This window comes from Rutilus rutilus (genome assembly GCF_951802725.1).
Source record: "Rutilus rutilus genome assembly, chromosome: 15".
Taxonomy (NCBI): domain Eukaryota; kingdom Metazoa; phylum Chordata; class Actinopteri; order Cypriniformes; family Leuciscidae; genus Rutilus; species Rutilus rutilus.
The window spans coordinates 21,508,052-21,580,140 of NC_140220.1; the positions used below are offsets into that span (position 1 = coordinate 21,508,052).

The following is a 72,089-nucleotide window of genomic DNA, read 5'->3' on the forward strand; positions in this document are numbered from 1 at the left end:
GGACTGACATGACTGGTACTGACTGGTTCATCTGACAAAACATCAAACACCTCCAACACCATCTTGCTCCTCCAACAACTGTCTAAAGAATGAGAAATATGTAACCAATTGAAATTATACTTAGATGAAACCGTAACATCAAATTAAAGATACACAATTATACACTTGGATTAGGCCTAATGTTTAGTCAACACAACGGAGATATGCAGATGATATTTAAAAGACCATTTATTTAGTCTAACACCATCTTAAATACAATACTGTAATCAAACAACACACACACACACACCGTTGGCGGTGCGCTCAAAGTCATCTGTCAGTTGTGCAGTTACACAAAATCTCCTGAATGAAGTTAAAACCCATCATGTCACTGATATGTGTTTTTTAAATCACGTGATCAAAGTGCTCGTTGCCGCTGCGATCAGTGGCGCGGATACAGTGTTTTCTCGTGTGGCTCGCGCACACGCCGCACTGTCTTCACTCGGACGCGCGCTTCAGTCCGTTGCGGACACTCTCTATTCGTTCTGGTGAAATCACAAAACATAATGCACACAAACGTGTCCCTGCTTGATATACAACTACTGATGAACATAATCGGTTTTGATGAGAAAAAAAAAAAACTATACGAGAAAAAAATAAATAAAACTATACTAGTGCGGATTAGAACGGTTGGCGAAAGTTCTACCACTGGACCATTAAGATGTACGTTGTTCAAATAGGCGAAACGAGTCACACGAAAATTCTTAGCACTGACAACATATATTAGGCTACATCTCATTAAAGGACAAGTTCGGTATTTTACACTTAAAGCCCTGTTTACAGATCGTTTCTGATGAAATAGAACGGTTAAGATTAAAATTTGGACACATGCTGCTGTCCTGAGAATTTTAGCTTTATTTCGCTTTCCCCCCCACCTACAGAATGGGTGTATAGGTGCACTCGAACATATCCTTCCTAAAACGCATTAAACTTTAGTTTACAAAGAGATGAAACTCACCGAGTGGTCAGGGGTGTTCACTGATATGCTCATACAAAAATCGCTGCAAAAGATGCTTTCCAACAGGTGTTTTACCATTCGTTGTAAAACTGTGGATCTATTTTTCCAAACGTCTCACACCCGTAGATTCTTCCGTTGAGAGCTTGAATAACAGACAGTCCAGCCCAGTTGGTGGCGATAATGCACCTTTGCCAATTGCAAGCAAACCACTGGCATTTCATTGAAAACACAGAAGAAGCAGAAGAAGAAGCGGCGGAGTAATACCGTACCTCACACTGCTCTTTCAATACAAGTCAATGGAGTTGGACAAAAACTACGATAAAACCTGTTGGAAAGCATATTTTGCAGCGATTTTTGTATGAGCATATCAGTGAACACCCCTGACCACTCGGTGAGTTTCACGTCTTTGTAAACGAAAGTTTAATGCGTTTTAGGAAGGATTGTTCCAGTGCACCTATACACCCATTCTGGAGGTTTTGGGGAAAGCGAAATAAACCTAAAATTCTCGGGACAGCAGCATGTGTCAAAATTTTAATCTTAACCGTTCTATTTCATCAGAAACGATCTGTAAACAGGGCTTTAAGTGTAAAATACCGAACTTGTCCTTTAAACGGCGAGACCTAGACAAGACCGAGAGGTCCGAGACCAAGACAAGACCAAGACCAAAGACCGTCAAGGCCGTGACAAGACCGAGACCACGTAAAAGTGGTCTCGAGACATAAATCACTAGTGCCTAGCACGCTGTTTCGTCACTGTTTGCCTGTTACTCTAAGAGAGTTACTAACAAAGAGTTTGTTTTATCTAATCAATATTCACTTTAATTTTGAACACTGATCGTCTTCATCTTCAGTGGACTTTAAATACTGTTACAACTAGTTGAACTTATACTAGCATAGTACTACATCTAACCATCTAAAGTAAGCATAACCTAGTGTACACGTCAAATCACTGGGTTTATCAGCAGCTTGACTGGTTTCAAAACATTGTAGCTTTGAGTTACTTTCTCTAAAAAGTAGCATGGAGCTTAAAAACAAAACAAAAAGTTGGTCATTGGATGCTCATATTGTGCTCTGCAGAAGATGTCATATGGGTTTGGGACAAAGTGGAACATTTACTAATACAGGAAACATCAACTCATATTGCCCATATTGGGAAGTTGGTTCATTTTAGTGAAATGGATCATTTAGACAGTTGATTTAAAGGTACAATATGTAAGATTTTTGCATTAAAATATCCCAAAATCACAAGGCCAGTGTTATATATTTTGTTAAGTTGATTACTTACAATATCCCAAATGTTTCCAACTATTTTTAAATCGTGAGAAAATTGCGATTTTAACCAAGGAAACGGGGCGTGTGAGCAGGGGTGATCTGGGTGTCGCCAGTCAATGGCGTCATATCCGCATTACCCTCGGTTTCCGCTCGTACTGCGTGGAGTCCTGGACAAATGCGGAAGTTGTAGTTGTGGTGTCTATCAAGCAACAAAAGTTAGCTTGTTTCGTGCAGTCGTTATGGAACACAATTATTCTTTACCGATTGCAGCTGGTTCTGTCGACAAAGACAAGTCCCATAAACGTAAACGTCAACGTACGGGTATTATTGCTTTAGGTTTGTGTTTAGTTTATTGACATTGTTTATCACGTCTGGTGTTTATGTAAATAAATATAGTGTGGTGAGCAGGGCGAGGCCGAGGGCCGTGAGAGAGCGGCACGAGGCCGGTGGCGTGATTACTGATTAGTGATGGGAAGTCCGGTTCTTTTCCGCGAACCGGTTCTTTCGGACAGTTCGTTTCAATGAACCGGTTCAAAAAACCGGTTCACCAGTTCTTTTACGTCATCACGTAATGACGTCAATTCTATCATCCCGGCGTATAAATATACATTCAAATAAAGGCATTTGTAATCATAACTTCAGTTAAATAATGTACTCATCGTCATAATCATTTTGGATAGGTTTCTTACATTTACGTTTTGAAAATGAACCCTGTAGTAGGCCTAAGGCAATGCGCAAACGCGCATGTTTTACATGTCTTAAAGTGAATAAACTGGTCTTCATCATTTTTATTTTATTTGCAATTAAATAAACTTACATTTCGCCGAATTCGGCCCCTCATTCAAGTCATTGGTTCACCCGTGCTCATGTAACAGCACAGCACATAGACAGTATATAAACACAGCATCAGTTGGCCAAAAGAAAGTTCGGTTCAGAGACGGTGCGGTTCTCGGTTCTGTGCTGGTGATCCGAGAACTGCTGCAACAACCAGTTCTTGACTCGAGAACCGTAGCATGCCTGTGTGTGAGCTGAAAACTACTGAAACCTTACTAGGCTAAATCAGTCGACAAAACTAAAAACTCGATGCATGTCTCCAGTATGTTTAATACGTTATGTTTTGATTAACACATTATAAACATTTGCACCCTTTAAAACCTTGGAAAGAGTTTAGGCTACGTCAAAAACGTATATCACCTTACTTAGAAATTAAATTATCTGTTCCTGAAAATAATGTTTTAGTATAATAATAAATGTTTAGTTTTATAATCCATTCATTGTTTCCAATCTTAAAAATAACACAGTAAAAAGGCAGTAGCCTATGTGATAAACATGTTTCTAACATGTTTTATTTTGTTACACTTATTGATGTTCAGTAAAATACTTAAGAAACATGCATTTCGTCCCTCTGAAAAAATTGCACGCATGCTCAGCTCATCAGCTCATCGGTTCTCCGTATCGAACGCGTCCGAAAGAAACAGTTCTGTACTGGTGATCCGAGAACCGCTGTACCTGTACGTTCGGCAGTGCGCGCATGCTCAGTATCAACTGCTCGTGCTCATCACTTCTCTCAGCACAACATGTCTCAGTTCAGTGAACTGTTGGATTTACTGGAGTAACATATATGCCTACTCCGGGATATTGGTTTATTTTGAGTCGAAGGGACTGTCAGGACTCAGGCATGTCCGAAAGTGAGTAACTTAACTTGTGGATCAGCGCTGACGCAAGACGCGAACTGTTTCGAACGATTCAGTCCGATTTAGTGTACTGGTTCGACCAGTTCACTAAAAAGAACCGGTTCAAAAGAACGATTCGTTCACGAACCGGCCATCACTATTACTGATGAGCGACACCTGCGCGACGCACCGGTCTCGTATCTCTCACGGAGGAGCGGAAGCATAAAGGGGGAGCGACGACAGTGAAGAGCGAGAGAGGACAGGCCTGAACTTGCGTTGTGTTTTGTTTTATTGTGACAGCAGTCGTCCGTGAGGGGTTGCTGTCTTTTACTTTCGTTTTGTATTTGTTTTATTTTTATCATTAAAATGTGTCATGAATGTTCGCCGGTTCCCACCTCCTTCTTCCCATAACATCTGAACTTCGTTACATATAGCATGTGTTATACATAAAGATGAATCAGTATTTTGGCAAATGATGTGGGTATGTTCAAATGTACTTTTACAACTATTGTTTAGAACACGTAAAACTGCACAGCGTTATCACAACAATGAATTCGACAAATACAGTAACATCTATGAAAACCAATTTAGTATTAAACCTTACTTTTCTTGCGGTTAATTCATTTTAATGAAATAAAAGCATGTCATTAAACGCAACATTTATAAAAACAGAACTTTACCTCATCCATGAACCTGATTTTTCCATTACCGTCTGACTGATTTACATCCACGGTGGAGTTGAAAACGACAGTTCCCATCATTCCACGCTCCTTCACATCGTCATCAAGCTACGCCGTTGTTGTTGTTTGGAATGTAGCGCCCTCTAGCGGCAGAACATCTTGTATATTGTACCTTTAAATAAACTGATTCACGTATTAAAATGTTCTGAATTCTTCATATTTTATTGTCTAGTGAGTTTTAGATGCTTGCTATTAAGGTTACTTTAAGAAGAGTGAAGTCTTTTGCGTCAGTTGAGTTTTATTTAGCATTAAAACCAATGACATTTGTGTTGTAAAATGGGTTGTATTTTGCATTAAAGCACATCATTGATTTGAATGCTTTTTGGTTCACTCATGGTTTGAATAGACCTTTCATCTGCAAATTTATTTACTTTTGTGTTTCATTCTAGATCAGACCAGGTGCACTGCATACTATATTATTTTTGTTATGATTTTCACTGTATCCTGCTAAAATTGTTGATATTAGCTTTTCCATATATGATATACAACATAAATTTTGATTTTAGATTGAAAGAAAATTGCACATTGTAAGCCAGGCTTGAGGTGAGCCTCTCGAGCATGTTAAGAGGGGTACTATTCATTTTTAAAAGAAGTTGCTGTCTATGAAGGGCATCTCAGTTCAGTCACTTATGAGTTTTCATTTCAGTTTGGAGGTTATGTAGATGGCGAAGTTTCAGACAGACCCTTTGTGTTTATTTTGCTTGTGTGATCTCAGGGGATGTGGCGGTAAAATGAGTCACCACTGGAGCCCCTCCATGTCTCGCTGGGTGAGTCTGATCTGTTCGCCAGGCTCAAGTGCTGTCAGATGCTTCTATCAAGAGCTCTAGTGGTGGTCACAGCATATGCTTGATAGGCCGTTTGAGCCTCTGCTGTGTTTTTCACATTCCAAGTCATTAACATGTAATTTGGGCTTGACTTTTGGAAACTATGAACATATGTAACCTGGCTTGCGGTTCACCTGGAAACAGAGGCAAGTTTTTGTTTATCAATTTATTTACTGCAAGAAAACTGTAAATGACCACTTCTCTTACTACGTTACTAAAATGACTACTTTATACTACCATCATTAGTACTATTATGACTACTACTATGCCAATGGCGACTACTGTGTACTATTACAAATATGCCTACTGCTTCCTACGATACGACTACTACTTCTATAATGACTATTACTACTACTACTACTACTACACAACTACTATTGTACTTAAAAGACTGCTGCTAGTAGTCCTTGTAGTAAACATATGACAACTAGTCCTACTGCTTTTATTATTACTGCTAGTACAATGCCTATTTGCAATCATAATAATACACCTTACTTCTAGTAGTAATAGTATTAAAAGTAGTACCACTAATAGTGTCACATGGCTATAATGAGTGCACAATGAAAGAATATCACTAATAAAATGTTTCATTATAAATTAAAACTGGAACGCACAGGAGATAACAGGAACAATAATCATTCAAACATAACCATGCTAAAGGAATAGTTCACTTAAAATTGAAAATTCTGTCATCATTTACTCACCCTCAAGTTATTTCAAACTGGTGAACACAAAGGAAGATATTTTGAAGAATGTCACTAACCAGACAGTTGATGTACCCCATTGACTTCCATAGTAGGAAAACATACTATGGAAGTCAATGGGGTCCATCAACTGCTTATACTACTATAGTTGTCATAGTAAACGACATGACTATTATTACTGCTACTATTAGCAGAAAAGTCAAAACAATAATAATGAGAGGGAGAAAAAGAAGGAAAGTCTCCAACTGAACAAATATAGGGACATTAAATCCAGTAAGCAATGCCATCTTGTTACAGTGTTTCCAGCTGCACTCTGCATATTAGGATGGAAACTAGATTCAATTTGATTCAAATTTGTAATCCTACTTTAGTTTGAAATGTTCTGTCTAACCCTTCTGCACAGTATTGGCGAGCTTACATAGAAAATCACTGCTAAATACAATGTCATTACCTAACTGTTTCCATCTGAGTTACATTTTTTTAGAAATCCCAATGTCATTCAAATATCAGTAGGCATAGTTAAAGTCCCTGCCAAACATTTGTGAATGAATCCACAGACCATTTCTTTTTGCTTTTAAACAAGAACAAATCTCTTACAATTATCTCTCTTTCTTCATCTGCTGGTACATTATAAAGTCGGCCAAACCTCATGATGTGACAGGTAATGCAAAATACAGTATAAAATATATCTTGGTGCCACTATGTCCACCATTCCTTGGAACAGAATAAACGACACTGATTTCAGAGTACTTGAGACAAAGCAGGATAAAAATATATGTATAAGGGAATTGAACCTGTTCAACTGTTAATATATTCAGATAGAGGGTGCAGTCTGATGTCCTTTACATGCAATCTGCAAGTAATCACATGCACATTTCAGAGTTTGCTGTAGGCTAGTTCTGCAGTGCATATAACTCAGAGTTCCTCTGAAATCTTCCACTTCCCCCAGCTCCACCTGCCTGTTAGGGGATTTATATTTAGCAGCATATCTTACATGCTCATAGCAGAGTGTCTGGACTGCTCAAAACTGATCTCAAGCTGATTTCCAACCAACATCAAATCACTTTAAATTACCCTTTGTTTTAGGGTATGTTTACACGACAACGATGTACGGAAACGTTTTTTTTTCTTAGCTTTTTCCCGTATAGATGACAATGTTGTCAAAACGATCCCCGTTCACATGGATCTGCCAAAACAACTAAAAATGCGGTAACACTTTACTTGAAGGGGTGTGCATAAGACTGACATGACACCGTCATAGTCATGACATGACACATGTCATGAATATGAAGGAGGTTTTATGCATGTTTATGACAACTGTCATTAAGTGTCATTCGCTCAATTATGACATTTTTAATGCAAATATGACATTGTGTGAGATGTCTTTATGGCAACTTGACATTACTAAGACAACACAATCTGTCATAAATATGTCATAAACATGACATAACGGATTAATTATCAGACTTAAGAAACCACTTAGCTTTATGGGTTAACATTTCATTAAACTGTCATGTGGTTGGTTTTGACATTGGCTGTCATGAAGCCATTATAACATTTTAATGACAAATTAAATTTGTACCACTGTAGTTGAGGTCAAGAAAAACATTCATGACACAGTTACAATGGCCTCATGACAGCCAATGTCAAAAGCAACCACCTGACAGTTTAATGAAATGTTAACCCATAAAGCTAAGTGGTTTCTTAAGTTTGATAATTAATCTGCTATGTCATGTTTATAACATATTTATGACAATTTATGTTGTCTTGGTAATGTCAAGTTGTCATGACAAAGACACTGACAGGTTATGATGTATTGGTTTATGTCAAGTTGTCATAACAAAGACATCTCAAACAATGTCATATTTGCATTAAAAATGTCATAATTGAGCGAATGACACTTAATGACAGTTGTCATAAACATGCATAAGACCTCCTTCATATTTATGACATCATGATTATGAAGGTGTCATGTCAGTCTTATGCACACCCCTTCAAGTAAAGTGTTACCAAAAATGCTGTATTATCAAGCCAGGCCAGTAGTTAGCGATGTTACTTTGTAAAGTAACACTACATGCCTATAGACTGAACATGTAATACGTATGTGCATGACGTCACTGTTTGTACAAATTTGTGTTTTTGTAGTTTACACGGAGATGATAACGGGTATTGTTTTTTTTTTTTTTTTTTTTTTTACGTGCACTTCAAAGCCCTTTTTTAAAAGCTTTCGTTTTCAGGCCCCAAAACGCCATTGCCGTGTAAATAAACGGCCAAAATGCATAGAAATGTCGTGTAAATGTGCTGATGCTGTGTGGAACTGAACTATGTGTTGGCTGACTGTACAGACTCTCCACTTGAGCATTAAAACAAATGTTTCTTCCTGACCCTGACTGCTGTAACTTATCATCATGCATTTCTCATGGGACCATGTTTTCAGCCAAAGCTGGTTCTTGTCTTGCTTGCTTATGTTTATGTTTCTGAACACATCCTTAGCAGCTCACATCCTAGATCTCTGTTTCTGTGTTTCTTTCCTTTTAAATTTTTTTTTTTTTTTTGTCTGATTTTAAAACTACTTGTATTCTTTGTGGTCTAATCTAGTAAAACAATATTCACATTTTCATGTAAATTGTTTTGGTAATAAATCATCTTCCTAGAACATAAATGCAAAATGTTTTTTCTTAGGACTTGCAAACTGTTGTGATTTTTTTAAGGTCCATTTGAACAAGTCAAACAGAGTTCTGTGAAAAGCAAAGAGAAAATGACCAAGCTCTGCTTTAACACGTGTTTCATCTTTAGCTCTTTCTGAATGGAAATTGTTTGTCAGAGTAAATGTAAGAGCACTTTCCTGTGATTTTTCTTCTTCATTATTACATGAGGATACTGAAGCAGGCACCAGCTTGCCTTTGAATGTAGCTGTGGTTTCTTCGGCTAGAGCGCAAGGAACTTTAACCTCCTCTTTTCATCAGAGTTCTGGTGTATCATGGGTCTTGCTCACATTGAGTGATTTGTTGAAGGTTACATCTGGCATGTTCCACCTGAGCAGCGGCACCCCGAACCCTTTTGCAACGCACACATATGGAGGTCTGCAGTTTCCAGACTGTATTGTTGCTGAGGCAAAAAGTTACATTTGTATTGCCGTGTGCCAATGGGCCCTGACAGCTGGTGTGTTAATGATTTAAATGTTTTGTCACATCACATTAAACTGGCAATGACTTTTTCATTAGAGCAAATTGAAGTGAGACAACAAAACTATAAATGTGTAATTGTTCTCTATTAACTTCATAATTCCTCACACATTATTGCCTGAATGACAGAATAGCTTTGCATTTTCTTAAAACTGTGCCATATAGATGAGACTGAGGGCAATTATTACAATTATAACAAAGTTTGATCACAAACAAGATGGAGTACTGGACAGACACTTATTTAATCAAAGTACCAAAAGACTGTTCTAGCTAAAAAAAAGAAAAGAAAATCCCCGTTTAGATATAATGCAATACATACAAGCTCAAAAGTTTGGAATGATTTAAAATGTGTTTTTTTTGTGTGTGTGTGTGTGTGTGTGTGTGTGTGTGTGTGTGTGTGTGTGTGTGTGTGTGTGTGTGTGTGTGTGTGTGTGTGTGTTTTAAAGGGGTCCTTGATTATGATTTAACTTTTTTTTAACTTGCTGTTTGAGCATAAACATCTGCAAAGTTGCGACCCTAAAAGTTCAAAGCAAGGGAGATATTTTCTTTGACAGAAATAGCTTTTTAAGAACTACAACAAATGGCTGGCAGGGACTACAATGAGCTTCTTCCTGGGTTGGTAACATCACAATACCTAAAATTTACATAAACCCTGCCCCCTGGGAAACTCCATGTTGGGCTCTTTTAGAGAATAGGTAGAGTGGTTGTTGCTGTTTTTTACACCCCATTTTGTCCTAAGGCTGACAAACTTAGAGAGGTTACAATTTATTTTCAACACTGTTCCTGAAGATATAACCTCAACATAACCTCAACCTCCGACATTTTGCGGAGAACAGCTTCCAGAAGAGAGTAAAATGAAGGCTATATGCACAAAAGCTTCTGCTGAAAGACTTAGCCATTCCCGTTTTGTTGGGACAATCTGTTGTTTATAGATCACAAATTGTAAGTATGTCTTATCATTTGTAGTTTTGTTTTCTATTAACAGTTCCAATTATAAGCTTTATGTAGTTGCTATGATAGCTATGACATAAACGAATGGCAAAGTTTTGCCTCTGCTAGCCTTCTAACTAACATTACAGTATACCACAAGGCTCAGTACCATGACCGTTGCTGTTCACTCTGTACATGCTACCCTTGGGAGATATCATTAGGAAGCATTGCATTAGTTTTCACTGTTATGCTGATGATATGCAGCTCTATATTTCTTCACACCTTGACGAAATTTACCAATTCACAAAATTAACGGAATGCATAGCTGTTATATATATAAAAAAAAAAAAAAAAAAAAAAAAAAAAAAACTGTATGACTAGCAACTTCCTACTACTTAATTCAAAAAAAAAAAAAAAAAGGACAAAAAAATTCCTCATGTAATAACCTAGAACAGCCTTTCTCAAAGTGGGTGCCGCGGCACACTGGGGTGCCCCCTGACTGTGTCAGGGGTGCCGCCAAAAAATTTCGTAGGTTAAAAAATAAAAATAAAAAATTCGGACATTTCATATATAAATATATTTGAATTTACATAAATACATTCTTCTTCTTTTTAACCCTTTCGCACGTACGACCACACCGGTGTGATCAGTCTAGGCTGGTCCCTGGAGCACAGGTGTGATTAGAACGGTCAGTGCATGACATGATCAACTGCTAAATTCAAATGTGCTCTCGCGCGTTGGCTGGCGCTGAGCCAGAGACAGGCGCGCTCAGCTGTCATATATCACAACTTTTCAGTGTTTTCATCCACATCATGTTTGTTTTAGGTTTCAGACATAAGTACTAAAAAACAATACATTTAGAGTTTGTAAAATACACACTGATGTCAAAGGAAGAGGCAATAATAATCCTTTCCATTATAATTAGTTTTATTCATATCAGATACACATTGTGTAAGTAACTTTAAAGTTTACTCTGTTCTTCTCCCAGTTCACCTGCCACTTACTTTTATGTATTTCGGGAGAAGTGGATGAATTCACTTGTTGTAAATCCAACAGATCCGATTCTCTGAACTGCATCTGCGGCACAAACTAACATGGCGGCGGCCATCGCGCATACAGCTCAACTAACGCGATCGTTATAAAGGTGTTCAAAAAACAAAACACTTCCACTTGCATATATTTGACAATCGGAATATCAGATATTTCATGCCATATCTAACAAATTTGTGAATATTTTGAATAAAAAAGGAAAAATGACATAAAAGCAGATCATCATTCATTCAGCTCTGTTGTTGCTGCGGTGTGTCACTTGACAGGCATTGACGCGTCACCATGGAAACCATAAAGTGACACATTCTGAATAACGGTCACCTTGAAAAACTCACGCTGGGGGGTCAGCCAGAATATTTTAAATTTACGTGTGAAAGGGTTAAACATATGAACGGATTAATAAAATTGTAAATTCATTTTATATATATATATATATAATTTGCATTACATTTGGGTTATGCAGTGTTTTTAAATTATATTTTACACTGGGGTGCCTTGAGATTTTATGCACTTTTGAAAGGTGCCCTGACGGAAAAAAGTTTGAGAAAGGCTGACCTAGAATACTGTCTAACACTTGATGGCTGCTCTGTCAAGTCTTCGTCGTCGGTTAGGAACCTGGGTGTACTCTTTGATACCAATCTTTCATTTGAAAGTCACATGTCTAGTATCTGTATTTTGTATCTGTATCTGTATGTCTAGTATCAGTAAATTTTTTAATCTTAAAAATATAGCTAAATTATGTCATAATATGCTCTCAATGAAAAATGCAGAACAATTAGTTCATGCATTCATGACATCAAGGCTAGATTACTGTAAAGCTATTATGGGTGGTTGCACTGCACGCTTAATAAACAAACTTGGCTGGTCCAAAATGCAGCAGCTCGAGTTCTTACCAGAACCAGAAAGTATGACCATATTAGCCCCGTTCTGTCAACACTGCATTGGCTCCCTATTAAACATCGTATACATTTTTAAATATTGCTGATCACTTACAAAGCACTAAATGGTTTAGCTCCCCAGTACTTGAGCGAGCTTTTAACGCATTATAGTCCTTCATGTCTATTGCGATCTCAAAATTCCGGCCAGTTGATAATACCTAGAATATCAAAATCAACTGCTGGCGGTAGATCCTTTTCCTATTTAGCACCAAAATTTTTAAACAATCTTCCTAACATTGTCCGTGAAGCAGACACACTCTGTCAGTTCAATTCTAGACTAAAAACACATCTCTTTGGCCTAGCATACACATAACACATTATAGATTCTATAATTCAATGTTAGGCTGCATAGTTTAGGTCAGCCGGAACCGTGAACATTTCCCATAAATCCTGATGTACTCGTTACATCATAAGAAGAATGGTGTCTACGCTAATATTAGTCTCTCTGTTTATCCGAGGTTTACCGCAGTCCGCCGGATCCAGGCCATATCCAGATCTGATGAAGGACCTGCGCCTGGACACGATGACAACGCAGTCCTGAAGTGTCAACCAGTCCATCCCCTGTGAAGGCCTCCCTCCCTTCTCTTTACCTCAGTACAGATGAAATGTTGTCGGGATAATTCCGGTTTGCGTGGCTACGCAGACGCGACAAAACATTTCTGTATTACACATTTTTAAGGCCAGACAAGTAGTTTATTGAGGGTTGATTTGTAAAGAGGAATACACGCCTGTGTACATATATATTCAAACGCGTATACCTTTGGACTGAACACGTAATGCGCATGTGCGCGACGTCTGCATTTTCGCAGGTTTGCGTTTTTGAGGTTTGTGCAGAGATAACAGATAATCATTGCACCTTCGAACCTATTTCAGGGAGTGCATTCTCGAGACACCAGGCACTGTTTTGTGCGGATGGGCAGCCGGAGCGCATTAAGAACGGTGTTAGAACGTTTCCTGTTAGAACGGTGTTGTGTTAGCGGCCCCTAAGTTTATAACTAATGATCTTCACAACGGAAGTGAATCAATCAATCAAAACTAACTTTAGCTGGACAATAACTTTATCCTAGAGCTGTTGTAAAGCCTAAACAATCTGTTATGGTAATTTCCTATTATCTCCGTAAAGCTGCATCCATATTGTTAAAAGCGCTATATAAATGAAGGTGACTTGACTTGACTTGACTATTGATGTAGTGTTTACTTTAGCTTTTGTAAGCTCTCGCTTTTGGAAGACTGTTCACCGCCCCTTAGGAAAAAGTTATCTATGATTTTGTGATGGATTACTGTTTGTATTACCATAGATTTCAGACAAATACGATTAAATGGTTGATAACAAAAATTTCAACAACAACAAAAAAAATCTGTAAAACCTGTAAAATCTGTGCTTGCATATTCTGTGCTATTCTGTTATTCTTTTGAATTTTCTATTCATCAAACAATCTTGAAAATAAAGTATCACAGTTTCCACAAAAATGTTAAGCTGCAAAATTAACTGTTTTCAACATTGACAATAATAATAATAAAAAAAATAAAATCATCATATTGGAAAGATTCTTGAAGGATCGTGTGACACTGAAGACTGGAGTAATGATGCTGAAAATTCAGCTTTACAATTACATCACTTTACCATTTATATTTTACAATATTACTGTTTGTATCAAACTAATGCAGCTTTAGTGAGATGTAAACATTAACAAAAAAAACAAAACAAAAAAAACACAGGAACATGGTTTTGCATCTAAAAGATGACAAGAAATCATTATGAAAAAGTTACAAATGCCCTCCTCCGCCTCCCCTGTTTCAAGTTTGCAGTTACCTAACAGACATGTATCACCTTTCCTAGTTTAACCAGCATTAGATATTTTAAGTGCAGCACCCGTAGACCCACACCATGTTGAGAGTGTTAGTTATTTCCTGTTTAATCAGTATGGCAAAGAGAGTCGACTAGCAAATCTAGTTAGCAGCTCATTAGAGGTGAAACGGAATATTCTACAGGGTGAAATTAAATCATTTGAAATGATCCGTGCTGCGTTAATTGTCCATGATGATTCTTGATTAAAGTCCTTATGCATGTACCATTAGGACAATGAGAGGGGATTAACCTTTCTTGCTTAATTTACTATCAGCAACAAAACGAAGGTAATAAAACTGCTTTGAATAAGTAGCAAGATTCATCTTTGTTTATATATATTCAAATGCTATCATTGGAGTGTGATATATTGTCATTTTTCATAAATTTAGAAATATTTCTTAAAGAGCTAGATTGCCCAATGAAATGAAAATTCTGTCATTAATTACTCACCCTCATGCCATTCCAAACCCATAAGACTGTCATTGAACTTCCAAACACAAATTAAGATATTTTTAATTAAATGGAGAGCTTTCAGTCCCTCCATTGACAGCTTATGTAACTACCACTTTCAAGCCTCAGAAAGGTAGTGAAGACATCATAAAATCCATGTGACTCAAGTTGATTAACCTCAACCTTTGTGCTTTGTTTGCACATTAAAAATACCCTGGTAATCCAGAGTTCTCGCGAGGGCACAAGTTGAATTTGCTCAGCGAGTTACTCTGGTGTCGAGTAATGATGCTCATTAAATATACCCCTCGATCTGAGCTGCACCAATCACATCGGGTTATCTGATATAGCCGGGCCAGAGGCGAGCTAAACGGATGACGACAGCGCTGTGACGTCGAAGTCATTAGTAAACATTGCAAGATGGCTATGGATGAACACCAGTTGTTTGAAACGGCTTTGGCTGCTACAGTGAACGAGTTAAACTTGGCTTTTTATCTAAAACAGGAACAGAAGACGCCGCTCGAATCGTTCCTTTGCAAGAAGGACGTTTTTGCTGTTTTGCCGACCGGATACGGTAAGAGTATAATCTACCAGTTAGCTCCGCTGGTAGCTAAGCGTATGGGGGTTTATTGTTGTGATTGGTCGTAGTGTTATCCAATTGCGTGCAGTGAGATTTTCAAATGCATGCTTGGTGCCGCCCCTCGAGCTGGGCGATTTTCATTAGTCGACGCCAGACCATTAATCTTTTAGATTTAGGTCTGGATTTCCAGGCTACATTAAAAACTCATTATTAACCAAATATTAATATCCAATGCGCGTTCACGAGAGCACCACGACACATGCATGTTGTGTTGGTGTGAGAGCAGATGTTGTTGCGTGAATGTGCATTGGAAAATAAAGTTGTAGGCCTACTTTTTTTCTGTAAACAAAGCACTTGCGTCACTTCATAAAATTAAAACCACTGGTGTTATATGGATAGCCTTAATGTCTTTACTACCCTTCTGGGGCTTGGAAGTGGTAGTTGCATAGGATGTCAATAGAGGGACAGAAACCTCTCAGATTTCATTAAAAAGATCTTAATTTGTGTTCCGAAGATGAACTAAAGAATTACGGGTTTGTAACAACATAAGGGTGAGTAATTAATGACATAATTTTCATTTTGGGGTAAACTAACCATTTAATAGAAAATGAAAATCCAACTATTGTCAGATTTGTTGGTTTGTCATAGCAGCATAACACAGTGTGACTAGTTTGGTGACTGGTCATAGGAAAGAAATATTGTGAAGTATTTCTAAATGCCTCACATTTCTTTTCTCTGAAGCCACTATTTAGTACACTAAAGCAACAATAAAGGACATTTGTTTACATAAACCATAATTCATAAATGTGAATGTTTTTGGCACCCCACTTTTTATTTTACCTTGAGTATTTCATGTTTTTTTTTTCTCTCTGATTCTGTTAAGGCATATTCAACTAGTTTTCACAGCTCTGATGTGAGACACAGAATAACAAATATCTAAGCTCGACAATTGGTTAAAAACTTTGTCATTGTGAAATTCTGGGTGAGCATTTTTTTAGACAGTCCTGCTAAAAATGGCTTGTCATACCATTGTGGAAATGACAGATGTCTCAGTTCATAGAAGAAAAAAAAAAAAAACATCCATTTTGTTGGATGAAAAGAAAATATGTTTATGCAAGAGAGAAACTTGCTCAAAGATTGTTTATCGGGCTGTACGGAATAAAACTGCGTATCAGCATCAGCTTGTTGTGCTACTAGAATACACTGTCACAAAAATGTAAAAACAGACACAAACACTGCAGTGTATTTAGAAGTTAAAAAGACGACAGAACAGGCATGCCTAGAAGTAAAACTATGGTTTTGCATTTTAATGTGCAACACAACCCAGATATTTGTCAAGAAACTTCAAACTCCAGACGGTTCGAACAAAACTTATTTGGGATTTGAGGTTGCTCAGCTGGGTTTGATTCCACTTATTTCCAGCCTGCAAATAAGCTTATGTTGATTGATTGACATATTTAAAAATATGGTCTCATTCTTCATGTACCGATAAAATTGCATCTAAACCATCCTAGGAAGGCTTCAACAGGATAATCACGCACGATCAATAGTGGCTTTTGCTCTGCGTACTAATTGCGAACCTGATCAATAAAGTCAACCAGACAAAGGACCACTAACCTGGCAGATTAGCCCAGAGATCAGGAAGACTCGTTTTAGCCTTCAGCTCTGAATAAGGAGAGACTCAGGGGTACCAGCATCAATTCAGAGAAAATACACCACCTCACAATTCCTTTCAAATAGCATATTACCCATTTCTGAATTCTCTTGGTATGAAAAGCAAAAGAGATGACTATAGTTTTGCCGAAACATCACTTTCCCCTTTTTTTTTTTTCTTTTTTTTTTTTTTGCTTCAAGGAAAATATGGAACTGAGAAGTATCTTTTGTAACCAGTAGAGTCAGATAGTTGTCTGCTGACTTTGCTGCTATTGGACTCCAAGGAAATGGTTTTAAATAGTTTTAAAATGAAACTAAGTGTAGGTGTGAGACTTTTTCTTCCCCTTTCAGTAGGAACATCTTTTAAGGGAAGTGTTGTACCAAGGCCACTTGGTACAAATCATCAAAAGAGTAAACTTTATATTTTATGATGCCCTGGTATTCAGGACGACAATCCGCACCTTTACGACTAAAGGCTGTGAAAAGTTCTCACAATCATAGTGGAAAAGAGAAGCACAGCTAATCTCTGGCTCTCGAGACAATGGATTAACCATAACCTTGAAGCTGAGCGTTTCATTGTAAATAAACCAGGTGTAAGAGCAAATTTGTGCACTGCAAATATCAAAACAATCTTAAATCAAGATGCATTTACTTGGGAAGAAATTAAGTCTTGTTTTCTGAAAAATAAAGTGTGTTTATGCTTAAAAACAAAAAACATTACCTCCTGATGGGTTAAGGGAAAAAATCGCAGACAAAAAAATGCAAAGTAAAAACAAGATTATTTGTTTTTCTTTACCTCACTGGCAGATATATTTTATTGTTTTAAGCATAAACTAGCTTAATTTTGATCTTTTATTTAGTATACAAGACTTAATATCTTCAGTAGTTTTGCTTCTTAAGGATATCGTGGCCACAAATTAAGAATTTGTTCTCTCATTTTAGTAAATCATGACAACGATTTACTTATTCGTTCACTTGTTTTACTTAAATGTTTAGTTAAATGTTAGTTAAATAGCCACAAATTAAGAATAACTTAATTCCCTTGTTTTAGTAAATCATGTCCACATTGAACTAATTTGTTCCCTTGTTTTGATTTAACAAAAACAAGGGAACAAATTATAATGTATACTATATAACGTCATCACAATTTAGTAAAAACGAGGAACAAAAATATATTGGTCGTACAGTGTACTGAAAATAAGGGAACAAATTAGTAAAACATGCTGATGTATTTGTAAGTCGTAGGAACGAATTGTTAATTTGCGGCCACAATATATATATATATATATTTTTTTTTTTCATATGTCACAGGTGGGGATTTGTAGCTTCCCAAGTAAATGTATCTTGATTTAAAAATGTTTAGATAGTGTATTTTAGGGGGACACACATGAGATGCAAGATTTATCAAAGCAGTTGAAGTGCCATTTAAAAGGTTTGTAAACACATGTTTGTACAATATGTTTTGGAGAGTCATTTCAAAAGATGTGCAAAACCTCATACAGTATTGCACAGTATGTGTTGTCTCAACAACTAGTCGACTAACCGGTCTTAATGAAGCTCTACTGTTTATAAATAGGCTGGTTTTGGCTTCCCCAAACCTTGATCAGATATAATTCCAAAGAGGCATTTATGTAAAAACTCCAGTGGGCAACCAGTCTCTGGCTACAGAGTAATAAGGATGCATTCTAGAGAGGGTTTTATAAAAAATGTCTATAGTTTGCATTGCTGCTAACTTGTCAACCTGCACGCATCAAATAGTCAATTGCTCCTTTTGTCCTTTTATGCAATATGGCCTCTGAACTAGGAATAGAATGCTTATGTTTATTAACATTTTATGGTGCAAACAAAATTTAATTAAATGTGATGGCATTAAACATTTAATTAATTAAAAACAATAAATCAACCTATTTTTCTTGAATTTAATATTCTTTGAATCAGATTTGTCTTGTAAAAAAATGTTTTGTTTGTTTGTTGGCTGTCAGTACTTTAACGCATGTTTCAGTATATGTGCAAACGTAACATAAATGTAATTTGCTCAGGTACCTCATCCTTTGAGAAATTTAACCTACTTGAGTTCACTAGCCAATAGTGCTGGACATCTATGGGTGCAATGTGTTAATTACTGGATCACGCATCATGAAACAAAAATGAAAAAAAGTGAGATTTGGCTATAATGGACAAAATCAGTGGTCAATTCTGATGGCTCCTTTATTTTCCAAAAAAAGCTTGGGTTCTCTATTTACAACTTGTGCAAAACATTTAAAGGTTTCAAGGACTTTACATTGTAAGTTCAATTCAAGGCACATACATGGGACAACAACAACAGTTTAGTAGTGGAAACAAACAAAAGAAATTAAATGCACGTATAGCAATCAAAAGTTACTTTGGTTCCCAATGGATTCTACTTGCAAAACCCAGCTTAAAGACCAAACAAATCACCATATCTTTAAAACGAGACTTTCAAAAATCGTAGAACCACTCCCCATCCTCATTATGAAGAAAAAAATGTTGTAGCACATGACATTTTGTGGTTGTTGTTCAGCTAGTCTTGGCTGTTCGAATGAACTGCCACTTGGTAATCAATTCATTCAAATATCAGATAGATTTAGCTTTATCCTAATGTAAAACCACTATATCCACCAATGTGCTGAAGTCTGTATTAAATAAGTTTTAATAGTGTATAACTACCAAACTGCACAGGCGAGAAAACTTTCAAAACATAATAAAAAATATATTCTGTCAAAAAAATAATGAAAGGGACACAAAAAGATTAAAGATGCATACAGCCACATGTGTGGTAGTGCTTTGCTCAGACTGACCTCACAGTCATTTAGAGTAATTATTCCAAACCAAATCAATGTGCTTTTTCAAGAGACGGATTGAATGTTGGTTAGAATTGTGGATGCAAGGCATTGCTCACAGTCCTTTTTGTGTAATACATCCATTTGACTACAGGGACACTACTGTGATTTTCAGCTCATCCATAGAAAATAAAGAACAATGTTCTCCACACGAGTGAGGCAATGATTCACTCTGAATCATAACACACCATTCTTGTCTGGAGGATAGACCTTGGCTTGTTAGCAATGTCATCTATTGATGTCTGTCAGGATGTAGTTTGCAATTGCCCTTCAAAATGTGTGCTTTCCATTCAGTCCTTGCCTTCAAAATGTGTAGCTCTCACTGTAATCCACGGATCTCTGCATAAATGATGTAAAATCCCTCACATTAACCACATTAAGACATACTGCTGGGTTACAGTAAGGCAATAGATAAAACTCTTTCGTGTTTAGTATGACACATTTCTGGTTTTGGTAACGACCCAGCAAAAACCCTCCACGCTAGGCCTGAGGTCTTCAGTAGAGGGAATGATGTACTGGATAGTGGCACAAATAAGTTCCTCTGCTTAGCCTGCCTTTACTTTTCTCTCCGTGAAAATAAGTCTTGATAGGCTTGAGACCGATTTATCTCACTAACGGGTTAACTTTGCAGCGATTCATTTGGGTCTGTGCCACTGCAACCGCCTCCTCTCAGGGAACCTGAGCCTGACAACCGCACCGGACTTGTGTGGAGGAAGTCTGTTAAAAAGAGTTACGGGTGGCCACATGATTTGAAATGAATTGTTAATGGTGTACACATCAGTTAAAAGCCTTCAGATGAGAAATGGAGCCCTAGGATGTTCCAAATTTCAAGGAAAGTAGGGACGGGGTGGTCGGAGCAGCCTGCTGGGATGCTAATGAGAAACAATTTCAAGACCACAGAAGTGCAGTAGCCCTTTTTTTCCCTTTTAGAGAGCATTTTGTTTGTGACACGCACTGAGGCAAACCTTGTGTGTTGTTGGTAGTTAATCAGTGCAAGCACCAACTGTTAGTCACAGAAATCAAACATCTGTTAGATTTCGAGTAATTCCAAAAGCAGTTTGGATGTAAACAAGTATCCCACGATCTAGTCTTACACTTAATGGCAAGTTAGAGGGCAATGAATGGTTAACTCCAACAATTAGGTACCCCAGCCCAACTTCAAGCCCCCTCCCCAATCCAGAATCCTCCTGCCAAGCGAAAATAACCTCAGATTTTTTTCTTTCCCCCCTCCCTTTCTTAGACCAGGGATTATGCAGTGGGGGTTTGAACCTGGCCCACAAAATAAAATCTTGTCAAAGCAAGTAAAGTCTATGAGTAACAGCGCATGATAAATACTTCTCCACAGTAAGCCTGCATTCCAAACTCGGCTCTCTGTCCTGGAAAACTGGTGCGCCATTAAAAAAATAGTCCTAATTGCACTCATGCAGGGATCAGAAACTCTTTCAAAGACAGAATCTGGCATGTGCCAGTTCTTCTCCATGAAAAGAAGGCTTTTGTTTAAACGTTCATTCATCATCCCACCTGATGTGATGCATGATTAAAAAGGGTTTTGGTCAGTAAAGGAAAAAGTTAGACAATGATGGGGATGTCGCTGTAGAATGTTCCTGATCACTTTCATGAGAGAGAACAGAAATAGATAGAGAGGTGGAGCTCTGTGTAATGCCCTGGCCTAATTTGTAAATCACAGAACATGTTCAGAAAGGACATTTTAAGTTTATAAAAGGGAAATACAGACTTGGTTGAAGTTTTTCATTGTTTCTTATGTTTTACAATTTATAATTTAAGAAAACATGAAGCAGATTACAGAGCTCCCTCAGGATATTCATAGTTTACCTAAGGGGCTTAGCTATTATATTACCTAATTTTATGTTTGGGCTGCTAATTACTTGAAAATTAGACTCCAGCACAAAAGCTATCCACATAAAAGCTATCAGAAATATGGCATGCTAGAGTGTTCGTGGTCTATTTGAGATAATATTCTCTGAATGTACTGAAACAAGCTGCCCCCTGGTGGGTAAAATTAAACATAAACATGCCCTGGAAAATGCTTGCACAGGAACCCTTAGGCCCATCTCTCTACCGCGATCACTGATGTCAGCCTCTCCTTCTGAGAACTGCAGGGTGTTGAAGAGTGGTCCTTTTCCCTTCAAATGTGATTTCCACAAAAGCTCATTTCCTGAATGACTGCCCATGCTCTCTGCTGCATTTTGAAAGTGCACTTCAATTCCAAAAAAAGGAAATAAAAACTCAGCTCCTTTTTTTCTACTGCAGCTTAATCAGCTGTGTTTTGGTTTCCTGACCACTGTTATCTTAACTACTGTTGTGTGAAGGGGTAGCTGTATTTCAGCACAAAGGGCATATTTTGGTTGTGTGGTTAGCAATGATTTCAAGATCTTAAAGTGGTTGAGAGGCAAAACCTGTGGACTGCACTTGCAGCAGGTAGCCAACGTCTACGGCGTCAACATATATGCAGCGTCTTTGAGTGAAACGACTTTGAGCCTCACAAATTACAAAACCATTTCATATTTACTAAGAATAGAAAATATAGCAGAATTCCACATAGTTGTCCACAGTATAAATTACCATGTTGACTGCACCTGGAAATATATATATATGTATATGTATGCGTATATTGTACAGTATATTGAACTACATTTTCTTTGAACAAATGGTTGTAGCATCCATTGAAAAGCATCATGTGTGGGAGAAGTCCACACTGGGAACGTTACTGCTCTTGCAATAAGCTATGCTATTGTTACTAAGGTGACAGTCTCGGAGGCCAATTCCTCCATTAGGTGTGTAGATGGGCTGAATTCTGAAGTCCCCTTTTAAAAGCTGCTCATTGTTTAGCGACACTATCTGAAAGCTTGTTTCAGTCATTTCCAGGATGGAGTTATCCTTTTTGGTGCCGGCCTCGCAGTAGTCATCTTTTCTCCTGCCGCGATTGTATTTCCATTTGGACGACGATGACCTGCTTTTCTTGTGCATGTGCCAGCAAAACACGCTTAGAAGTGTCACAAGGACCACCAACACTGCCCCACCAATCACTCCAGCTAATAGGAGTGTGGAGGTGTTGTCTTGTTGGGCAGCCTGCTCGGATTCAGAGTTCGTGGATGTGGATTTGGTCTTAGCCTCAGAACAGATAGTATCCTCACCTGGTCTGTAAGTGTTAAGAGTATCCAGAACGTACACGCAGATGCGATAGATAGACCTGGGCTCCAAATTTGACAGGCTAAGTCTTCGTTGGTATCCTGGGACTGTTCTTTCTCGATGGATGTCGCTCATCAAACTCTGCCCCATTTTGACCCAAGTCACCTTGTAAGCAGTCACAGTGAAGTAAGACTCCCAGCTCACATCAATGCAGGTAGAATTAACAACATGAAAGGAGATTTTTAAGGGGTCTTCATAAGGAGGTAGGGGACCAGGAGGGAAATGTGGAACTGGGGGAGTGGGGTTGGCTGAGGCGGGGTTAAAAGCAGTGGGTGAAATGGTGGTGAAGTGGGTGGTTCTAGAGGTGGTCGTAGTGATGGTGGTGGTTCTGCGGGCTGGCAGTGTAGATGGATATGAATGGGTTGGCCAGGGATGCAACACAGTGCCTGCAGGGCAGTCAATGGCATCTAAGGTGAGCTCTCGAATTACCATACCACGCACCCTTTCTGGACTCTGACACGCAAACCCGCGGACATTTATCGCAGACGGCAGAGACCTGAGCCATGCAATGACCCACTTAATGCTGCAATCACAACGCCAGTGGTTGCTTCTTGCATTAAGGTGCCTCAGGTTTCTCAAGCCGTCAAAGACACCCGATGGAAGAAATTGTAGCTGGTTGTTAGAGATATCTAACTTCTCCAGTTTACTAAGCCCAGCGAAGGATGCCACTTTAATGATGTCCATCTGGTTTTCCTGCAGGTTGAGCTTGGTCAGGGATGCACTAGGGAGCAACGGTGGTGGAGTGGTGAGGGAGTTGCGTGCTAGGGACAGTTCTTTGAGGTTGACAAGATCCTGGAAGGTTCCCGGAGCAATGGCCTCATCCTCAAGCAAGTTCCCATCCAGCAACAGTCGCTGCAGTGTAGTGACATTCTGGAAGGCATCCTCGTCAATGTCTGCAATGCGATTCTCATCCAAACGCAGCTCCTTGAGATCTGCTGGTAATCCGATAGGAATGCTGCTTAGGTGGTTTTTGGTGAGGAAAAGAAGCTTGAGGCTGACAGCCTCTCTGAAAGCCCCTTCCTCTACCCCTACAGTTGAGATGGAGTTGTCATCCAAGTGGAGTTCCTCCAGCATGGGAAGCTGGGCAAGTGCTGCCCTTGATATAGTCTGGATGTTGTTTTCCTGAAGGTGCAGCACTCGAACGTTCTTGGGAAGGTTGAGGGGAAATTCATCCAGCTGATTTCCATATAGGTAAACGGTATCTACAGAGGCAACATTGTGTAGCTCCAACGGAAAGCCGGCATTGTTGATCTGATTGTTGTGGAGGAAGAGGGTCTTATATCCCTCTTGCACCCCCAGAGGCACAGACGTCAGGCTTCTCTCATTACAGTAAACAAATGTTATATCGCAGCGGCACTCCTCGGGACAGGAGGAGACAGGGTTGAACTGCACATGCAAGCTCAACAACACTGTCAACCAAAAGCGAAGAAATGAAGTCCAATCGTTATTCCAAAATCCAGCTTGAAACTCCATAATGAAAAAGAAAGGGAGGGAACGGAAATGGCAAGACAAAATCAGTGGTTGGAGGGAGTAAAAAGGAAATGTAACAAATCCAGCAAAATGAAGTCCTTTAAAAGATTACTCTAATGTGCAGTTTGCAGATAACCAGGAATTTGAGGAGTAATCCCTTGATAATTTCTAGTCCTTGTCTGGAGATGGTCTCATTAGAGTGCATGGGTTCTCTCACTTAAGCCATCCATGCTGAGGAATCAGATCATTGCAGAACTGCTCTAACTCAATGTAGGGCCCATGCAGGGTGTGACTGAGAGAGTGCTGAAGCACTGTGCCACACCGTCCACCTCCCAGCCTGCTGTCAAGTGCTGATGGGCCCCAGCCCCGGCTGTTTCCGGAAGATGTGACATTTGTGTCCAGAGACCTGTTTCAAAAGAAGGAGAAATTAGAATACAAAAAGTTAACAACAAAAGCTATAATAATTTAGAAAACTTACAATTAATGCCTTGTAAGTGATTAAATCTCAAGACAATGGTATTAAACTGCATAAATGGGATTTATTTCACAAATTTCAATAAAGAAATCAATAAACAAACATCAATCAATAAATACAATACAGTAAAATGGAAAATAACTTAACAAAACATGAAGCAAGGATTATGTGGTTGCACATAACTTTTGTGTTTATTAAAGGTATTTCCAAGTACATGGCTACTGCTTATGCAATGTTCTCTGTTTACTATGGTGTCTTCGTTGTGCATCATAGAATATGCACGTCCTGCTTTAGCATAGCTCAAAGGGGGGAAATATGAGTTGAGGGAGAGGGTGTGTCCTACACAGCTCAGAGTGACAAATGCTGCCTGTCAAATTAAATGGGATCGGGGTATAATTTAGCCTCTCTACCTGCAATAAATGATCAGGTTTTTTTTTTTTGTTTTTTTTTTTTTTCAGCAAAGAGGTTTTATGTTAGCTCAAGATCTCAGAATCACTACTCACACTGAATCTACCATTCAAACTGTATTGTTCTCATTTCTGAGTGATTTGAATAAAACATTCAAAATAAAAGTAAGCTGATTGTGCACTGTTTTTCATCATAATAAAAATATTTATAATTGTCCAAGGCAGCTGCTGCCCTTTAATCAACATTGTGGAAAGGTTTTTTTTTTTTTTTTTTTTTTTTTTTTTTTTTGTATAACCTGGGGTAGATATATATATATATATATATATATATATTTTTTTTTTTTTTTTTCTCATAACATAGAAAGCAGGCTTTTTGGCTCGCATTTACATTTCATGAAATATGACAGCAGTATACTCTTTTGTACTTGACAATATCAAAAACAGTATTTATTTATACACATATGCAACTTAAAACTTTTCTGTCAATCCTTTTTGATGTTACTGTAAAATAACATACTTCTTGGTATCTTGAGCCTTCAGCAAACATCTTTGCATTGGACTGCTCCTTTTGTGACCTGACCATCTGCTTTGTTAACAGAGTTAAGACAATCGATGCCTGGCAAGAGATCACTTATCTTTACTAAGAAGCAAGCTGTGACAGATGTGATTTAAATAAGATACATTACCGGAAAACAAAACCAAAATTATATGTTTGACTTTGCATTAAAATGCATATTGTGAGTATAAAGACGTTTACAGCAAACTATAACCTAGACTGTAAAAAAAAAAAAAAAAAATCATAATTTTAAAAATGTGTGACCGTAAAAACCTGCTAATTGGTTACCTGTAAGTTCCCTTACTATACACAGTAAAATTATATTTATTTTAACAGATAATACCTGTAGTTGTACTGTAAAATACTATGGAATGTATGATTTTTTCAAGTAAAAAAAATAAAATAATTCAAGACAATATACTTGTACAGTAAAATATTATTCAAATATTTTTCTAAGTATGAATCAAAGTATAAATATTAAAGTATGATTGACCAAGTAAAGCAGTAAAAAAGATACCCAGAAATGATGCATCACATTTAATTATATTGTATTTAATAATTTAGTATTTGCATTTATTCTTACTATTATAATAATTTATGTTACTCATTTTATGTTACAGTTCACTGAATTATTCATGTCATAGGTTACCCGATGGTGTTATGCGTTTGTGTGCTACATATGCACATTCTATATTGTGTGTTTATTGACTATTATGGAAAGGCCATTTTTTTCTAAACGTAGGTTCATCGTGTGGTCTTCCATTTTACCACCTTTATTAATACGGTGCTCAAATTGAACAAATTAGACTATATTGTAGTTGTTCAATTGGTTGCTATACTATCAGTTAAGAAAATATACAGTTTAGAAAATATATGTTAAGAACTGCAAACTATGCAGACAACAAAATACCATCCATAATTGCTGAAACGTCACATTTTTAGGGCGAATTTCTGACAACAGCTAAATGTAGGCTAACTGTATATTGACAAAACAGCATGTCCTCAAAAAGAAAGAAAAAAAAAGAACAAATACAAAACAACACTAAAAGTTTGTATCGCAGAAAACATTTCGAGGCAGATCAGGTGAACTGTTGATGTGAATGAATAATTAGATGGTTCTGAGCGCCGAGCGCAAGTAAAGAAACGGTGCTATGATGCGCATTGATGTTTGACCAGAAAAACCGCTTTAGTTATCCACTATTTACCCTAAATATATTATCTGAGATGTTGAAATGTTGCCAACCCATGAACGTAGCAGTTTGCGGAAAAGTAAAAGCCATGGTTAAGCAGAATAGTTTCGGACGAAATGCCTGGAAACTACGGCAATGCAACTTACAAGTAGTCATTCATGTCCAAAACCAACACTTTTAACTTAACATGTGGATGTCTACTATAACCTATTCCTGGATTTAGACGGGTAAATGGACGGAATCCACCACAATAAATGCAATTGTCTCCATTAAAATCAGCCTACCTTATAAAGCATGATTTTATCCGTATATTTCAAGCACATAGAACACTTGTCCCCCTATCCTTGTTCATGCGCTCGGTGAAATTGCTGGGACGTAAAGATCCAGCGCCATTCCCACAACATGCTGCTCTACCGAATCGGTTCCATGCTCCTCTCCGCCCGCGGCTCCTCCGGACAGCATACTGACTCCCGTGTGGAGAGCTTAGTGCGCGCGCTCACTACTTTTTGTCGAAGTGATTCCCTCTGTTCCCCTTTCCACAGCTGAACCCACGTTTAAACCTTTAATTTACATCAAATTCACATTTACAAAATCCACTTTCTCCAGGGGTCGGAAAACTCGCCGAAAAATCCCAAAAATACATCCACGTCACCGCGTATCATATCATCATATACTTCGAGAAAGCCAAACACAAGAGTTCGTCGATTTATCTCCGAGAGATGTTTACAGAGCAAAACTGCGCTGGTAATGATCTGTTCTCTGCACACCTCCGTCCTCTCTCTCTCTCTCTCTCTCTCTCTCTCTCTCTCTCTCTCTCTCTCTCTCTCTCTCTCTCTCGTTCGGTCGATCCTCCCACACTGTCCTGAGTAAAGAGATTACAGGCTGGGGTGGAATGACACACATTTTAAGTTCCCCAACTCTGTTTAAGGATACGAGCTTGCTTTCCTTGTTGATATGTTTACATTTGACCATTTAACGTCAATGATAATCTAAATGAAATTATTCTACAATACATTTTATTTTATTTTATTTTTATGCATCTCCTTATTTATTCCCCTTTGTGTCGTTCCTATATCTTGCATTACTCTTTTTGCTCGTGAGAAAATGTAACTAGCTTATTTGATGAGGTGACAATTTCTTAAGAATTCGTAATGTGATTTGTACGAAAAGGTACGACTTTTAGAAAATAATAATAATAAAAAATAATAAAAAATAAATAAATTAAAGCATGAAAATTAACCTTAACCCCACCCCCTGAACCATAAAGAGTACGAATTAGCCACCAATTTGCCAAAACGTAAAATAGTAACGTGTTGCAAGTGTTGGTGGAGCACAAAAGTTTTTTTTTTTTTATGCAAATACAATATGTCCAGTCTCTATATTCAAAATCATCATCAATCATTCAAAAGTATTATAAAAGTGGTTTATACTTGTTTCTTCTGAAGTTATAAGATTTAAGTCGTTTTTCAGTGAAAGTGTTGACTTCCTAGTTCAGAGCACTCATAAAAGATGCAATGAATAATTTGAGTCAGATCTTTTGAATGAACTCAAAACTGAGGTAGTCCACAAACACACCCAGATTAATAGTTTTACCTTACCGTTACTTTCCCACTCTTAGAAAAAAAGAAAAAAAAAGTTTAACAACACTTTATTTTACATTATCCTTGTTACATAGGTTACATGTACTTACCATAGTAATAACAGTAAATTATGCATAATTGCATGCATCTGACCCTCAAACCAAACCCTAACCCTATAGTATAGTACATGTAGTTGCTTAATATTACTCAGTACGTAACTGTATAATTACACTGTAACAATGGCACCTTAAAATAAAGTGTAACCTAAAGTTCTATAGGGTTCTGTACAGATTATATACAATTTTAAAGACATATTTTTGCCAAGAATGTTATATAGCCTATTCATGTCTAAAATGATTAATTTTCATGTTTATTTAATGTATTCTCTAGTGATAAAGTATGAGCTGTTTAATTAATACAAATTAATTAATAAAATAAAATATATAGTAAAATAAAACCAAATTAAAAATAAATCTATAAAATTATTTATTCTAAGAATTCAGCTCTTTTTTGCAGTCTCTTTCAGACTAAGTCATAAATATTACATCCATATGTATACTATTGTTTTTAGGTGGCTGAGGCAAACTTAAGGGAATCTCTCTTTCTTTCTCTGTTTGAAAACCAAAGACAGCTGTCTTGCTGCCTGGTTAGTCATTGAAATGACAAGCAGCGTCTTTGTATGAAAGCACCTTCTAAGATAACTGCTTTCAGACAGTCTTCCAATAACGTCATGTCTAATAATGTACAACAAATTCAAGTAAGCTAAGAGATTTAAGCACATATACACACTTATGTCTTGCTTTCCTCCTACTACCGTACTGACAGTGAAAGCGTTTTTCAGCCACGTTTTTCGGACACAGCTTCTCTCTCCCTCTCTCCAAGCGTAGCATTCATTACCTATTCGCTCACGGGTGTGCAAGACGCACAGAATGTGCCGAGACTGCACTCTGTCAGACTATACATTTTAATTAGGGCCACATTACTGTAAACGCGACATGATATTTAAATAGTGGCCGACTAACAGTGAGGGGACAGCTTGACGTAGGCCTGTATCCAGTGGGAGGGAAAACTCCACACACTTATTAGGACCCGAATGATTTGGCAATCAATTTGCGATGGTTAGATGAAATGACAAGGAAGGGCAGAGAATTATAATCGTTGAACATTGAGAAATGAGAGTGTCTCCCGCCGTATTGAAAATAAATTGATCCTAGTATCCGAGTTCCATTGTATCATGTTGCGAAGAGCCCTTTTAGTGACTTTCCAGATGTCTTTTATATTTATTTTTATCTTCTAAATGTCAGTGATTGACTGCATCGTCCTTCCCGGTCCACAAAATTTAATTTCAACATAAATCCTGCCTGCCATACAGACAATGAATTATATACTGAACCCCAAAAAAATATGCATAAGTAAAATGACAGGCTGCTATATTTTATATGGAATCACATTTACTTAAAAACACTGTCTTGGAGTGTCTCAATCGGCTCCCTAGTTTTATAGTAAGTAACAAGGATATCAGCCTCTCAAAATTCCTGAGTGTCTATTTACACTAAGTGCAAATAGCCCGCCTTGTTGGTAGAGGTTATTTACACTAACTCCGCCCACTGACATCTGGTTGGGCCAGACAAAATTATGGAAGACGCTGCATTATTACAAGTGTCCATATATTTTTACATAGTGTAAATATTATCTATCGCTATTTGCCAATAGTGTCAACAGCTGTTGCCTAAAAATTCCCATATGAGCACTATATTGATTCATGTATCACAAATTGTGTCATGTATTCTTAAAGGGTCCAAACAAAAATGAGGGTTTGTAATTGATGACAGTTTTCATGTTCTTGTGTAGAACACGAAAGAAGATCTTCTGAAAAAGTCTGTTTTTATGTCCAAACACACACACACACACACACACACACACACACACACACACACACACACACACACACACACACACACATTACACACACACACACACACACACACACAAATAGTGTACAAACAATTTTAACTCAAAGTAAATGTCACAAATTACAAATATCAAAACACCTTAGATTAAAAGTAATTTTGAAGTAGAAAATCTGAAATAGTATTTTCTTGTAAAACATACCTTGAACATTCTTCAAAATGTCTTCTTTTGAGTTGGAATTACATGAGGGTGCAGATTTTTTTTTTTTTTTTTTTTTTTTTTTTTTTTGGGGCCAGTCGTGGCCTAATGGTTAGAGAGTCAGACTTGCAACCCGAAGGTTGTGGTTTCGATTCTCAGTACCGGCAGGAAAATGTAGGAGGAAATAAACAGTGCTCGCTTCCACCCTCAATAACCAACTGAGTTGCCCTTGAATAAAGCACCTAACCCCCAATCACTCTCCGGGCGCCGCAGCTGTTCAGGGAGTGTAGCCATGGCCTATAGAGAATGTGTGTGTTAACTACTCACTGCTCCTATTGTGCATTTACTAACTTTAATGCAGTTAAATGCAGAGGACAAATTCCGAGTATGGGTTACCATACTTGGCCTTCTCTGCATTTTCCCTCTTTTTTCCCTCTTTGAAGTACCCAATGATAAATGTAACTATAAAGTTTTAATAATTGGTTGAATTATTTGAGAACAGGGACATCCACAACACACCAATTAATGATAAAGACGTGGGAAAACGATATTGTTTGGAATCAAAACATCGAACCAGCTGACAAACAATAAAAAACATTGACAGCTAATCAGAATCCACGTGACTTCAAATAACTTAAGCATTTAAAGCAGCAGACAACATGACTGCAGTGTGCGCTTATAATAAACAAAACGATTTGCATTGGCGTGGATGACAATATAGTTATCGTTATTGTTATTGGTGTGGACGGGCCTTAAAGGGATAGTTCACTTTGAAATAAAATGTTGGTATGTTTTAGCTTACCTCAAGGGTTTCCGCAGTAGTTTCAATTTTTATATGTTTAGGTCAAACCGTTCTTGTCTGTCAGTCATATAATGCAGGTCTATGGTCACCACCTCAAAGAGCATGCACAGAGAAGTCCAAATTAAACAGTTCACCATCGTAAGTACACATTGATGGCCTAAGACATGAAACGAGTGGTTGTGTAGAGGTAAAAACAATATAAATACTGTTCGTTTTCTCACACAAACCTCTCGTTTCGTGTCTTAGGCCATCAATGTGTACTTATGATGGGGAATTGTTTAATTTGGACTTCTCTGTGCATGCTCTTTGAGGTGGTGACCATAGACCTGCATTATATGACTGACAGACAAGAACGGTTTGACCTAAAAATATCAAAATTGAAACTACTGCGGAAACAAAGACACCTACATCTTGGATGCCCTTGAGGTAAGCTAAAACATACCAAAATTTAATTTCAAAGTGAACCATCCCTTTAAATCTCTTAAAGGAATAGTTCACTTCAAATTGAAAATAAAATTCTGTCAACATTTACTCACCCTCAAGTTGTTTCAAACCTGGATTTCTTTCTTTTCCTGAACACAAAAGAAGATATTTTGAAGAATGTCAGTAACCAGACAGTTAATGGACCCCATTGACTTCCATAGTAGGAAAACATACTATGGAAGTCAGTGGGATCAACTGTTTGGTCATAGCGACATTCTTCAAAATATCTTCTTTTGTGTTCAGCAGAAGACATAAATTCATGTAACAATCAGGACACAATCATGTCACATGTAGGCTAATTGAATCAATTGTTTAGTGGATTGTGTCTTTGCTTACACCAGAATTTGTGTTCACAGCATGGAAAACTAGAGAGCAGAATGAGACGCAGTGCTACATTACCAGAATAGTTAGCAATACTTACAAAGTAGAAGGTTTTCTAAAGTATTTGCTCATGCCTTTCAGTTTCATTATACAGCAGTGGCAGGACACAATTTACAGCTCCTTTTATGCAAGTGAAGGAATTTCTTTTATTTTCTTATTGCTTTTAATGAACCACATGGCCCTTCAGCAGCCAGCTACTCAAACAAACAAATGCAGATCTACTGCACACAGGAGTTTTACTAGTCTGAAGTGTTCAAAGGGCTGCTACCAAAACTCATGTGTGATTTATATTCCTCATCACACCGTGAAAAGTGCACAGATCCTTTTTCTTAAGACCACCTACAACATACTATAATATAGGAACATTTGAACTGTTCAGACCTCTAATGCAGTATGTCCATATCCAAGACGTTTAATTGTTAAATATTTAATAGTTGAGACCAAACATTAACACTTTGTGGCTGAAAGCACATAGGTTTGTTTAATAGCAATAATAATAGTAATTTATAGAATGAGCAATAGAACAAAGGTTTACAAATGCTCAGTGTAATTTCAAGTTCAAGTCTCCTTTTATGAAATCTGAAATTGTAACATTGAACTTATCATTCATGTTTTTAACTTATTTTGTCTCAAGTAACCTGCATGCAGTAGTGATGTTACGTTTGTGAACAAATCATTGTTTTAGAATAAATGCTTAAATGCTCTTTTTGGAGTGTTGTAGCAGATCTGCACACATCGGATAATAAGGATAATAAGACTTGTTTTGCTCGTAAATGACTGTTTTTATTGTGAATTGGTTGAGTAATTGATTCAAAGACTAACTTCCCCAGACTTGTGGCCAAAAACAACATCATAAGTCACATGTCAAAACCTGCAGACAGGGTACATGAATTTGAATGAAACTTTTTGGATTTAAAATAATCGACTCTCTGAATCAAAATCCTCACCAATCAGTTTCAAAATTTCAGCAGTTTTGCCCCAAATTTGCCAACTTACAGGTTTCTAAATGTGAAATATGTACTTGCTGTAAAACAATAATCTGTATACAGTTGCTTAGATTAAACACTAACACCCTGTGGCTGATACCATCCCTATTTCCAAATAAATTATTCTACAAACGTGCATAAATAGTTTTGACTCATATCACATCATCTGATGGAAATGTTCCACTGCTGATAGATTTGACTGGAAATAGGTTTCAGGACACATTTATTCTGCTGGTTGAGCACTCAGTGGGTGTCTGGGAGGCAAAGCTTAAAATCTGGATCAAAGCCCTCGCTCACTGACCCCTCTGGACCCAATCCACAATCGGAGCACTACAGAGAGAGAACGGTGCCCACACACTCTCCTGACCAACATGCATATTGCACTTTACAGTATATGTGATTTAGTAGATTTCAGGGGCGTAACAATATATCGTATCACAATATATCGCAATACAAAAATGCAACAATATGTCATGGAGAGTGACACTATATTGTAGTTCACCCAAATTAAAAATTACTGTGTGAGGAAAAAATTCTGAGTTTTAGTGTCAGTACTACATTAAACTACTATATACAATGTTGAATATGATGCATAATAATGCAGTGGGGGAATATTTGTGGGTCCTGATAATGCCAAATGTTGTATGTTACCAGTAAAAAGTGGCCTGCATTATTTTAAATATATCTAGTCAGTGCAAGCATATTCGTCTAAAATAATTCTGTATCTTCAGCTTCAGAATCATGAATATTTTTATGCTGGTGTCACCATTGTCCTGCACTGTAAAAAAAATTGCTGTAATTATGCAGCTGTTTGCCAGTAACTTACTGTAGATTTAAATGTATGCTATTTACTGGCAACAGTTTGTTCAAAGTTAAATGAACATTAAACATTAACTAGAGTCTTTGTCTTTACAGAATAAAACTATAAAATAACAATCTAATGCAAAGCATTCTGGGAACCAGAAATCTTCATCAACCTTTTTCTGTTTTTCCTTCAGATTTTGGTTCCCAGAATGCTTTGCATGAGGCTGTTATTTTAGTTTTATTCTGTAAAGATAAAGACTTGTTAATGTTTAATGTTCATTTAATTTTGAACAAATTGTTGCCAGTAAATAACATCAATTTAAATCTACAGTAAGTTACTGGCAAGTAGCTGCCAGTAATACTGTAATTTCTACAGATTTTTCTAACAGTGTGTGCATTGGGTTAGCAGCACCAAGCCTATTTGTTTACACCCACAATGTAATAACAAATTTAGTATTTTAATCAACAGTACATTTTTTGTTAACCTTTTATCATATGTCTTGAAGTATTCAGTATCGTAATATGTATCGAATCGTGACATGAGGGTATTGTTATACCCCTAGTAGATTTGTATGTGTATGTATTGTAATTCTTTTCCAATTGCCTTTATGGCCTGTCTAATGACTAATATAATTAGTTAATAAGAAAAGAAAACAAAATGACTTTTGTGAAACATAATCCGTGATGGTTTTAGTATTTGCCCTGTGCTTGAAATGTTGCCATCCTTGAGATTTGTGAGCAGCTTAGCATAAGGACATGTATAAGCATAAGGACTAGGATAAGATTTTTTTTTATTTTTTTTTATTTAAGGGTTGATTCTTTCTTATTTCCTTTGCACTTACAAACACCTTTCCAAGATGGTCGAAAAAGCAAGTATGTAATGAGCCCCCAGCGTCTTTCACAAGAGGACAGTCAAAGTATGAATGTTTCACTCAGCCGAGCAAGACCGCTTCGGCAAGCTGTAAAAACAGGGTCTCGCAACAAGCCAGGCCTTGTTTTTTCCTGCCGACTTGGCGGAGAAAGACAGTGAGACAGAGGTCAGAGAGGCAGCCAGAGGATGGGTCTTATCCAGCGCCCTAATCCTGCCGGGAGCTCTGGCGTTTGAAGTCACATCTGCTGCGAATTTCCCTCCGTCGAGCTCAGGCAGGAGGAAGTCTTAAGTCTGAGGGGGGCGAGTTTCCCCTGGTGGTGCTGATACAGCTCAACCCTCATCCTGGGTCACCTGCACTGGACCTGTATTCACACGGCTGAAGGTTTTATTGTTCTCAGAGGAAGTGCTGATCTAGAATCAGATGTCCGACGTTGCTCCGTTGTGGATATGATTACACTGTATTGTGCGTTTTACATTATAGTTTTATTAAATATAGTAGTACTACAAACAGCGCATTTGGGTGTTTCTTCAACTACAGAACATTTCACAATTTACAGCAGTCCTTCAGCTAACATACAAACTATATCGTTATATAAAAAGACATGGCGACAGAGGACAGTATGCACTGTAAATACACTATTGAAAAAAAAAGAAAAAAAAAAACGAAATGAAAGACCTGATGAGTGTGAAAAGTGCTTATGAGAAAATGCTTTCTCATGATCCACACAATGGCCAAAAATGCCGTTTTATGATTTTAGTGACAGACAGAGTTGATCTTATCTATGGTTAGCACTCGTGTTCCTGACCTCTTTTCTGTACCGTGACCTTACTTATATGAGGTCTCAGGTGGCCAGTGGCTTCAGGTTATTTGTTTGTATGAGCGATTATTCGTGATTGGCCCAGGCCAATATCCAATATCCCATGGGCAATTCTTCACACATAAATGTATCTGCTTGGGTCTTAAGAAATGACGACTGGATATGCATGTTGGGGTTTAATACAAATTCAAGTCGCGTGAGCAGCTAATGAGCATTGAGGAAATTAGGCTGCATACAAGTCAATGGGTGGATCGGTTTTGTTGTAAATGAGGCACAGGCTCTCACACACACACACACTAATGGTCAATTTTGTTGTCAAAACTGCTCTCCTGTGCTCAGCCTACCATGAAAGAGAGAGAGAGAGAGAGAGAGATAGAGAGAGAATGTTTATTCACTCTCGAGGCTTTGTCAGCTTATTCCCTTTAGATCCCTAAAAAGACAACAGTAACTTGCAATGTGTCAAAACGTGGTGATGCTTGTACGTAAGCCGGTGTTTAGTGTGGTGTGCAGATGGAAAATGTATTTATACACTGCAGGACATCATGAACAAATCTCTGAAGTTCACAGACTATGTGCCAGCAGTCATTTGGCAAGAGCATAAGCCATTATGACATAATCTGTTTCAGTTAGACTGACAGGCAGAGTCAGAGAGGAGTCAGTGTCTGCCACACGTCAGCCTGAGCTTCTGTCAATCCAAAGACTGACAGAATTTTTCTTTTCTTTAAGAACCTTTTTATTTATTTTTTATGGGATACATCAATCCAAAAGAAGGAGATTTTTTTTTTTTTTTTCTGACTAAGAGAATATTTAGAAATCACCAGGAAAAATTTGCCTAGACTGAGACTTTGACTTAAGTTCATCTGGTTGTAATTATTCAGTTGAATAAATATTATACAACAGTTAGTACCAATCCGGACATTTGATTGGCTGAGCGACATTCCAAGAGTGCCGATACAGTCCAACTCCAGTTTTGTATCTGTTGTAGGACTCTTTCTGTGGGTTATTTCATTGGCGCCAGTAGGTGGCGATAAGTGACTTTACTAGTGAATCATTGAGTAATTTACTGAATCAATTCATTCAACACCACTGATTAATTCTTGGTAGGAACGTTGTTTATTTATTTATTTTTTATTATTTTTTCATGGCAAAATTAACTTTCCTGAAATTTTACTAACAAAAATAGAACAACAACAACAAGAGCAACTGTCTTTATGAGTAAGTCATTGAATCATTCACTCAATTCAAAAACATGTTCCCCTCTAGGCATATGCGCCGATTTATGTTTCTGCACACTCCATAAGCCACTCCATAAACTCGAGAACCCAAGCACCCATGGACTCGGTGCCTATGAATACAGGAATGAAACCAGTGACAGTTGAATCGTCAAATCATTTAACCAATTCGTTCATAAACACTCGCTTAAAAAAAATAAATAAAAAAAAACCACCATTACTGTGTGTTTTACTAGAGACTAATGGATTATTATGCCATGGCTTCATTTGGAACTCTATGGCAGAGTAAAGACGACAATATTTTGTCTCAATTGTAAGTTACTCAATATCTACTTCCTTGTTTATTGAATTTTAGGATAAAAGCGATATTTCGCCCATGCCACCGCGGATAATATAGCACTCGGCAATCAAATTAGGGGCTGTTGCACAGAATGCGTTTTGCATTCCAATTTGCTGCTTTTCCATTGTTTTTCTATTTAAAGGGATAGTTTACCCAAAAAGTGTCAGTTGCATAGGTGTCTATGGAGGGACGCTCTCAGATTGCAGACGTCTTACGTCTTTTGCAGCATCTCGCACATGACACAGCGTCCTAATAATGAGTTTTTAGATCTTGCAGTTTTATTTTCCCCCACACTGACCAAAGTCTTGTGTTTTTAAACTCAAAAAACACATTCTTTAATAACCCCTTTAGAAAACCTCTCACTTACAGCTCCAGCTCATTATTTCCATTATATTTGAGTCTAAGGCAAACAGTTTAGCTGATTTCAGGTTTTTTTTTTTTTTTTTTTTGTAGTGTGGTATTAGCTTTCATATGATGCTGTAACAATGAAACCATTGTTTTAAAGCCCTTAAGAACGAGTTTAGATGACTAACTTGCCACTTGGCCTTTCTGATAATCATCCACACTAAAATTCACTTTGGCAGGGTAATAATTCTGTTAATCTCAGATTACATCTTTAAAAAAATCAATTTCACACTTGAAAGCCATGTCTGATTTGGGTTTATTGCTTCAGACACTCCCATCACACAAGTTAGTGATTTATGTGCTGAATCTAATAGAGTCGCAGGATTATGTTCCACTTTTACGGTAATTGCTTCGTGTTTGCGCTGCCATTGTTTACAGTGAGTGAAAGTGTCTCAACAAGGGTGTGAACGTGAGATTGTTTATACAGCTTGATGCAGTCAGACCGCACTTTTTTTTGTCGGCTCTCCGACTTGCAGTTTTGTTGTTTACATTTTACAAATTGCCCAAATACTTCCCTTGCCTCAAGACAAATGTGATTCGGTCGAGATTAAGAAGTTCTGTTTTTTTTTTTTTTTTTTTTGGAGGCGCCTGTTTCGCAGTCCTCACGGGCTCATGGGATTGTTTGTTTATGATCCACCGCCATCGCATCCCTCATCTGCTAAATGTAAGAAAGATTCTCAAATAACATTTTTCCCTCATATGGCTTTACTCAGGCAAAAAAAAAAAAAAACCTTCATCCCAATCTGTACCTCCATCTGCTCCCTGCGGTTTAGCAGAAATCAGTTTGCTTCTCTTCTGTTCCACGCACAGAGCCGACATTTTTAAAGAGGAGTCTCGGATATCTCCCACGGAGACTCACTAGGAATGCTGGGATATGGTAATACTGGTGTTAAAACACACTCTGTGTGACTGGGAAGTGTGTTATGTTATGATCCTCACTGCACCGAGGGGGCCGCAGCGAGTGATGATGTAAAGTTTATTGATTTACGGGATCGATCGGCCCCTCCTGCGGCACGGCACCTCAGGAGGCATGTTGGTCCTCTGACAAACATTTTATTTTTTATTTTTCATCTTTTACTCTTTCTCAGTCTTTTTTTCAGTAGTTTTTTTAGTAGCCAGTCCGATCCCACCGCCTCGCTCAGAACAACTGAGGCATGACACGGCAAATGACTTTCAACCAGTCGCCCTGCACTCGAGAGAAACCGAAACAACCTTCTTTCTTACGACTGCACAGAGGGACGTTATGCTTTAGCTATAGCTATCCCTCAAAATAAGAAAGGAAACGAACAAGGAAAAATTAAAGGGAGCCAAGGTCAGTGTGTGCCTGGTTCCCTTTGTATAATTCATGCCTCACATCCTCCATTTTACTCATTCCCTCCCCTTCAGACGGTGGCACCTCAGATAAATTGCACTGTTCCAGAGAGCTGGACTTGAGCGTTCATGTCCTCATGTCACCGCGACTCAAGATGAAGAGATCACAAGCCTGCGTTCATTATTCAGAGAAGCTGGAGCGAGCCAGGTAGCAACACCTGAGTGAAACCTGAGGGTCAGGCTGAACACAGAGGTAGACGTTATCATAGCTCTGCTGGAAGACTGGATTAATGCATTAGAACTTAACACATGCAAAAAAAACCACACATAACTAGATATGCAGTGTCCCCTAAAAGTATTTTTACACTTCAGCAACACATTCAATGGATTTTACTGAATTAAAATGAAATAGATCAATAATAAAAAACTCACAATTTATTTCACAATTAAAGCCGCCCTGTGGTGAAAATCAAGCTTTTAATGTTGTTTATATGTCTGTGTGGTGTTTTTAATATGCTTTAAGACAAATCATGTGCAAATTCATAAGTCAACACCATTGAGTATTTTTTCCTTAAAACTGCTGTGAACCAAAGTCAGTCTCAAAACATGGTTTGAAATCGCTGGTGTTTCTGACGTCACAAACTACCTTGTAACAAATCAGGTCAACGTGTGATCGTCAACTAATGGATCTCTGAGCTGGTGTGAGTGAGTGGAGGCGGGGCTAATTTGCATATTCAAACAACATCACTAAACGAGGCAAGGGCGTAGAATTACTTTCAAGACATTTTTAAGGCATGAATAAAATAAAAAATAATCAACCAAAAAAACCCGCTTAAATATGTCATTTTGGTGATCAAAGTTGTTTTAAGGGATAAAATAATTGACTACATGGGGACTTTAACTTAATGTTTTCTTAATGATTTTTGATATGACATAGTTTGATGATTTTTATGTACACTAAACTGTTTAAAGTTTGGGGTCATTACGATGTGTTTATAATGTCACAAAAATATTTTTCAAATATTCTATTCACAAAAGAATGTTCACTAAAATGTTTAACTTTTTCCACAAAATCATTAAGCAGCACAATTGTTTTCAACATTCATGATCATACAAAATATTTCTTGAGCAGCAAATCATCATATTAGAATGATTTCTGAAGGATCATGTGACACTGAAGTAATGATGCTGAAAATTCAGCTTCGCCATCACAGAAATAAATACATTTTTAAAATATATCAAAATAGAAAAGTTATTTTAAATTGTAACAATTCACAATGTTACTCTATACTGTATTTTTGATCAAGCAGTTGCAGCCTTGGTTAGAGACTTTATATCAACCCCAAACTTTTAAACAGTAGTCTACAATATATAATTTGTTTTATTATCAAAAATATTTGTGTGTGTGAAATATTTTACTTGGAAAGAACTTGGTATAATATATATATATATATATAAATTCCACTTGGCTTGGTAGTTTATTTAATGTGAGACATTCAATTCATATTTTTCTTTTTTTTAAAGTGTGCCTAAATACTTTTCAAGGGCCGCTCTATGCAATGACATGTGATTTGAATGTTATCAGGTTAAATCAGGTTCAAATTAAATCAAATTATTAGGCAGAAATAAATATGAGCCTGATGAAATATTCATTATTCACACAGTGGAGCAAAATAATCTTAATTTAACATGATTTTTCAGATGAAACCAGTTTCCTCTTCTATTTAAGATCTTTCCTACTGCACCATAATTATACATCACTGAATTATGATATAACAGAGCTTGACAGCTCTCCGCCTTGATGTTTCACATTTGAACGCTATGTATCATTTTGGCAATCAGACCTTTGTGAGAAATTTCCTGGCACGGCTAAACCATATAAGTGATTTGCATTTTTATTTATTCTCCCATTTGACGGTTTCTTACCAAACTGACATAGTGCATGAATTATGTTATTCTGTGATGATTACTTCAGCGGGTAGCTGAGGTCACGACTCCAGTTCTAAGACTCGAATGACATGCGTGTCATTGCCTTTACAGAACAACACTCTATAACTCGATATTTTATTCCTTTCTAAGTTTATGTAATTACAAAAGGCATTGGCTTACAATGTGGAATGCTACCAATCTTCACAATGGGGTTGGGTTTCCATATCTGCTTTAAGATCTGAAACATTTATGCCATTGGCCAAGATCCTGATTTCTTTGTTTCTAGCATGCATAGATGTATTGGTCTTGATATTTTCCATCTTGCGGTTTGCCCAATGGGACGCTGTTATCATGTAGCTTTCTTGAACTTCTGAAATGTTAAATGCATCGGTTTGTCACATCAGATTTCCTGTACATGTTATGGGAATACCATAATGCATTACACCATTCCGTGTGTATTTTTACTTGCCATTGATAATGGAGGTTAATAATAAAAAAAAAAAGAATTTTTAAATTGCCATAAACAATGACCTTAGACTTCAATCAGTCATCACCAGATTTCCTTCTCTGATATTTTGCACATAATGCATAGTATGAGGTAAAATATGTGAATGACTTCAGAATGTTTAATAATGCTGAAAGATACAGCATGAAAGCTATATCTACACTGTTTGAATGCTAAGTACATTCTTAAAACATTCAGACTTATCATCCATCAGCTTTCATGTTACTTGATCCTCTTTAGCATTTTCTTTATAAATAAATGAGTTGTCTGCTAAAACATATGAAGCACGGCAAGAGTTGAATTTAATAAAGGGAATTGTCTGATGTGACACACGTTCAAATTCTGGATCATGGTTTTTCAAATCTGCCAGAAACATTCTCCACCGGGAGGTCGTAGTGGAGAGAGATCGTTTGATTCATTAGATGGTTTAAATTGAAGAGATTTGCTGTCAAAATTCCCTGCCACTCTCTGTTTCAACCGTTCTAAAAACAGTTACTCAGTGAACACACACACACGCACATGCACACACACACACACACACGCAGGCCTTGTGCAGGTCGTCTCAGGTTTTATTTTTGTATGTTCTTTTGGTTTTTGGTGACAGATTTAGCTGTTGTTCAGGTGCAGCCAATATTTTGTTCAATAGATGTACAGTCATTAAAAAAAAGAGAGAAAATGTTGTTGTGTTGCCAGGGAAAATCTGACAACAAATAGCAAAACCGTCTAAGGAATTGCAGAAATCTCCTTGCTTATTTAAACCATTCAATCAACCAGTTCAGCTTTTAAGTCTCAGGGTTATACATTTGTTTCTGAGAGTATCAAATCAAATATTTCAAATCTATCTATCTATCTATCTATCTATCTATCTATCTATCTATCTATCTATCTGTCTGTCTGTCTGTCTGTCCGTCTGTCCGTCTGTCCGTCTGTCCTATCTATAATAGTTTGCACTCTTAGGTAAACTTTTTCCTTTGCGTGTTTGAAAAGTTTCGGATACAAATGACAATGTTGTTAAAACGATTTTCATTCATATGTACCCCCGAAAACAACTAAAAACGCTGTTTTGCCATGTCAGGCCAGTAGTTGGCGATGTCATCTTGTAAAGAAACACTACACACCTATAGAATGAACACAAAATATGCATGCTTGACGTCACCGGTTTCACAAATCCGTGTTTTTGTAGTTTACATAGAGACGATAATGGTAATGAAATTATGATTTTTAAAATGCTTTTGAAAGTCTATTATGCATTTATTTGATAAGAAAATACATTAAAAACAGTAATATTGTGAAATATTATCCCAGTTTAAAATAGCTGTTTTCTATTTTAATATACTCTATGCTTTTTTTTTTTTTTTGATGCAAAGCTGAATTTTCAGAACCATTACTCCAGTCTTCAGTGTCACATGATCCTTGAGAAATCATTCTAATATGCTGAATTGCTGTAACATGTTTTAATGTTATCAACATTTTGTTGCTTTTTTTTGTGGAAACAATGCTACATTATTTCAGGATTCTTTGCTGACTCAAAAGATTATCATTGAAATTTATTTAAATAAATAAAAATCCACCGTCTTCACAAATTTGTGTTTTTGTAGTTTACACAGTTTTGATAAAGGTATCATTTTCAAAAACTTGGACTTTTAAACCCATTTTCAAAAGTTTGCATCTTCAGACCCCCAAAACACCGTTGTCGTGTAAATGACCGGCCAAAACACTTAAAAAGTTTTCTGTTTTTTTTTGTTAAACGCCAAAAAATGTATGGACTCATTTTGCTGAGACCAAAACATCATTTCATTTTGAGAGTATCACGTTTACACAAGGACAGTAATTTCTCAAGGGGAAATTGAACTTCCAACTTCAACAAAAGAGGGGGAAGAAGTTTATTATTTTTAGTCTGAGTTTATTTGTTTGTTTGTTCTCAGTGAAATGAGAATAGTTTGCACTCATTGTAATTTGAATCATTTTTATTAATATTATCTTTTTCTCATGGGCAAAGCCAAATTGAACTCCGAACACTTATTTCTGAACGGGGAAAATGACTATTTTGTGCATGTTTATTTATTTGTTTGTTTGTTAAAAGTTTGCAATCATAGTGAGTTGAATCATGTATTTTAGCTTTCACCTTGGACCAAACCTGGAGTGTGGACGTGTCGGACTCTGACGCGTAACATTAGGCCACCGAGACGCGAGCAGTAATGTTTCAGTAACCGCTCTCGATGTGAGAACATGCCTCGAGACTGCCTTCGCTGGCTTCAGGCCAGTTGAACTGATAGGTTAACAAGAAGAACTTGTTCTTATCAATGGGGCCCTTTATTCGTTCTGTACACAGACACACAAACTCTCACACTTACAGCCCTGCAGGCATAACAGCACTGCTGACACCAGCGCAGCTCTTCTCGCCACTAATCAGGGCATTTGACATGTGACAGGGCCAAAAGTCATTGTTATTATTCCTCCGGCGTGGAATACGAGAACGTCCAGTCGATCCGAGCTCTGCCCCGATCGCCAGGGCGACGGGAGAAAGCCGTCACTCTCCTCAGCTGGGTTTATCTTGGCTGCCGGCTATAGTTGTGGCTACGGGCGAGAGAAAACAATCTCTCTCTCTTCTTAACAGGCTAATCTCTTACGCTAAACCCTGGTGAAAATAAAAGCCGTTTGACAGCATTTAATTACAAACAGGGCAGATTCAGGTAACTCTTCCCCCACCTCACACACACACAGACACACACTCCTCCACTTCCCAGCAATTATGTCCTTTTGGTCTTGTCAATACAGCCATTTTTTTTTGTGCACAGCATAGCTCAGCATTTCCACTCATGCAGCAGAAAGACCAATTGCACCATTACTCACTGGGCAACACTCTCTGACCTTAGCAGAGGTGACCTGCCTTGACTGGGATGCAGACTGATGGGCCAAGCAGAACTTGTTTCAGCAGTCGGGTGATAATTGCTTTAATAGCACAATGCCAGCGAGAGCCGCGCATTACCAGCCTATCTGTTACTCATTATAAGGTGACCAGATTTCTGAAATAACAACTAAGGGTTGCACAGACTAGTTGACAGTCCCCTGTGGTGAAAATCAAGTTTTTAATGTTGTTTATATGTCTACTGTATGTGGTGTTTTTAATGTGCTTTAAGACTAACCATGTGCAAATTCATACGTCAGCACCATTGCTGAGTATTTTCTCTTGAGGACTGCAGTGAACCAAAGTCAGTCTCAAAAATGCTGTTTGAAATCGCTTGTGTTTCTGATGTTACAAACTACCTTGTAACCAATCAGGTCAACGTGCCAGCGGGCTTTAGCATATCATTAAAGATCCTTGCACACTGAGTCTGAAATTTCTGTATGCGTTTTTTCGTTTTCGTCATTCGGTGGCTATGAATTGTCAAAACACCTCTCAAAATGCTTGCTACGGATGCGAAAAACGCAGAAAATCGAACCCGATCCGAATTTTTTTATAAAGTTTCGGAGGCAGTAAATGTGATTGACACAACGTGATTTCATATTTATTTTTTAACGTGCGGAAATTACGGACAAGAATTAGCTTAGAAGGACCTTAACTCTGAACTAGCATTGGAGTCTCGAAAAATGCCTGGTTATCCCGGTATATTTTTTCTGTTGATATGAAAAATCGGGTAGATTTAGCAATATAGCTGATGTATGATGTATATTACAATGTATATTACAATGTTATGATGACTATACACCTTTCTCTTCTGACGTTCTGAGTTCAAAGCGTTTCAGATGATTGTTAGAAGGCAGCTGCCTGACTCTGAGATGCGAACGGGAACATGGTTTGTGTAACATTAGCAACACATTATTAGCTGTTCGATAACATAGTCAAGCAAAAGGCTAATCATATTAATTGCCATTGTGTGTCCAACGTTATAAAGAGTGATACCATTGTGCAGCGTTTACCTCAGTAAGTTGGCCGAGTGAATCTGTGAGCTGGTGTGAGTGGAGGCGGGGCTAATTAGCATATTCATAGATCCACATATACTAAATGAAGCAAGGGTGTAGAGTTACATTCAAACTATTTTATGGCATGAATAATTATTTATTTTATTTTTTTATTTTTTCACTTTTAAATATGTAATTTTGGTGATCAAAGATGAGTTTGATGTGATAAGTGATAAAGTGATAAAACTATTGACTACTGGGGGACATTAAGCTTGATGTCGACTAGTTGCTGATCATGGCCTATAGAGGGCAAAACAGGATAATAAATCTTTAAAGTCAACTTTTACTCTCCGTTTCCAACCGTTAAAATGACAAATAAATGCACACTCCAAGAGCACTCCACAAGAAATGTTTGATTATACCATCTGGATGCTCAAAATTGATGGGGTGAATGCAGGTTTTAAACAGCTTATTGTGCACGTAAGTTAATGGCCGCTCTGAACTAATGTGCTGCTGAATTGTAACGCACACACAGCTTGCACATCACGTCCAGACCGCGTTCACACAGAAACATTCAATAGCACAGAAATGTACTGTCAACAATGTTCTGTGATTTATCAATAAAATAGCTTAGAAACTGAAAAGTTCTAGCATATTTTTCTAAGAAACCAAAACCCACAGCTTCACTATTAGTAGAGAGACGCTGTCAGGTAGACTTAAAGGGACTGTGTGTAGGAATTTCTCCCATCTAGTGGTGAAATTGTATTTTGCATTCAAACGAATAATGCTCTCCAGCGCCTCACTTTTTCAAATGCGCGTTGCATCTACGGTAGCCGTTATGTACCAAAAAGCTATGACAGGATGTCTTATAATAGCACTTCAAGCTTTTCTTCGGGTGAACAGGTTTGTTATTTAAAACAAACTGAAACTTGAAACAACGAAAAAAAGAATGTTACAGTATGAATTACTGACTGTGAAAAACATTAACTATGGTAATTAGTAGTAATGCCTTCTTTACTCGTTATATTTTTTGAAGTACGTCATCATCAGAGCCTTCTCTAACGTTACTTTACTCATTAGCTGCTATTCATCAAAGAGCCTGTTTAACTTTTAACTATAAATGTTCTACTGTCTATATAATAAAGTACACAACCAAGCAATGAAAAAAAAGCTTGTAATTAAGACCGTAACATTGACTTGCCTGTCGAGAAGAAAGCAGGCAACTTCAGCGTCTCTTTTGAAAGCTTTCTCCTGCATTAGCTATCCCGACATTAACCCTTGTTTTTGTAATCTCTGGTCACGTTTCCTTTTACGGTCTATTTTGGACTTTTTCGATGACGAGGACTCATCCTGTGACTCAGCATATGTATGAATGAACGGTGTATAAATAACCGTACAGTGCAGCCTTTTAAACTTGCCGCGGCAGTGACAAGCGCCTCTCTCTGCTCTGCTCTTCCACTTCTGCTGGCTTCAGTCATGTGACGCTGGTTCTGAACGAAAACGTGTTGTGGAAACACGTTGGCCTAGTACTTTTTGTCCCTCTCTGCTATTATAGTTTTTCAAGATGGCAGAACTACATGGAAGCCTCCGTGGACCTACCCGTCCCATGTATATAAAGATAATAAATTCTTCGTTTACGAGGATTAGTCTGATCATTGGCATAGGTATTTGTACACCATTGAGGGCATATTTATGAATAAAAATATTGATTTTAGATAATAAAATACCTAAAAAGCTACACATAGTCCCTTTAATTCACACGCAATCGCTCTCTCACTAACGCATTCATATAAATGTTCTAAATCAGATACAGATAAAGTAGCTACAAGTAGAAATCTGTGAGGAATATAACGACCCAAAGACAAAATAACTGATACAAATAAGCTGTTATGTAGGAGCAATAGTCTTGTGGGCAGCGCTGTGTCATATGCCATAGATTTTTATTTTTTTTGGTCAATATTACATTTTAAACTTCCACTGATATGATCAGTAAATTAGAGGGATCATGACATCATATTTGCCCCGGCCCACCACAGGTCCCGCCCACTGTCATTCAGTCACTTAAAGGCTGACATTTGCCTACACTGGATGTGAGCGTTGTCACGTCAAAAGCAAATAGAACTCATTATAATCTGATGCTGTCTACACTGGATACAGTATACAGATTCTGACATACTCCACAAGCTCGAGTCTGCTGACAACAGAACAAATGGAAGAGTAAAAGAAAGTTCGCTTTGACACGTCCAGTTTAAACAGCTTGTTTGCGTCTCTGTACAGACTTCAGAATGATCCCAGTGTTGTCCTGGATCGCATCTGAGGATTATATGTTTGTTCGGAGCATTTTGTTTTGTCAATAAGGCACATTGTAATGGAAAGTTTGCAAAAAAAACTTTTGTTGAAATATCAGCTAATAGCATTGGATCTGACAGGAGCTGCATCACAAACTGTAAGTAAATTATTTAATTACGTTTTGTTTTTAAATGACGGTTTTATATGGATGTTTTCAAAACACTCACATAAAATAGTGAGTGGGCATTGATACTGTTTTCTATGCAATGATGTTAGCCAATCATAACAGTGTCTGTTTACTGACAACTTAAAGGAACCGTCCCTTTTAAAACGGCTCATTTTGTGTATTCTGACTGTTGTAAATGTAGCACTGCGACTGGATATCATATTAATCACTACATCATTTATTTTGAATTTAAATATAGTGTCTTATCTTTAACATTTGTTAATATGATTTGTTAATTTGATATTGTATGTTTAATATATTTTTTTGGAATACTTTTTTCAGGATTCATTGATGAGTAAAACGCTAACAACATTTATTCATAAAAACAGCATTTATTCAAAATAAAAACATTTCTAACAATATAAATCGTTACCATCACCTTTTATCAATTTAACGCATCCTTGTTGAATTAAAGTACTAATTTCTTAAAAAAAAAAAAAGTTATTGTTCCCAAACTTTTGAACGGTAGTGTATATTGTTACAAAATATTTCTATTCTAAATAAATACAGTTCTTTTTAACTTTTTATTCATCAAATAATCCTGAAAAAAGTATCTCAGGTTATAAAAAAAAATATTAAGCAGCACAACTGTTTCCAACATTGATCATAAATCAGCATATTAGAATGATTTCTGAAGGATCATAAAACACCAAAGACTGGAGTACTTGCTGATGAAAATTCAGCTTTGCATCACACAAATAAATTGCATTTTAAAATATATTAAAAAAGAGAACCATTATTTTAAATTGTAATAATATTTCATAATATTACTGTTTTTTTTTTTTAACTGCAGGCTTGATGAGCATAAGAGACTTCTTTCAAAAACATTAAAAATAGTAATGTTTCCAAACTTTTGACTGGTACTATATATATATATATATATACAGTGCGTGCAGAATTATTAGGCACGTTGATTTTCTGATCATATTTTTTTTCCAGGTATATTTGACCAATTCCAAACCACATTAATCGTACTAACTACAATTAACTTTGTATTTAATCATTTATAAGTGATATATATATATAATTGTTCATGAAGGCTGGAAATGAAAAACACCTCATATTCAGGTGTGCAGAATTATTAGGCAAGTTTTCTTTTACAGATAAAATAAGCCAAAAAAGAGATTTAACTATTAAATTAAACTATTATTAATTATTAAATGCCCATGATAAGGATGCAATACTAATGCAATACTAGAAATTGCAGTTAAGGCATGACCATTGGACAGTGACATACTCATTAGGTCAGCAGGGTCAGACAAATACAGGTGGAGAAGAAAAGACACATGATAACTGCAAAGAATTAGGAATTAAGGTGAAGAATTAAGTGTGAAACCATCAGGAACCCTTAAGTCTTCAGCGCCACCATTTTTCAGAACTGCAACCTACCTGGAGTCTCCAGAAGTGCAAGGTGTCAGGATCTCAGAGACTTGGGTTAGGTAAAGAATCCTAAAATGTACCTCCTCTTAATAAGAATCACAAGCTGAAGTGTTGTGAAATACATGAAGACTGTTTTTTTTTTATAGGCTTTATAGACAGACAGATTGAGAGTGACTCTTGAAGGACCAGCACCACATCCTCTTCTACCACTATTTGAAGAATTCATCTTCCAGAATCTGACAGTAAGTTTTGGGAGTTCATTTTTAGTCCATCTCCAACCCTGAAGTCCGTTTTGCCGAGATGGACTAAAAATGAACTCCCAAAACTTACTGTCAGATTCTGGAAGATGAATTCTTCAAATAGTGGTAGAAGAGGATGTGGTGCTGGTCCTTCAAGAGTCACTCTCAATCTGTCTGTCTATAAAGCCTATAAAAAAAAAAACAGTCTGAAAGTAACATTAATCTTCCTAATATTATAAATATTGAACATAGTTTTGCTGTTTATTTTTTGTGGAAACAATGATACTTTATTTCAGGATTCTTTGCTGAATAGAAAGTTCAGAAGAACCATGCTTATTTGAAATGTATTAAAATAAACATTTTTACTGTCACTTTAATTTAATGCATCCTTGCTGAATGAACGTATAATTAATCAATCAATATCCTACTTAATTATTACTGAATGGATCTAGTGCAGTACGATAAAGATAAACCAAAACTGGTGTGCAAAAACTGTTCACTGTATAGCATGTTCCATCTTTGCATTTTGTCAGTGTGCATAACTGCTTGACAGACAGATTACAAATTTAATTCAATGAACCAAATTGAATTAAGAACCTCAGAGTAAAAGTTGACTTGTAATTGTATTTTTTTTCTTTTCTTTTCTTTTTTCTTTTTTCTTTTTTCTTTTTTCTTTTTTCTTTTTTCTTTTAAAAAAACTCAAAGTAAATCCTAATTGAAATCGCATGCTGTATGTGATGATACTACATGTCTTTTTAGACGAAAATGCTATATTCAGCACATTAAAAACTAGGAGTGTCCACAGAAAACGAGGACATCTGGTCACCCTCCCTCATTATCTCTCTGCTCCAGACAAATGCTCAGCTACTGAAATGCTGTACTGTAGTACAGATATAAAAAAAGAGAGGCCTAAGTCTTGATAATGTTGCACCAAATAGCAGCCATTCGACCTTCAGATTATATTTCTTCAATTGTTCTGAAAAAAAGCGTATGCGTCTGTTAGCTCGTTAACTGAATTACAAGATCAATTCTTGACTTCAGCCTCTGTAAACCTGAGATGCATTTGATTATTCCAATTGTCTGTCAGACACTCAAACACCCACTTGCCATCTTCCAAAGCCCTTAAAACCCGCTTAAACATTTGAAGCATTTTGTTTCCGTTGTGTTGCTAAGGCCCTCGCTCAATGCAAATGGGTGGATAAACCTGAAATGAATTAGAGCACGCTTATACATATGTGGGAGACTTGGCAGCGGTAACATCCACAATTTTCAGGGTTGTGTGGCATATTTCTTTTGAATAGGCAGAGATCCTTTCATTTGAAAAACGTGTGACGGGGAATCGTAAATCACATGATATACTTCATGGTGCTGGAATGGCAGAGCGAGATTTCACTAATTCTATCCCAGAGGGCAAAATGTGGTATCTTCTGCGGCGGGTTTTTGGTGAAAGATGAACATATTAGTTGTAGCAATAGAATACAAGATGCGGTTTTCTTGGAACAGTTATTAACAGGAAAGTGAAATATGTTTGTTATGAGTAATCACATTTTACCAGAACTATATAACATTTACAGAGAGAAGGCATAGAGAAAGTGGCTCTTCTGTTTAATCTAAGAGCACACTTAAGGCTAGAGTGTTCTTTTTTTTTTTCTTGGATCTTTTAAAGCAAGACATAGTGTTCTTTTGTTGTCTCTTTTCTATTTTCCGTGTATTTTATGAATTAAGACGGCAGCACGGAGACAATAAATATAAAAGGATAGTTCACTACGTGTATAAAAACATTAGTGCTTCTACCGGTGTTCCCTACAAACATTAGCGCCGAGATATTCCCTCAGAGCGGCTCATATTTTGGCCCGTCCCTTGAAAAGTTTTCCTTTACTATTTCACGTCCTCCCCCACAAGCCTGTAAAGGCATCTTTTTATTTCCTTTAGCTTTCGGTTAGTTTTCAGCCAAGAAGCTCAATATACACAAGCCCTCTGTGTGTGTGTGTGTGTGTGTGTGTTTGTGAGTGTAGGTGTTCCTCAGCCTCAGGTCATTTAGATGGAGGCTTTTTTACAGTTTCCACTGTGCAGTAAACGGTAGATGTTTTGACATTTCTTAAGTCTTGAACCATCCACACCCTTTCTTATTTGCTGTGGACTTCTCGGTGAGTGGATACACAACTGGACACACATAATATGATTGAAGCTTGTGCATAGTAAGTATCTTGCTGGAGAAATAGCTAAAAAGAAAAGTATAAATATCTATTATAGGTATTTGTTACCATTTAAAATTAGCTTTTATTTTTTCAGTTTTATCTATTTTCAGTTTCATTAAAATTTTTGTTTGTTTTAGCAATTTTGTTGTGCTGTTGTCAATTGTATTATTATTATGTTTTTAATATTTATCTTTAATATTTATCTTTAATTTTAGTTTTAGTAATTTTACTGCAACTATTTATTTAAGTTATTTTATTTCAGTCATTTCTATTTTTTGTTCATTTCAGTTTAATTTTGACTTTTTAGTTAACTATAACACTGATATGTTCATAATAAATGCATATATTTGTTTAAATAAAAAAATAATTTATATGTATGTGTGTGTACGTTCATAATAAATGCATATATGAATATTTTTTTAATTAAAAATATTAATATAATATTTTTTCACTATTATGAAAAAAAAATATATATAAAGGAGGATAAGAGTATGTATATAAACATCTGCTGTATCATATGTTTTGTATATATGTATATTTATAATGGGATACAGAACATGCACTGTGGCAATGTTTGCTTCATTTTAATGTCAAGCACCTTGCTTTTCTGAGTCCATAATGCAAATGTGTAGCTTAATTTGCAGCTAAACTCAGTCTTTGTCGTGGTTGCTATGTTACTAGAAATACTTTCCACACAGACTTTTGACAAGCATATATAGATTCACATCTTGTTTTTGATAAGATATGGAATGCCAGTGTGATTGTAGTGAAGTTTTAACGACACACGTCCAGTTATATTGATCTAGACGTCAAATCCGCATATGGCAGATCGCTCGTTTCGTTTACAGACTTGTGTAGGCTGGGAGCTTTGCACGTTTGTCTTTTTCTGTTTCTCTTAGCCAATTTTCTAAATCTCTAAAGTTTCAACAACATCAAAGACTTTTTGACATCACGGCATATGGAATATGAAAAGAGTGTTTTTGTGAGTACTTTTCACTCTCACAGTAGTTAGCAAAGCTCAAAACTAAAACATATGATTTCATCACTATTGTAAAGGACTTGTTCAGCAGCAGGATTCCCTTTAGTTTTACTGACTTAGCATTACATGTGTGTAGATGGAGAATGCTTGACCCTCGCAGTCATAATTTGTCATAGCGTCTGTGTGTATCGACAATTGGCCCAGAGGTCCGGATCAAAAAACAGTCAGAATCCATCTTGTCACAATGACCCTTGCTTTTCTAGCCAATCACAATAACTGAAGTCCACCACTCACTGGGGGGAATGGAAACACACACACACACACACACACACACACACACACACACACACACACACACACACACACACACACACACACACACACACACACACACACACACACACACACACACACACACACACACACACACACACACAAACAGGCTAGATCTGTGACTTTTGCTTGTAGAAAAACAAGAAGCACTATTTTTATATATATATATATCAAAACCAAAAGCTTCTCAATGTTGTTTGAATGCAAGTGTAATTATGTTTGGGGCAAAGATGTCAATAAAAAAATAAAAATAAAAAAAAAAGGCTTTCAGCAGTTAAACAAATGTATTTATTTAGAATACATTCTAAATCAGATTTTGCTTAAACATGGCACATTCTGAATGCTGACACAGCAGGAACACATTACAGAAAACTCCATGTAACTCTCTTATCCAAGCATTTCCACATGCAGGACAATCAGTTTGACAGAACAATGTCATCCTAGGTCGTCTGCAACTGTGCTGCTCTTTGAAGCTGGTTGTTGTAGTATAGTGTTGGTAAGTCTATATACCCGAGAGACAATGAACTGGCTCTATGCCGTTGTCATCTTGATATGTTTGAGTTAAAAAAAAAAAAAAAAAGTGGTAACAGCTTTTTAGGATTGACTGTGAGACAGAATACGGGATCGAACTGTTGCCACGCCATCTGAAACCAACCGACACTGTGCAGGGCCAACACAAACTGACTCTCTGCTCATGGAATCTTACATTTTGCCACAATAGATTGTAATAGGAAACAATTGCAAGGCAATGTGCTGAGGATCTGAAATTGAAGCCCGCACCCAGAAAGGAGCTCCTGCCATCCCAAAGAGGATCACAGCCAAAGCTATATGATCCTACCGTGGCCCAGCTGAACAAATGCTGCCACAACGCTTCTTCACAGCAAGCCTCGCTCTCAAGCAAACAAACCACGGAGAAAAAGAGAGACCACACCATGGAGAATAGAGATCTTGGCACATCAACAACCAAATAAGCTTAATGCAGCTCAGAGGTCTCAAATTGTGGGGCAATTCACCCTGCAGGTGGTAGCCTACACAACATGATTCTGGAACTTTAGAAAAATTGCCGTTCTATATAGGCGAACAGCCACGCGCTTAAAAAAAAAGTGGCCTGCTTTTCAGTACAATATTGATAATGTAACTGGTCTGACAGAGAAGTTGCAAGCGCTTGTCATTTTAGGGTTGAGAATAACTTTTTTTTTTTTCAGCGATTTTAGTTAGGTTTTTAAAGGTGCAATCGAAATGTAATAACACTGTAATTCAATGTGTATATATAAAATTACAGTTTAGATGCTGTTATGCTGGGCAAATGTACTTTTAAAAGAAATTTGTTGCAATATTGCTCCGTAAAAAAAACTTTTGCCTTACTATTTCTCGCATGTGCTGGTCTTGGATGTTTTATTTTTATGCGTTACATTACTCATTACTTGAAAAAAGTCATCTGATAACTCACATTACTTCTAATGTTTTAGCCCCAAAACTGGAGTTCCATGTTAAGAAAATGGATATTAATAAAGTTCTAACAGATTGTCCTTGTACTCAGAGATGTCAGTTGTCAAAAAAAAAACAAAAAAACATTGGTGTGGTGGATATTTCGATTTTATCAGCCATGGTACTTGGCCTGACAAGTTTGAAGACCACCAACTAAACCAATTTACCATTCCCTTTAACAACATATGTGAGTCTAACAGCACAACATGATCAAACCAGCCCTTTTGACTGTCAGCACAGTGTGAACATTTCTGCAAAGCCGTTTTAACTGCCTGAGCTTAAACCCAAATTTGTTTTCGATTAGTGTCCCAGTGCCGGGAAGTAGGTTCTGACAGCAGGCCAGTCACTTGGTTCTGTTCAAACTGCAGGTGGCATCAGTGATGTGCATTAGAGCCCCACAGCCCTTGTCATGCTGAGCTGAACCCAGACATAACTGGATAAAGCCAGAAAAAAAGGGATGTCTGCACCACAAGTGGAAATCTGGACTAAATCTAATACAACTTCAACCCAAGACCAGGAGCACACGACATTGACACAACAGTCCGGAGTGTAATCCAATCTCTTTGCGGTTTCTTCTCCTACATCTCCACTGGCACCAAAGAAGTGGGTTCTGGTTCTATCGGTCGACTTCATAAACACAAAACCATACCTCCAAACATAGTCCGTGAGATACGTAGAAGCCAATTCTGGCCAACATCTGGTCGTGCAGCACAGTGCGCATGTGTTTTATTAGGTGACAGACAAATAAAGTGTATCAGAAACAATGTGTGGGAAGACAGACTCTGGCCTTAAGCTGCTGTCTTCTTGACTCGTGTTTCACAAGGGTTTCAGTGTCAATCTACACCAGAAAAAATCCTTAATATCCTCCATATGCCCATCTGAGAACAAACAATATTTCCTTCAATACGCTAGGTCTTCCTTTGCCTTTGCTTATTGCACTTGGATTTGACTAACAACGAAAATATATGAATAGCCCTCCTTTGACACGGTGTATCCTTTGATGAGGTTGTTATTCCGACAGCTGCCTACTCTTTTCCAGGAGAAACGTGTGGTGTGTTGTTACACCTCAAAAAGCCTGCTGTAAAGCAGTTGTCGAAGGGGAAAAAAACTGAGGAAGAAAGTACTACGAAAAAACTGAAACAAAAGAAATGCCTAATTAGAGAGTGAAAGGTGGGATGGATGCCCCGTCTTCACCCTGAATCTCGTCACAGAGGTTCCTCAGAACTCGCGGACCCATAGGAGAGGCTGTGCATTGTGTCGGGGAAGAATTCGGTCTGCTTTCACCAGCACTCCCGCTGGTCAGCATGAGCAGAGCTTGCCAAGAACAGCAGTGGCCCGTATCCCCACCCTCCATTCGGGGCAGTTTGCCAGTTCCCTCTACCCCACTGCTCCACAGGGCATAGGGGAGGTGAGGGGATCAGCTTGCCCGTGGACCTGACCACCTCCAGGTCTTGAGCTGAGTGGGGTATTGTAATTCGGCCGGTTAAACTGAAACCCAGAGTCCAGAGTGCACAGGTGAGGGCCGCAGATGTGGAACTTCAGATGGAACTTATCCAGAATGTCAAAATATAACAGACATTTTATATATATATATATATATATATACTTACTCGTACAAAACAAATAGCTTATCTAGATCTCTAAAAAATACATCTACCCCTGATTCTTCACAATTCATAATGCAGAATACATGGAACTCATCACTTTCAGAAAAAAAAAAAAAGAAAGAAAAAAAATCAGCTGCTACATACTATTTGAGATGCTCTGAACCTGAAGTACTGTCTATTTTCTCTCATTCTCATCTCTCTTGCCGACTTTTACCATGCAGGCATATATTTCTTCACTATTGTGTTATCCAAATGTGGATGTGTTACTGTAGAGAGATTTTCTTTTTTTTTCTTCTTTTTTTTTTCTTTTTTTCTTCTTGGAATCATCTAAAAAGAACAACGGTAATGATGTAAATTAGGTTTTGTGACTTAGGAGTTGTGTGGCACTTTAAAATGAATAAATAATAATAGCCATTGGCATAGATCCTCAGCAGAGACCACGAGAACCAGACAGGTCCTACGCTCAGTCCTAAATTAATGTGTTAAAATGACCCTATGCCCATACCGGCGTGATGAATCGATCTTCAAGCAAAAGGAACTGGATGAATGTTTGCATGCTCCCGATCTCGACCTGAATTCTGTGATGCTGCCTGAATCATAATGACACCATGTTCGTTTGTTTGCCAGAGGAGATCTGGCTCCCGGACTGAGCCTGGTATCTCCAAAGGTTTTTTTCTCCATTCTGTCACATGATGGAGTTTGGATTCCTCACCACAGTCGCCTCTGGCTTTCTTAGTTGTGGATACTTAATATTTAACAATATTATTGATCCGCCTGTACTGATGCTGTTATATGAGAACTGAACTGAGCTGGACAATGACATCATTTTTGCAGAACTGCTTTATAGATGAAATGAACTAATTTAATAATTGATGACCTTCACAACGGAACTAAATCAACACTGGACTGATTTCAGCTGAAAAACAGCCGAAATGCATTATTGTCCTGTTATCACTGTAAAGCTTCTTTGATACAATCTGGATTGCATGATGCACTATATAAATAAAGGTGACTAATGATAATAATATTTCATATTGTTGTTATTATTATTCATTTTTATTATTAAAATTAAGTTGTGGCCATTGTTATTGTTGTTAGGGCTGTCATTTTAACACATTCAATTTAGTGCTATAATAATGGGAAAAAAACACAATTGATTATATTATTATGATAAGGAGTCATATGATATATGTAGTATACAAAATGCTCTTTTTTATTTTGATTGCAGTAACAACTCTTCAGTTTAACTGAAACTAACAATAGTTTATTTGTATCTGTCTCCTGTGGTGTTACAGTAATCATTTGGAATATGCAAATTTGCCTCTCTTATTTATCACAATCTATCTTCTCTTCACAAGCGAGGGGGAAAAAAACCCAGTGCCTATTCTCCGCTACATGATTCAGCCAAAATGCTCTGCATTGTAAAACACGACTCATTTTTTTGTGATAGTTCAGCATTAAGAGGAATAACAAACCAAGCGCCGCATGACCTGTCAGTTGTAATGATTGATGGTGGTTGAGGAACAAGCATAGCTGACTTAATTAAATGAATGCCCTACCCCACGCTTTAGCTTAATTACATTAGCCCTCTCTTCCCAGTGTTTGTTTTTTCTTTTCTTGCGGGAGGGATCGCGGTCATCTTAAGATCTTAAGGGTGTGTTTGAAGGGGGGACTCGAAAGAAGCAGGAGACTATGTCTGGTGCGGCTTCAGAACAGTTAAGCGCTTGTGCTGGCATTTTGCGACGAGACATCGCCCTCTGCACTCTTGCATATTTGAGCCGTGCCTTCAGGCCAGGTCCTGCTTCACAAAACATCTGATTCATGAACCGTGTTCTCAACTCACGGTGCTGATCTGACCGCACATGGACTACCGTCACTGTACTTTACTGCTGGATGACTGCTGAAATGTCATATTATGCACTGCAATGCCATAGTTTAAAGCAAATCATTTATACAGTAAAAGAGCATTTCTTTTAAGCTTTTGGTTTTGCTTGAATTAAATAATTAATGTGCAGTAGCCCAAAAGGGGCACTTCAACTACAATTAAAAATATATGAATGTTTGTGCACAGATGCAATAAAATATTGAGTGAAAATGATTTTTTGGCTTCACAAATACAGCTTTCTCAACAACAAAAAAAAACAATAAAAAAAAATGATAAAATAATACAGTTAGTGTTCAAAATGAAGTATTGTTACACTTTCTGGTTGTAAAACGCTTGTGAAACATGCATTTAATGTGATGAACTACATCTGTGTGAACTTGAAGAGAACTGCTACACCGGTTGGTTAAAAGTCATTGAGAAAATGGATAGAAAAGTGAAGTTTGTTCTGAGCGAAACTCAAGTGTGGTTTAAGAGCCCAAGCTGTATCCAAGTATGCTTTGAGATCACCGTTTAATCCTGAAAATTTGAATTAGTAGTCTAACATAACCAAAGAAAGTAAGGTAACACTTTAATTTGGGGACCAATTCTCACTATCGCTTATTAGCATGCATATTGGCTGTTTATTAGTACTTATAAAGAACATATGAATGCCTTATTCTGAATGACTATGTTCTACATCCCTTAATCCTATACCCCATACCTAACCTTAACCACAACTATCTTACTAACTATTAATAAGCAGTAAATTAGGAGTTTATTGAAGCAAGTGTCTTAGTTAAATAATAGTACATTTTCTGAAGTATTTTTTATTTATTTTACTCAAAACTTTAAGTAAAAATCTGTAGAATTATGTGGTATGGATTTACATTGTGAACTCAGAATGACATTCTTATTAATAGCTGAAAGCATAATCCTCATAATGTTTAATAAACATTCAAGGAGTGGATTATGTGTAGAACTTGGTGAATAACGGGTGTAAGACACATTTTCATTTATGCCTTTTGGCAGATTCGCATTCAAGGTACACTTCAACAGTTGAGCTGGTAGGAACACGTAATAGCAAAAACATCAGAATATAATGTGTGATGATCCCTGCAGACGATCATATCAAGCATTAAACCTGGTTTCTAACTATTCTATTTTTGTTGTAGTTTTAAATAACATATGACTCATCATCATATGAACTTTGCAGCACTGGAGAGAATGGCATCACAATAGTTTGCTTCTAACTTGCATTTCCTTATCATTTGTGAGTTTGCCTCACTGAATAACTTAAAGTTTTGCCAATGCGTGTAATCATTAGCGGAACTGCATTTTTTCCCCCCAAGTTATTTAAATCTGTATACTTTACTTACTCTGATATTTAAGTTTAATCAACTGTATCACACATTCTTCCACACACAACACAGTTCACACATCACACACACTTATGCTACGTCCAAACAAGTGTTGAATGGTAGAAAGCGATACAGTATACAACAGTTAATGTTCTGGAAAAAAAAGACATGAAGATGGCTAAATAATTCATAAACGTATATCCAATTATACCGCAATGAATTAAAGTTTAAAAAGCCTGTCCACATGAACAGCCTCAGATCACACAAGTCCTGTCACAATCGTTTCCAAGCTACCTTTTCATCCACGTAACATATTTTGCAATTGCCACAATTAGTTTTGATAATTCCGTTACGAAAGTCTCCAGTGCATAAACCACCAAATCCAAGCTCAGATGTTCTTTAAGCGAAAGCCACTTACTTCTACCGGAGCCTCTCGGTCACAGCAGGTCAGAAGGGCAACGGGAGCCTTCTGGAATTACGTATGTTTTCGATACCGACTCCAGCAGGAGAAAACGAAGCTCCTGAACTCAAAAGAAGAAGCTCCCGCTGAGAAGTGCGGCGTCTGTCCTGAGAATGAGACTCGTGAGCACAACGCACCTTTGTGTTTCCTTATGTTTTGGCTGCGTGTAACTTAACCCCTCAGGAGCCGAGTCTAGCGCTGTCTAACCTGTCTTTTGTTTCTACATTCCATCTCTCGCACACTCTCTCTTTTCTTTTTTCACTGTTATTTTGTAAGCCCACGCCTGTCGATGAGCTCACTGGGTCCGGGCTCATGTTTCAGCCTCGTACTGGAATTCGGAGGGCAGGCAGATTCTGAAAGTGAGCCTGAGATACGACTCGAGGAGAAGGAGCGGGTCATGGGGTCGCTTCCCGCTGAACAAAGCGGGAGTTATGAGGGTGAGGGGGTCAGGCATGCCGCAGGATGTCAGAGCTCAGGGAGAATGAACCAGCGAGGGAACACTCACAATTCCCTCGGGCGATAGTCCTTCGAGGAATATATCAAATACTGGGATTGGATCATATACAATGGTGTTGTGGTGCAACATGCTCTATATAAAAACAACAACGTCATCTGATCCCTATATCCAGCTGTGTGTTGCTGAGTAAAGAGCAAAATATAACTCATGGTTCCTAAGGCCTTTCAACCCTTATGAGCTTTGGTGATATTTGATTTATGTTTGCGAGCTGGAATCCAATAAGCTGCTAACTGAGCACAGCATGCTTTCGTTCATGATGCTTTATGATCCAGTGGAATGAAGGGTCATAACCGAGTCTGCTCTTTAGAGAACAGAAGCTTTTCACACGTCTGGAGATCTTCCTGTATCTGCTTGATGCACGACCATTAAGAGAATAGTCTATGTGGACGATGTCATTATTGTTCTTGAGTTGATTGTGCTTTTATGGGTTGAACTGCGAGAGATGAAATCCTGTGATGTCACAGAACAAGCTACGAATTAAGCTAACGTTATAAGCTAGTTATTAGAAAGTAATGTCTACCGCTTATACTGAAGAAATAGGTAGGTTCTTTTTGTATGATGAGTCAAACCGGTTGAATTTGTTGGGCATGTAACTTGTTAATAAAAGCATGCCTTCACATGTATAAGGCAACAATTCTAAAGCCTAAAATGTGTGGCATAATTCAGCAATTATGTAGTTTAAACAGTAGAGCATGATGCTGGCAACACCAAAAGGTCATGAGTTTGACTCTCAAGAAATGCATGAACTGATTAAATATACAGTGGTGGTCAAAATTGATGGCATCCCTGATAAATATGATAAAAAATGGCTGTAAAAAATAAATCTGCATTGTTTATCCTTTTGATCTTTCATTCAAAAAATCACATTATAAAATAAATGTTTTTCTCCAAAACACGCTGGCCATAATTGTTGGCACCCTGTTATTAAATACTTTTTGCAACCTCCTTTTGCCAAGATAACAGATATGAGTTTTCTTCTATAATGCCTGATGAGTTTGGAGAACACCTGACAAGAGATCAGAGACCATTCCTCCATACAGAATCTCTCCAGATCCTTCAGATTCCCAGATCCATGTTGGTGCTTCTTCTCTTCAGTTCAACCCACTTCATCAGGTCAGGGAACTGTGACGGTCATGGCAGAAGCTTCATTTTGTGCTCAGTCACCCATTTTTGTGTTGATTTTGATGTTTGTTTTGGACCGTTGTCCTGATGGAAGATCCAACCACGACCCATTATACGATTTCTAGCAGAGGCAGTCAGGTTTAGATTTTTTATCTGTTTGTATTTGCTAGAATCCATAATACCATGTATCTGAACAAGATGTCCAGGACCTCCAGCAAATAAATAGGCCCACAACATATAAGATCCAGCAGTATATTTAACCGTAGGCATGGGGTACTCTTCATCCCTGTTTGCACCAAACACATCTGCTGGGTTTGCTGCCAAAAAGCCCTTTTTTTCGTTTCATCTGACCACAGAATCCGGTCCCTTTTGAAGATCCAGTCGTGTCTGACAACTGAATATGCTGGAGTTTATTTGTGGAGGAGCGAGGAGGATTTTTCTTGAAACCCTCCCAAACAACATGTGGGGATGTAGGGGTTGTTTGATTATTTTTATTTTTTTTAGGCTTTCTGACCCTAAAGACTCAAGTAATCTCTGCAATTCTCTATCTGTGATCCTTGGACAGTCTTTGGCCACTCAAACTTTCCTCCTCACCGTCCATTAAGACAATATAGACACACGTCCTCTTCCTGGCAGATTCGTAACATCTTTAGTTGATTATAACTTCTTAATTATTGCCCTGATGGTCAAAATGGGGATTTTCAATTCTTTAGATATTTTCTTACAGCCACTTTCTATTTTGTGAAGCTCAACAATCTTTTGCTGCACATCAGAACTATATTCTTTGGTTTTACTCATTGTGATGGATGATTAAGGGAACTAGAAAAAATTCTAGGGGTGCCAACAATTATGGCCAGCGTGTTTTGGAGAAAAACTTTAATTTCATAATGTGATTTAGCCCCCAATTTCAATTCTAGTTAGATTTTTGCGAATTTTTTGAAGGAAAGATCAAAAGGATAAACAATGCAGATTTATTTTTTACAGCCATTTTTTATCATATTTATCAGGGGTGCCATCAATTTTGACCACCACTGTACATTGAATGCAACATGAGTCGCTTTGGATAAAAGTGTCTGCCAAATATGTAAATATAAACATATTTTATTGCTTACATTTGCAAAGAGCCCCTGATGGGATATGGTGATGAAAACAAAAAATGAGATGGGTGGAGAAAATATATTCACTGGAAAAAGTTTTGCATTCTGCAGAGAAACTTTGCGTTTTGCGTTCACTTGCAAAATTATCGAGAGCATTCTAAAGTTCCTTTATATAACCAATGACGATATATTTGACCATATATTTGTCACTGTGGTTGTGCTTTTTGCAACTTCAGGGTATTTGCTCCGGCTTATTGAATTACAAACCTAGCGACCCAGTCTTCTGTCACTTGGATCTTATTAGAGCAGATCCATCCTGATCCATCAATCATGACAGAATCCTAAAGAAGCCGATATCTCCAATAATCTTTCCTTTGTGTATTTTTTTTGTTTGTAATTTTGTGTTTTTTTTATTATTATTTTTTTTACAAAATTCAATAATAATAAAACATTAAATGGTACCTATTATGCGCTTTTTGATTTTCATTTTCTGCTAAAATAGGTTTTCATGCTTTAATATAAAAAAACACATTATTTTTCACATATTTTACATTGTTGAGGCTCCTCTCTTCCCAGTCTGTCAGTAACTCTGTTTAGTTCCTGTCTATGAAGAAAAGCACAATGTGCTCTGATTGGTCGGCTGGACCAGTGTGTTGTGATTAGTCAACCTTTTTGAGCGTGTTTCGGAAATGTCATGCCCCTTACCATTCCCATGTGTTTCAACACACTACTAACGCAACTCAACCAGACCTCGCCCTTCTCTTTTTTTTTTTTTTTCTTGCATGCCTTGAGTGGGAATTATTTAAATGAGGAGGATTGTGACATGTCCGTTCCCTGAAGAAAACTCAAGAATACAATTGAGGTGTTTCAGAGATATTCCAAAGAAAGAAAAAGTCATTTTCTTTGGAATTACTTTGTGCTTTGTAACTTTGCAGACCTTTTTCATGCTCAAACACTAACATTACACACACACACACACACACACACACACAAAAGCATGGCCCCTTTATTTTAACTAGGTCCAATCAAATCTTGTTGTGTGTGAAGAAGTGGGTTTGTTGAAGTAGTCCTATGGTTTGTTCTTGCCCATTTTTTTCTCATGCCTTCACCTGTCTAGCAGGAAGAGTGGCCTCTTTTAGTGACAGGAAATATCTGAGTGAGCACTTGAGGCCAAGATATCAGGAATCTCGATATCCACCCCCCTTCCCTCACGGCAGTTTCACAAGTGCAATAGGCTAATCTCTCACACGGTTAACGCTCTCATCTGAGGGAGTTCTTTTTTCCCCTGGCCAGGAATGTGGAATGAGTCACTGGCTGAGCTGAACGAGAGTTGTATGATGGCTCACACGCACTCACACACATGGGCCGGTTCCCATGGGAACCCCATCATGGTGAACAACTTGCTTTGTTTTGTTACATTTCCTGTAGCATCCTCACATGTCAATTATATTTTGAATTTGCACCGATGTAATCCATAGTTTGTTTTGGGGAAAACAAAGCTCTGAACTGTTTAACCCATTATTATTTCTGAGACAGAAATACCTCTTTCAGCGCCCACATCGTCTGTTGAATAAATTCAATGCAGCCTACTTGGCTGATTGTTTTTTCCTCATCCAAGATATCTGACCACACTGATTGGACGCTCGCAAAGTTGGAATAGACATCAATTGTTGCCATGGCAGGAGGCAGTAAACAGGCTGGGAGGTCCGTCTTAGAAGAAAATAAACTGCTTTTAATTATACAGCTGCGTTTATCCGGCATCAGCTTAATCATGCGGATAAATCCTGATTTATAGAGTTCAAGGATTTTTTTTTTCAAATCTACCTATACGATCTCTAAATAAATTGTATTTTCAGATGCATAAATAAAAAGACAGTTTCCTGATAATGTTGCAAATCTAGACTAAAATTTTCTCATTGGTTCGGTATGCTTTTGCAAATCAACATTTAAAAATGTAACAAAATTATACAAACGTTTGAGCAAACTATCCACTCTGAATGTTTGTGCACTGTTTATGTTCCAAGTTTAGTTTTTTTTTTGAGAAATTTCAGTGTTTCTATAGACAGCTCGGTGTGGGTCATTATGCCTTTCTTTCTATTAATCACTATCATTTCTATTTATCACATTGAGCGTGAATGAAAGCTGGCCAATCACGTTTTGCAAAAGAGTAATTTAAAGGCATTTTGAAAGATACATGTTTTTGAGACACAATTTTGTCTCCATATATCAGGTATAGTCATGGCTATCAAAGGGATATTGAATATAGATATTAGTTGGTTCTTTGGTCCGATTGGATCGCCTTCTCACTAAAAGTGATCTTTTCCAGAGTTCCCTCTGAACCGATTTCAAACTGCCTGAGTCTTCAATAATTCCAGTCTTAGTTTCTGCTCTAACCTACATTGGTTTGTAACAAATTTGCATGATGCCAGCCTATGGACCTGGAAGAGATTGGCTCTTGTTGTCGACATGTCAAGAAGACTCTGTTATCTGCACTGTGTAAGCAAATCCACTTTGTACCCATTTCCAGAGAATGAGGACTTAAGCGGTAGACCAATCACAACAGACTGGGCTATCTGACCAATCAGAGCAAAGTAGACCAATCACAACAGACTGGGCCATCTGACCAATCAGAGCAAAGCATACCAATCACAACAGACTGGGCCATCTGACCAATCAGAGCAAAGCATACCAATCACAACAGACTGGGCCATCTGACCAATCAGAGCAGAGTAGACCAATCGCAACAGACTGGACCATCTGTCCAATCAGAGGAGAGTACACCAATCACAACAGACTGGGTCATCTGACCAATCGGAGCAGAGCAGGCTCTCGGAAAGGAGGTGTTTAGAGACTGAATTATTTATTGCACCGTTTCAGACACTGTATGATAAAAGAAAAGTGTTCTTTGACCTTGGATGCACATAAACCTATTGTACGAGACCTCCAAAACAAAATAAGGAACCTTTAAATAGCATAATAGGAGCACTTAAAGTGATAATATTAATAAATACAAATAATACAAAAATTAAGCCACATAAATGTGTATAAACAGTGGTACGCTGCTGTTGGCAAACACCTCTGAATAATTGGGCTTACTTTACACATGAAAGGAAGTACCTTTTTTTTTTTTTTTAATCACTCTACTCTGAAAACACAAGCTGAGCTGTGATGGAAATGGTACAATTAAAGCTGCCGTTTCTTGAGCAAACTACTGCTTCTCTTTCTGCTGTGCTGTTTTACTTCCTAAACTAAAAACATATTTGGAGAAACCTCAGCGACTCTCTTGCTGTGAGCCCATGGCCCCGTCTTACATGTTCCAGTTAGCACAAGCCTGTGCGTTGAATGGCTGGGTAATTACATCATTTGGAAGTGGCGTGAAAGCACTTTACGAGACGATGTAACTGAAATGCTTTATTGCTTTCAGAACGGCCAATTAAAAGACAACACCTGGACCACAGAGGGTCAATAAAATGGCCGCTTCCTACAAAACGAGGGAAAGCAGCATGCTTGCGTGTTGAAAGAAACTATGGGAGCTTGTGTTTCCTTCCAGGTTCTTTTTAGGGCCCAAGCCCTGAAAGGGCGAAGGCCCTATTGTTTTCGGTAGGATTATTAGGGCCCAAGCCCTGAAAGGGCGCAGAGCCCTATTGTTTTCGTTAGGATTATTAGGGCCCAAGCCCTGAAAGGGCGAAGGCCCTATTGTTTTCGGTAGGATTATTATTATTATTTTTCTTACGACTATTTAGGCATTTTTGGGGCCCTTAACATGCTCAAAAACTCTTGAAACTTTGCACACGAGTCAGAACCCGCGGCCATCAGGGCCGGGCTGAAGCTGGTACCCGGGCGTGGCAGGGGGGCTCGACAGCGCCCCCTGGAACAGGGTCCGAAAACTTGGTCCATAAATCAAACACGCTTGCATGTAATAATATGAAACTCGGTACACATATAGATCTCATCGGGCCGCACAACTTTCATGCTCTAAGTTTTACGCCAGCCCAACAGGAAGTCGACTATTTAGGGTTGTTTGGAAACGCATGCTTAGGAATTTGAAACACTTCTCTTAGGGAATTCACCCGGTCAGCACCAAACTCTGTGTGCATGAAGTCAAGACATTGAGGATGAAAAATTGCCAGGGGATTTTTGATATCTCGAACGGTTTGGCTGTGGCGAGGAAACAAATTTATGGCGAATAATGGGACACAGGAAGTGTATTATAACTTCTGCATACATTGACGGATCTTGATAAAACTTCAGCAGTGTGTTCGTGGTCAGAGGCTGATCACATTGATGTGACTATTGTGAGTCAAAATTATAGCGCCACCTACTGGCAGCAAGAAGTGTGTCACTTTCAAAATGCTTTGAAATCACCCTCTTATTTTTACCCGATTTGCTTCAAACTTTATCTGTATAATGTAAACACACGGCAGATGTAGACCTGTGAAAGGATTATTGATATCTTAGATACTGTTGCCGTGGCAACGCATCAAACTTTAATTTTCTTTTTGGATGCTTTTGAGACTCTTAAGATGCTTGAAATTGGATGAAACTCGACAGACACATCACATTTATTAGCCCGTAGACATGTGCAAAGTTTCAGAAACGGGCGTGGTGAGGGGCTCAGTAGCGCCACCTTTAGTCATAAATGGGGCGGTTAGTTTTATCAACAGCAACAAAACTTGGTATGTGTATTGTTCTCATCAAGACGGACAACTTTCTAATTGACATTAACCATCTCCGACCAACAGGAAGAGAGATATTTTGGTTTGAATGTGGATTTTCTGAAGAATTTTCTCTCCCTCTCTCTGTGTCTGTGTGTGTGTGAGGGGAGGGGGGGGATTTGACTATTGCTTTTATATTGTTAATCAAGGTTTCAGGGGCTTTTGGGGTCCTTAACATGCTCAAAAACTCTTGAAACTTTGCACACAGGTCAGAACCCACGGCCATCAGGGCCGGGCTGAAGCTGGTACCCGGGCGTGGCTGGGGGGCTCAACAGCGCCCCCTTGAACGGGGTTCTAAAACTTGATCCATATATCAAACACGCTCGCATGAATTAATATGAAACTCGGTACACATATAGATCTCATCGGGCCGAACAACTTTACCCCCGTCAAGTTTTACGCCAGCCCAACAGGAAGTCGGCTATTATGGGTTGTTTGGAAAACGCTTGCTGTGGAATGTGAAATACTCCTCCTAGAAAATTCACCGTGTCCCCTTCAAACTCGGTGTGCATGTAGTCAAGACTTTGAGGATGCTAAATTGCGGACGGATTTTTGATCTCTCGAACGGTTTGGCTGTGGCGAGGAATCAAATTTATGGCGAGAAAAGAGATACACGGAAGTGGAATAACTTCTGCATACATTAACTGATCTTGATGAAACTTCAGCAGTGTGTTCGTGGTAAGAGGCCGATCAGATGGATGTAGCTATTGTGAGTCAAAGTTATAGCGCCACCAACTGGCAGCAGGAAGTGTGTCACTTTCAACATGCTTTTGACAAAAGTGGGGGGGTTACTTTTAACTACAGTAAAGAAAAAATAGTTTGTATATTGTTCTCATCAAGCCGGACAACTTTCTAATTTACATTCAATAGCTCTGGCCATCAGGAAGTCAGATATTTTGGTCTGAATGTGAATTTTTTTGCAAAATCAGCCTCTGAATTTTTAGCCACTCCTCTTAAACTATTTATTTTATTCGTACCAAACTTTTTCAACATGATGAAACTACATTAAATATACTAAATTGTGAATGGATAATAAATATCTCAAACGGTTTTGCTATGGCGAGGGATTAAAGTAAAAATCTTCTAAAAATGTAATTATATACCATTTATTTCTATATAAAAGTATACAAATATCACAACTAAACCCATTTTATTCTGTTTTTGCAATTCAAGAAGAATGAAAAAGTTAAAAACAGGCTATTTAGTGCTATTTGGTTCAACAAAAAAGCAAACATAGGGCTATACTGCCCTCTTGTGTCCAAAAGGACATCAAAATAGTATATAAAACTTTTTACCAGGTAGGCCAATATTGTATTTAAATATACATTTATTAGGTATGTGTCTGAGGATATTTTCCCACCGGTTAATCGACGTGTGACACGAGTGGGTGCTTTTAAATCGCTAATATAATAGTGAAAGAAAAATAATGATAATGTTGCACACACAAATCACACACATGTGGGAAAGAATGATGCTTTTAAACAACACTAAACCGCCATTAGGTGTCGCCAGGCATCCATCTTAATAAGCGAGTCATTGATTCATTCATTCAAACGATTCGTTCGAATGAGTCGATCATGATTAAGACAGATGTTTATGGATTGATCATTCAATCTTTGAGTCAACCGATTCGTTAAAAATGCTGAATCGTTCAGTTATGAGAAAACACGTGATGCGTGATGGTTCTGCCGTGATCTTTGTTTAACTATTTTCGCTGCTGAAACAGAACAAAAACAGTCAACATTGCATCTAAAATGTAAGTGACTTAATTGTAACTGTTTATTAACCTGTTGTATGAAATCTAGGGGTGGGAGAAAAAATTGATTCTTAGATGCATCGCGATGCGGACGTGGACGATTCTGAATCGATTCACAAATGTCAAAAAATCGATTCTCTAAAAAAATATTTTTCTAATAACGTAATATTGACGGAAGGCAAAAGGCGGAACTCTAAGCGGACGTGCGTGCAGTCTGTGGCGCGCACATAACAGAGAAGTTTCTTCTGCTCACCAAGGCTGCATTTATTTGATTAAAAATACAAACAAAAACAGTAATATTGTAAAATAGTATTCCAATTTAAAACAGCTGCTTTCTATTTTAATATATTTTAAACTGTTATTTATTCCTGTGATCAAAGCTGAGTTTTCAGCATCATTACTCCAGTCGTCACTGTCACATGATCCTTCAGAAATTATTCTAATATGATGATTGATACTCAAAAAACATTCATTATTATTTTAAATATCGAAAACAGTTGTGTACAGTCTTTGATGAATAGAAAGTTCAAAAGAACAGCATTTATCTGAAATCTAAAGCTTTTGTAACGTTAAACACTACCGCTCAAAAGTTTGTGGTTAGTAATAATTAAAATTTTATTTTTGGGGGAAAGAAATAAAATAAATCAGTACTTTTATTTATGAAGAATGAGTTAAACTGATCAACAGTTACAGTAAAGACATTTATAATGTTAAAAATATATATATTTGAAGTATATGCTGTTCTTTTGAACTTTACATTCATCAAAGCATTTTGAAAAAAAAAATCTGTACACAACTGTTTTCAACATTGAAAATAATAATGAATATTTATTGAGCATCAATCATCATATTAGTATGATTTCTGAAGGATCATGTGACACTGAAGACTGGAGTAATGATGCTGAAAACTCAACTTTGATCACAGAAATGAATTACTATGTAAAATATTTTAAAATTGAAAACAGCTGTTTTAAATTGGAATAATATTTCACAATATTACTGTTTTTGTTTGTATTTTTAATCAAATAAATGCAGCCTTGGTGAGCAGAAGAGACTTCTCCTAAAAACATTAAAAATCTTCCTGACCCCAAACTTTTGAACGGTGTATATATATATATATATATATATATATATACACACATATATAAATATATATATATATATACATAAATAAATATATATATATATATATATATATATATATATAAATATAGCTGCGAGCAGCGATGGAGGGCCAAAGCCGGCGGTACCGCCACCCCGGTGCCTTTAGGTAACTAAAGGCACCGGGGTTGCGGTGCCACCGGCTTGGGCCCGTAATCGCTGCTTGCAGCTATATTTATTATTATTATTATTATTATTATTATTATTATTATTGTTGTTCAAGGGTTCGGGGGCTTTTGGGGCCTTTAACGTGCTCAAAAACTCATGAAACTTTGCACACAGGTCAGAACCTGCGGCCATTAGGGCCGGGCTGAAGCTGGTACCCGGGCGTGGCAGGGGGGCTCAACAGCGCCCCCTGGAACGGAATCCGAACACTTGTCCATAAATCAAACACACTTGCATATAATAATATGAAACTCGGAACAGATATAGATCTCATCGGGCCGAACAACTTTCGTGCTCTAAGTTTTACGCCAGCCCAACAGGAAGTCGGCTATTATGGGTTGTTTGGAAACGCATGGTCTGGTATTTGAAACACTTCTCCTAGGGAATTCACCCGATCGCCACTAAACTCGGTGGGAATGAAGTCAAGACATTGAGGATGCTAAATTGCGGACGGATTTTTGATATCTCAAACGGTTTGGCCGTGGCGAGGAAACGAATTTATGGCGAATAATGGAAACAGGAAGTGTGTTATAACTTCTGCATACATTAACTGATCTTGATTAAACTTCAGCAGTGTGTTCGTTGTAAGAGGCCGATCACATGGATGTGACTATTGTGAGTCAAAGTTATAGCGCCACCAACTGGCAGCAGGAAGTGTGTCCCTTTCAAAATGCTTTGAAATCACCCTCTTATTTTTACCCGATTTGCTTCAAACTTTATGTGTATAATGTAAACACACGGCAGATGTAGACCTGTGAAAGGATTTTTGATATCTTTAATACTGTTGCCATGGCAACGCTTCAAACTTTAATATTCTTTTTTGATGCTTTTGAGACTCTTAACATACTTGAAATTGGATGAAACTCGACAGACACATCACATTTATTAGCCCGTAGACATGTGCAAAGTTTCAGAAACGGGCGTGGTGGAATGGGTCAGTAGCGCCACCTTTAGTCAAAAATGGGGGTTTAGTTTTTCCTAGAATCACAAAACTTGGTATGTGTATTGTTCTCATCAAGACGGACAACTTTCTAATTTACATGAACCATCTCCGACCAACAGGAAGAGAGATATTTTGGTTTGAATGTGGATTTTCTGAAGAATTTTCTCTCCCTCTCTCTGTGTCTGTGTGTGTGTGAGGGGAGGGGGGGATTTGACTCTTGCTTTTATATTGTTAATCAAGGTTTCAGGGGCTTTTGGGGTCCTTAACGTGCTCAAAAACTCTTGAAACTTTGCACACAGGTCAAAACCCACGGCCATCAGGGCCGGGCTGAAGCTGGTACCCGGGCGTGGCTGGGGGGCTCAACAGCGCCCCCTTGAACGGGGTTCTAAAACTTGATCCATATATCAAACACGCTCGCATGAATTAATATGAAACTCGGTACACATATAGATCTCATCGGGCCGAACAACTTTACCCCGGTCAAGTTTTACGCCAGCCCAACAGGAAGTCGGCTATTATGGGTTGTTTGGAAAACGCTTGCTGTGGAATGTGAAATACTCCTCCTAGAAAATTCACCGTGTCCCCTTCAAACTCGGTGTGCATGTAGTCAAGACTTTGAGGATGCTAAATTGCGGACGGATTTTTGATATCTCGAACGGTTTGGCTGTGGCGAGGAATCGAATTTATGGCGAGAAAAGAGAAACACGGAAGTGGAATAACTTC

At 37.6% G+C, this 72,089-nt stretch overlaps 1 protein-coding gene across 2 annotated transcripts; it reads right to left on the reverse strand.

Moving 5' to 3' along the window:
- Window positions 1-16,815: 16,815 nt before the first annotated feature.
- flrt2 (fibronectin leucine rich transmembrane protein 2) lies at window positions 16,816-60,087 on the reverse strand. Of its 2 annotated transcripts, none has more exons than XM_084432814.1 (2): window positions 59,849-60,087; window positions 16,816-24,788 (listed from the first exon to the last, which is right to left on the reverse strand). In XM_084432814.1, the coding sequence occupies exon 2, from the start codon at window positions 24,383-24,385 to the stop codon at window positions 22,397-22,399; it is 1,989 nt and encodes a 662-aa protein (XP_084288940.1). In that variant the 5' UTR covers window positions 24,386-24,788; window positions 59,849-60,087; the 3' UTR covers window positions 16,816-22,396. The 2 variants fall into 2 exon arrangements, with proteins under 2 accessions (XP_084288940.1, XP_084288939.1); XM_084432813.1 differs by lacking the exon at window positions 59,849-60,087 and adding an exon at window positions 27,295-27,815.
- Between the last annotated feature and the right edge of the window lie 12,002 nt (window positions 60,088-72,089).

Coding starts and splice junctions, on each gene's coding strand:
- flrt2 (XM_084432814.1), bottom strand. CDS start 24,385: ATGGAGTTTCAAGCTGGATTTTGGAATAACGATTGGACTTCATTTCTT.